The 71,427-nt window shown below is 45.9% G+C and overlaps 3 protein-coding genes across 12 annotated transcripts in view; all 3 read right to left on the bottom strand.

The window, feature by feature from the left end:
• Positions 1-18,866: 18,866 nt before the first annotated feature.
• Positions 18,867-27,266, bottom strand: tnfsf11 (TNF superfamily member 11). The gene is made up of 4 exons (XM_068572662.1): positions 26,935-27,266; positions 24,944-24,979; positions 21,694-21,817; positions 18,867-20,538 (listed from the first exon to the last, which is right to left on the bottom strand). Exons 1-4 carry the CDS (start codon positions 27,133-27,135, stop codon positions 20,105-20,107), a joined length of 795 nt encoding a protein of 264 aa, XP_068428763.1. The 5' UTR covers positions 27,136-27,266; the 3' UTR covers positions 18,867-20,104.
• A 15,777-nt stretch (positions 27,267-43,043) lies between these two features.
• Positions 43,044-63,111, bottom strand: akap11 (A kinase (PRKA) anchor protein 11). Of its 5 annotated transcripts, none has more exons than XM_068572143.1 (12): positions 63,061-63,111; positions 59,592-59,697; positions 58,620-58,730; positions 58,475-58,528; positions 58,175-58,306; positions 56,758-57,022; positions 51,678-56,139; positions 51,323-51,463; positions 49,153-49,239; positions 46,834-46,880; positions 46,009-46,226; positions 43,044-44,939 (listed from the first exon to the last, which is right to left on the bottom strand). In XM_068572143.1, exons 2-12 carry the CDS (start codon positions 59,652-59,654, stop codon positions 44,754-44,756), a joined length of 5,766 nt encoding a protein of 1,921 aa, XP_068428244.1. In that variant the 5' UTR covers positions 59,655-59,697; positions 63,061-63,111; the 3' UTR covers positions 43,044-44,753. The 5 variants fall into 5 exon arrangements, with proteins under 5 accessions (XP_068428244.1, XP_068428242.1, XP_068428245.1 ...); XM_068572141.1 differs by lacking the exon at positions 63,061-63,111 and adding an exon at positions 62,696-62,768; XM_068572144.1 differs by lacking the exon at positions 63,061-63,111 and adding an exon at positions 62,696-62,768 and having other exon boundaries at positions 49,153-49,236.
• Positions 63,112-66,236: 3,125 nt separating this feature from the next.
• Positions 66,237-71,427, bottom strand: part of dgkh (diacylglycerol kinase, eta) — a 37,616-nt gene continuing 32,425 nt past the window's right edge. For all 6 annotated transcript variants that reach the window (XM_068572656.1, XM_068572655.1, XM_068572653.1 and 3 more), the window contains one exon: positions 66,237-68,978. In XM_068572656.1, coding sequence (XP_068428757.1) covers positions 68,948-68,978 — 31 coding nt within the window. In that variant the 3' untranslated portion in view covers positions 66,237-68,947. The remainder of the gene's footprint in view (positions 68,979-71,427) is intronic.

Below are 71,427 nucleotides of genomic sequence, written 5' to 3'. Positions count from 1 at the left end.
ATGATGGGTCCCGTACCTTTCGGGCGCTGCAGCGCGTTATGTACACGAGCTGTCCACCCCCCCACTCTCTCTCTCTCCTCCCCCTCCTCTCCGAGTCTGGGAAAGAACGCCGGGAAAATCCCACGGGGCTGCGAATGTGCACATGAAGCACGCGGCGCTCTGACACATTGTACTTTTATTGAGATAACAGAAGTCGGAGAGTCCAAATTATGTCAATTAAGAAAAAACGATAAGCAGCTCCCGTGTCGTCGGTGGCCCCTTATCGGAAATTGAAATACTTTGCGGAGGGATTTCAGCGTATTGGTCATGTGTTACTGCGGCGTGGCGGAGCTGAAACGTTCCGTATCAAGTCGCACATCACGACGGATTAATGGGAATGCGGGAAAACAATTTGCCCAGTTCGTGTGGTCCAACAGGAATGAGTCAGAAAGGTTTAGCGCTCTCGTGCAGAAGCCCGATAACGTTTCCCCCCACACCCCCCCCAAAAAAACACCCAAATTGCTCAGGTTCGTACACGAGAAGGATTTTGCAGAGATCGCCAGGAGCGTCTCGATTCAGGAGCGACAGAACAGAACAACACAAACAACTTCTACAGTAAAGTGAACCCAGAAGAAAGAAGAGGAAAAAACACCCGGGTCAGCTCCTTTTTTTTTTTCTCTCTCTCGCTCAAAACATTCCCTGAAACAAACTCGGTGACTTAATTTAGCCGCTGCCTTCGGACCCGGCCCTGACCCGAGCTTGACCATGTCCTGACCAAACCTGCGGTCGCTCGCTGTCTCCCTCGAGATCCTCGCTGACGACTCTGAACTCTCTGCAACGCTTTGGCTCCGAGGGCCCCGCTTCATCAAGTCGAAGATGGAGGGGGGTGTTGCAGAATCAAACACGCACAGAAAACACCCCCAACGGGCGAGCGAGCGCACACACACACTCCCGCGCTCGAATGCTTTCTCAGCACGCCGTTAGCGGGCTGCGTTTGCGCAACGGCAATTGTGGTCGTCCTACCAAAACAGGTCTTCCAAAGAGTGGAGGGCTCCGCACACACAGAGCTTCATTTCACCGGGTCCACCTCGCGCTATAAATCACCGGCGCTACAGCGTAATTGTGATGTATGTTTTACCGCGGTCGCGTCTCGACCAGACGACATTGGATACATTATGCAAAATGCTGCTGCGTCCCTTTGGCGTGTTTACGACGGGGGACTGTTGTCCTTTCTCGTTGTGATCGTTGTGCGGCTGATGGTTTTTTTTGGTTTTCCAGAGTGTCGCCCCAACGATCCCAAAGGGTTACGAGAATGTTGTGACGGAGTTTGTGTGAGGAAGTATTTGAACGTTCCTTCTCCGGGTCGAGAAACCCATCATTGGTGAATATATCCAGAGGAAAAGGACGGATGAAGATTGGTTCCACGAGGCAGAGGGGGTCGGGAACCCAGAAGGCCGGTTGCGAGATCATCTCCGGGGAAGGTTTTGACATTACATCGCCTTCAAAAATACAGATTTTATTGAGTGTGCGATACGATGTGAGGAGCGTGACACATTTCAAGGGGTGAGAAAAAGTCAGGCATCAATAATCCGCCGCCTCGAGGTCACCGAACACCGAGCTGATTGTTCTGCGTGGGCGCGACTCCAAAGAGACGGAGAAGCGCTGCCGTGAGGAACAGGAAGTAACCACAAGCATGTGGTATCTATGACATCATAACAAGTTCAATATCGATGATGTTCACAATGGATACATTTGTTTTTAAGTTAGATACGTGCTCGATTTTGGAGAATATGATCCAATCAGAACAAATGTTGCGGTTTTAATTTCTCATCATACTATATAAAGTTGATTCTCTCTCTCTCTCTCTCTCTCTCAATATCCCGCTCTATCTTGTCCGTCGTGTGCGTGCGTGTGTGTGTGTGTGTGTGTGTGTGTGTGTGTGCACCCAAATATAATATACACCTGCAGCAGAAACACAGAAATACGTTACACCCTGAAAGGTGATTAATGCCGAGTGCTGTTCTCAGACGTGAGATTTGCACCGCAACCACGCTGCCAAACTCCTTTCACACACACACACACACACACACACACACGCAGACACGCACGTGCAGACACATGACGAGTGCATGAGCGAGTGTTTTCCTGGCTCTTCGGCTCTTCTGTGAAGGAGTCTTACCAGAAACGCGTCCGTCCGAGATCCACCAAATCCGTCTTGAGGTCGGAGACGTGACACCTCGCTCGTCATCGTCGGCGAAGGCCCTCGTTCCTCTCCCGACTCCGTCTGCAGCTCCACGGCCGCGGTGGGTGGACAGGCTAAAAACTGATGCTGTGTAATTGTTGCAATTATTGGGAAGACAAATCAAACGGCGAGGACTTGGCTCGTCTGGAGAAGAGGAAAAAAAGAAGAAGAAGAAGAAGAAAAAGAAGCCGGATATTTCGGGTACCAGTCTGCCGGCTGTTGACATGTCGAGATGTGACAACCACTTGCGCAACGCTCGTCAGGGCCTCGGTTGAGAAATAGGTTTTGACTCAGCGGGCTTTTGGGGTTTTTGGGTTCGTTATCCGGTTGCTTGTGTCGAGCAGGAGAAGTGAACTCGGACTAGTGATCAGTGGAAAGACAGATTTTGAAAACAAACTCATTTTTCTCCCACACTTCCTCTTGATTGTCACTTTTATCTTGATGGGGGAAAGCAACCCTTCAAATGCCCTTTAAATGCCCTTTAGATGCCCTTTAAATGCCCTTTAAGTGTGAGATACAATCAACCTCCGATGCTTCTGCGCTCCAGGAAAACATTAAGTTGTCAAGTCTCGTCCATTCTCTCTTTTAGGTGTGACCGTTTCTCAGCTCTCTAAGACTTCAGCTAATGATTTCCTCTGTTCCTGAGAGGGACTTTCAACGGGTTCGAGACAACAGATGGAAACTTGTAACGTGCAAAAAAAAAAAAAAAAGTGCAATAGCGCTGCTGGCAGCGCCGCGAGAGGGTCGGCCTCTTGATTTCAAATGTTTTGTGGTTGCGTTGCATTCTGGTCTGCTGAGGCAACTGTCAGTAAGAGATTAGCCTCTACGCCTATTTTAAAATCTATTGGTGGCAGCGGACAGCGAAGCACCACATCTAACAGCCATTTTGCTATTGTTTCCTGCTCGTTTTCTCCTTTTTTTCCCCCACAGAAGAACAAAAATGACATCACTGGTGGGTCTGTCGAGCCAAGTGTCTCACACACTGAGATGAAAAAGCCAGATTTGACTTCATTGCATGGAGCAAATGATGCTCGAGACCACGTTAAGTAGATGAGAGAAGATAAACAATCAGCATTCATTTTTTCAAATGTGGCCAGGGATGCTTATTGACACCTCTCGTCTCGACGCATGGTTTTTTTTCTTCTCACCGCGGCTGATTTCCGTGACATGTTTTAAGGTCACGCGAATTCACAGTAATTTCACGTTTCTTGAAAAGTCTCTGCAGCTCAGCGTGAAAGCCACATCTGACACAGGAAGCAGGAGAGGAAATGCAAGGACACTGCTCGGTTGCTTGTGGGCGGTTTCAGCTCCGTGACCTTTTTTCTAAAAAAGAATCTGCAGATGTGCCGTTTCACTTTCCAACAGCGGCGTTCGGTTATTTCTTCTAACAGATTTTTTTATCAGATTTTCACCCTGTGAGCTGCGAGATGCACACAAAAAAAAAGAAGAAAAAAAGAAACCTCGCAGCTCCGAGGAGCGCTTCATGTCGTGCTGAGCGGGTTGTAGGCCCGGCCCGGCTCTGCACCGACACGCTGCCTCCGCCGCAACGAGATCGAGGTCAATCGATCTGAAGAAAGCCGCGCAAAGCGTCGGCCCCGCACGCAACTCTTCTTGGTTCCCGAGAGAGAAGTGAAGTCACCTCGCGGCTGCACTCCAGCTCGAGTGGCCGATTCACGCCGTTTTGTTTTCGTTTGATTGAACGCAGCCTTTCGGACAATAAAAACTAATTCACCCGGCTCTGTGGGAAACGTCAAACCCGCAAACGATGATCGGTTAGCGTGCAGCGCCAATCTGGATCGCTGTCTGGCCAGCGTCAACGGGCCGAGACGAGGAAGGCTTAGCAACGGCAGCGACACGCAGCGTGGCCGGGGCATCTGAACTTTCCTCTACCCCCCTACGTCCTCCTCTTTTACTTTTAATCGGCACGTTGTTTAAACTAATTGCGATCGAGATAAATCTGTCGGTTCGCCTGCGTGCGGTCAGTGAAGCGAGGTGGGAGTGTTAATGTCGCTGTAAGGGGCCGCCCGAGGATTCCCTTAAATTCACAGTTAAGAGGAATAACAGTTGTGTGGCGTGAGGTTTGTGTGTGTGTGTGTGTGTGTGTGTGTGTGTGTGTGTGTGTGTGTGTGTGTGTGTGTTGGCTTAAGGGACTATACAGTGACTCTGAAACCAAAAAGAGCCCAGCCCACTCCCACAGTGGAAAGAATGATGTGTTATACTGTAAATGACACTATGGGCCAAAAAGATGCTTGAGGTGAGACACTGGGCATTGTGTGTGTGTGTGTGTGTGTGTGTGTGTGTGTGTGTGTGTGTGTGTGCGTGTGTGTGTGTGCTGTTAGGAGGGACGCAGCAATATAATGCATTTGTGAGTCACTTTGCGTGCAGCAGTTAGCTATCAAATGTGTGTGTTTATGAATTAATGCTCCAGCAGATAATTCTGGACACCATCAGAGCGGCCTTCAGTGGAGTGTTTGGTCTGTAAATCCATCGTCTGTTGTAGTTCCAGTGTGTGTGTGTGTGTGTGTGTGTGTGTGTGTGTGTGCAGCGAGGGGGGCCCACCTCCCCCTCCTTTTCTTGTTGTACTCTCTGTGTGTGATTTCTAATCACACCGGCCGCAGAGGAAGCTGTTTATGGTGTGTAGGTGTGCGTCCATGTGAGCCGGTGGGCCCACATCGTGAGACTGCAGGTGCGGATGCATGTTTTGGTTTATGAGTGTGTAAGTGAGTGAGTAAGTATAGTGTGCGAGAGTGCCCGAGCGAGTGTTTTGCGTGAGAGCCTATCTCCCTTCATGTGGTCTCTGGATCTTGCCACAGTTAGCATAATTGTGTTTACAGTAAAGCTACTGCCTACTTCTGACTGGCCGGGGAACAAACACTTACTGGATCAGAATCCAACCGGAGGCCAAGTCCTGGAGAGTGGGATTTAAACGCTGTTTGCTCTCGGCGAGCAAGAAAACACAAAAAGACCTTTTCTGTTGTCAAAATCAACCTTAAGCCTGACATAGGACAGGACAGGCCCACGCTAATGCAGCCATTTTGGCCCCCTGTCCACGCTAAAATACCACATGGATGTTTTAAATAAATACCTCCAAAAGATATATTTGAGCATTATTGATATGTGGACATATGCACTTTGGCAGCCAAGTGGTCACGGCACATTTAATAATACGTGTCAAGTGTCCTTAAACCTCAAGTTGCTCTTTACAGCAGCTCACTGCTCCTAAACGCTTCGGGTGGATTCAATCCAGAGGGTCAGATTTCGGGTTTGAACCTGCATATAAGTGACGATTGTCAGAGACCATGTCCTTCCACCCAAGCCTCGACCAAAGCCTCTCAGAAAACCTGCCGCTCTCTCCGTTTGTAACTGTCCAAAGTCCTACAACCATTTATTTAACGCAATCCAAGACGAGACAAGCTCCTTTCCAATGACCTAATTTCAGGCATACGGCATGAGAAAAAGGAGAGGAAAAGCGGCGTAGTTCGTAACACAACCCGTCAGGCGTGTGCCGGGCTGCCTCTCGAGGGTACAGAACTACAAAGGCCACGCGGTGAGGCGGTCGTGCGTTGATGGACAACAGGATGTTCACTCAGGAGACGACTGTTCGTTGTGTTGCATGAGGATACGTTGCTGAAATCAAAAGATCCCCACCAATGTTTGGAAGTCTCGACTTACATCTTGTATCCCAAACTCTTAAGTCAATACCCAACAGCGTTCAGGTCGAAGATCAACTCAGTTCGCGACAGTTTCGTTCCAAATCCATCTGTAGCATCTGTACGTTGTTCTGTTCGTGGTCCAGGTTCTTGATCAATACCCTCTCCGAACAATTCAAGCGTTGTAAATGCCTCTTGCGCTGTCGAGTCTTCTTAATGTTAATCCTCCTAATCTAAACACACCTCCCCTTCAGCCGCCTCGTGTTTCACTTGACCATAACTCACCGGCTCGGCTGCGGAGAGGACGGGGGGGTCGGTGTCGTCTCCGCTGCCAGAATGTGTCTTTCCGAAGTATCCCTAAAGTTGCTCCATCGACCGACCCCAAGAAATATGACGAATGGGTGTCAGTCCATCCAAAAACAAAGACGCTGAGACTCCCCCCTCCCCCCTCCTGTCAGATGCCCTGATTTTGTTGATTTCGCAATTTAAAGAACGCTCGTCTGGCAGATTTGTAGAAACAGATTCCTGTTTGTTAGATTATGGCCTTAAACACCCTGCATGCAGACATCAAAGAGACATTACAAGACACTCTATGAATATTGTGTGTTCTCCCACGTCCTCATCTGTCTTTGAATGTTGCATGAGTCGCAGTGCTGTCAGTGAGTTCATCACCCTGGCTGTGTAATTCCAAACAGCTGTTTGTGTGTATGTGTGCGCGCGCGTGTGTGTGCCCTCGTATGTAATCCTGTGTATATCAAAGTGTGTATGTGTGTGCGCGCGTGATCCTCTCGCAGACTGACGTTAACCCCAACACACCACACAGACAGACGGTTGTTGATTCCTGGATTCCTCTCTCTAATCTGCTGCCGCTGCTGTGGTTTACAGCAGACAATCTGACGATTCGCTGCAGGGAAATGGCTCTACATGACATGTTTGTTTCCAATCAGTGCAGGGATTAAGGGAGAATAAATAGGGTCTTCCATCTCAGGTAATACATCTCCAGCAACACACACACACACACCGACTCTGAAATGCGGTTTCGCTGCCGGTTAATCCAGCTATGACTACGGTATTTCAGTTTGATCCCATCCCAAGGTCGACTGGATTCTGGTAAAAGGATGTTTGGCAGAGCTTCACGAACCCATGTCAATAACCCTGTGGGTGGAAGTTCTTTTACTAGCTCTCTGCGTGTGTCCTCTTGTGTGTGTGTGCATGTGCTCGCGTTGCCCTTCTTTTGAACACCTCGCTCTTTTGAACAAAGACGCTCGGGCTCTTTTGTTTGTCCACAAGTTTTTTCCCAAAACACTTTTCAAGGCATGGTCGGAAAACAGCGTGGAAGAAACCGGTGATGAGATGCACTTTGTGGAGATAAACTCTGGGAGAGAACAAAAGCAAGACTTTAAGTGAGAAGAGAAACATAATCATAAGGGATTGCATAATAACTTAGAGGAAAATCATGCTGCTGTGACCAAAGCGACAAGCAACAAATGTCTACTTTAAGATTTTAGACTGCACCTACACCCAACTCGGGCAGCGGGGAGCTAGCAGCAGCGCTAGCTGGTTACAGCAGGGAGCTAGCAGAAGCACTAGCTGGTTACAGGGGAGCTAGCAGAAGCACTAGCTGGTTACAGAGGGGAGCTAGCAGCAGCACTAGCTGGTTACAGAGGGGAGCTAGCAGCAGCACTAGCTGGTTACAGAGGGGAGCTAGCAGCAGCGCTAGCTGGTTACAGAGGGGAGCTAGCAGCAGTGCTAGCTGGTTACAGAGGGGAGCTAGCAGCAGCACTAGCCTATTACAAAGGGGTGCTAGCAGCAGCACTAGCTGGTTACAGAGGGGTGCTAGCAGCAGTGCTAGCTGGTTACAGAGGGGTGCTAGCAGCAGTGCTAGCTGGTTACAGTTAGGTCAACTACCAAAGAATCACCTGCAATCAACTACAGACTTTCTTCTGACTGTTAAAGACATGTCATGTGTGGCAGCGAATGTAATCAGATAATTATGATTGAATGCAAAACATACCGTGATAAAAGTTACAGTCTCCATTTTGTCTTTGAAGACAACAGAACATAAAAGTTTTTTAATAGAGGAAAGAGCGGTTTATGTGCGGCCACTCTTCGTGACAGATTGGAATAATCTGCCGCTCATGAGCGAGTGTGTGTTGAAAAGTTGGCTCCCGCAACAGGAAGTTTCTCATGTCACAGGAAGTGAACACGGTCGTCTGAGCTAATGAGGTTTCCCCCAAAAAAGAAACATCTGCAGGACTTGGATGCTGTAGTTTTTGACAATTACTCAAATCATATAAACCCTATTTTAAACCCTATTTTGACAGCTTTTTCTTGCTCACTGATTCCTGTTTCCAAATAGCATGCAAGCTTGTCCTAAAAGCTAATAAGGTTGATGCTAACGCCAGCAGCTCGGTGATGCTCTATATTGGACTTAAATGTAGTTCACACTCCAGCAGTTTACTAAATGCATCTGAAGCCCTTTTTCTTTCCCTGTTTAAAGTGGAAGATCCTGTTGTGTTTGCCAAACAAAGGAATCTGTTCGAGGCTATCGTTAGCATGTATGGTGTACTAGCTTTCATACCCACAGCAGCTCGTCTGGCAGAGTTTTCCGTACAGGTTAGATTTTTTCCGTTTTTAGCAAACTCATCAAGTGTAAATGTGCCGCTGTTCAGGATCAATTGTACTGCGGTAGTTGGTGTTCTTCTTTTCTTCTCGTAGTGTTCTTGCACCAAATAGATTAATAAAATGCATCTGACTTAACGTGTTCAAGGAGACCGAGCGATTTTTATTAGATAAGAGATTAAAAAATGTGCATGCGTAAAATACAGACTTGGTGTGCAAAGGCCTTTACTTCTACTTACTATATAGTGAACATGTTTGTGTGAACCCTGCTTACTGCTCGTACGTTCACCATGCAGATTTTCCCAACTGTGTGGAGGATCCTGGGTCGACTTTGAAGGCTTAAAGTTAGCGTCTCTGTGCAGCTGTCTTTGGTTTGGGCACGTTCACACTTCAGAAACCCCAACTTCACCTGAGATCACGTTACATTTGGGAAACATATTGTTAAACGAGAAAAATATAATTTGTAAAATAAGCTAGACAAGTTAGAACGGAAATCAGATCCTCATCATATGATACACAGCATGTTTCCTGTCTTCTACATGGATCATGACCTGATGATGGAGACTTTGCAGCTTCAGCCTCATACTAGGCCCTTTTGGCCGCTGTTCAGCAGAAGATTTATAGTTTTAGTTTAAGTAAGTTAGTGTACTGGCAAGCCTTAAAAATTATAAAGCTGCAGCACATGTGAGTCAAAGAGTAAGTAAGATGTCCTTTACTCACTTGGCGTAGGGATGACAATAATCTAAAATCTATCGTTTACTATTTGATGTCAAAAACAAATCTGCATGTTGAAGGGTGTCCCCAGACCTCTAAGCATTTGTTTTAAACATTATTTTTATGACTTTTTAAAAAAAAAAAGAGACCACAAACCCACAATGTTTTATTAACAAGCTGCCCAGAAGTTGACCTTTTAGAGGATCTGTGCAGGAAACTAAGCATTGCATTGTTTTTCCACGTATCTGTGGAGACAAAAAAAAAAGCTGAGAAGCAACACACATGCGGCTGTGTGCCGATAAAGAGGCCGGATCTGAGATTTCCATTGTGATTTTACAGATTTATTGCGGACCAACAGTAACACATACTTAACTAATTATCAGTTTACACAGGAGTAGCTTGGTTCTCTGCCCGGATCTCTTCCGCTCGGTTCCTTCCTAATCTCTTGAAGGGTTTGAGCATGTTCATCAAAAGACACATCGGAGCAGACGGCGGTAAATAGGTCATCACAGATCATTTGCATAAGAAGAGATGACACCCAACTATGAAAGATCCAAGAATAAACACACAGAGGTTGTCTTAGCTAACCACAGGCCTAAATGGGTATCATCTGTATATAATAAAATGGTCTCAGTTTACAAAACGCCTGAGTGTTTTTCCAGGAACACGACCTTAAGTAACAACGCAGCGATGTGAACTTCCTGTCTCAGCTCCCTTTTAAATATAAGCTTCAAATTTATCTGAGGAGGAAAACTACCTCTGGATCTGTGGGAAATGGCCTTTTCTCTCCTTTTCTTTCCTACATTAGCAGGGCATGTTTTGCCTGCAGCAAGTCACACATGCCGTGCCCTCCTACGCTAAGTACATGATGATGTTTCTGTGTTAGCTTTTCGCTTCTTTATTGATTTAATCTTTCGTTGCTTTATTTCAGAGGCCGTCCCCAGGCTAATATGCCGTATTTAATCCCTTACGGTGTGCTTTTTTATTGCTCCTTGCTAACTTGTGCAAATGAATAAAGGTAGACAAATCAGATAAATAAAAGACTTCTCTTCACCAGGGCAAAAATGATCATTAAAGGGGAGTCGAACACGTGCTCGCGGTGCCAAAACAAGCACTGCGTTAGCGAACACGATGAACCTTGGCCTGCTCGGTTGGAATTTGTGTAACAACCCTTCAACCTCCCAAATGTTTCCTGATGGCTCATCGTTCCTGATCTGGTTCCAAGTCCACTTCCAACCGCGGCTTTCTCTTCATAAACCCGATTAACCTGTTCTGTCACCAGTCGCTCCCAAGAAACGCAAACTCCTTTGTGCCAAAGGTGGCATCTCGCCTCCAAGATTAAAGGGCCGGGCGTTTAATCATTTTTCTGATCACCAAGAGCAACATTTAGCGTGAATGTTCTGTCAAGCTGCTACCAATTCATTCCTCCAACAACACATCCGTGAGGAGACAGACAGACCGTTGGCCCACGGTCGCTTCTCCATATTATCCACAATGTAATGTGAGCGTTCATCTCCCGATGGGCTCGAGCAGCCGTCACTCTGAATAGCCGCTGACAGAGGGAGCGGGGGGGGATCACTTTCAATGAAAGGAGATTTTGGATTTATGAAGCCGTGTGGACCTGACGGGAGCTTCTCGGGTGGAGGAGCGTGCCGTGTGGTCGTATCGAACATGCTGCTCACATCCACTGAGATAAAGATGAAGATCGAATCGGATCGGAGTCTCAGAGATTGACAACCGCGATACTGATTTCCCATGCGAGCGAAAAAAGGGGGGGGAAGTTCCTTCGTTCGAGTTGCGGAAAGTAAAACATGGTCGGTGAGTTGCCTGTGGCCTGCGGTCGCAATTTAAAGCGCCGTCTTTCAACTGCAGCGACTTGTTTTGCTCCTGCGTATAGAGGACCGAGGCAGAAAGAAGATTCCCCCTCCTCTTCATCGTTTCGGCCCACATGCTCATTATTTTCAATACAATCCTTAAAAGGGAGCAACTACTGCAAACTATTATTCACTATGACCAACAATTTTGCATTGTCTCCATTATAATATTTAGAATCCACACAAACAGCCGGCCGGCCGTGACCGTTTCGCCACAACCCACCGAACAAATCAAACAATTAGCAGCGCAGCAACACAAACAACCCGGCAGGAGGGCCGGTCGGGGTCAGTCGGTGAGATAATCAGATGATTTGCAGTTTTCTGCTTCCCGTTTTATTTTGGAGTCTCGTGTCCTCTGCGTCTCTGCACTTCCTGTCGACCTGGTTCCTGATTGTGTTTCCCTCGCACCTGTGCTGCCCTCGTTGTGCCCACCTGTGTCTCGTTAAACCTCGTTTGTCTCCTCGTGGGTTCGTTCTGTGTGCTTGGAATCTGGTCTGTTTTTCAGGACCCTTTTCCCTTTTTTCGTTGGAATTAAATATTATTTAAACTGTTCTATGAACGGCATTTGAGTCCGTCTCCCTCCATCGCCTTGACACGTTTTCAAGACCCGATGACGAGCCGTCCAGTATAGAGTAGTTCTTTTAGTGGCAAATAACACAGACCTAATCTGGGTTTGGTTTGGAACAGTTACACACAAAACTGTAAACAATACTCAAAAGAGCATCTTCCCCTTTTCAAGATTTAGTCAATTGCACATCCATAATCAAGGCGGCATGAATAAATATGCATACATACATGTAACGAGTGATTGTGTTGTACCTGACGTTTCGTCTCCGCTCTGACTGGACTTCATATTTCAGTATTAACGGTCTCTTAGGCGTGAGCGATTGTGAATAAATAGCATGACAAAGAGAATGACATTGTGTTTTTGAAAGCAGGATATGACAGAGACATCACCATTACACGTAGGGTCAACCGACGTTGACCTCGTGGCGAGCGAACCTTCCCAAACCAGCAGCCGATGCGACTCCTGGACACGGGACGAGCGAAGGAACCAGAACAAAAAGCACTGGGAGCGAGGGATGACATCGGCACCATATGAATGACATTCCAGCTCGTCTCACTTCTGGGTGTGTAGCTTGTTGTTGCCGGCGGTTTGGGAAGTCTGGGAGCCTCTGCTGATTTAGGTCTCATATTTTGACGTTGCCCCGGCTCAACCCCGGCGTCTGAGTCATCCTGCTGCCGTCAGACGCTCAGAGGACAGAAGTGGAGCGCCGACGAGACGCTTAATCTGCGTCTCATCCGAATAGTCCGTCACCGCCGAGCGGGGGCTTTGGGCTCGATCGCATCGAGGGCCGCTCTGAGCCGCAGGTGTCCTCCAGAGGATTCATTGTGTTAGTTTTGTGTTATTGTGTTGCGCTCCGTGTGTCCTGGTGTCACCGCGTCTTAATGAAGACCTGATGCATCTGGGACAGTTTATCCAGGGATTACTCTGAGTTACTGCTGCTGCATCACGGCCGGGGATTCCCTCTGTGTGCGTGTGTGTGTGTGTGAGTGTGTGTGTATGTCTGTGTGAGTGTGTGTGTATATGTGTGTGTGCATGAGATATTGCGCACATACTGTGCGGTTGCGTGGATGCATGCATCTGTGTGTGTGTTTGTGTGTGTATGCCTGTGTGTGTGTGTAGGTGTGTGTGCGTGTGTGTGTATGTGTGCTTGTGTGTACGAGGTACTTGAGAGCGGTTGAATGGATGCATGCATCTGTTTGTGTGTGAGTGTGTGTGTGTGTGTGTGGTTGCATGAATGCATGCGTCTGTGTGTGTGTGTCTGTGTCTGTGTGTTTGTGTGTGTGTGCACAAGGTATTGCGCCCTAACTTGAATGCGGTTTCTTGGATGTATGCCTATGTGTGTGTGTGCATGTGTGAGTGTGTGTGTGTGTGTGTTGAAGGATATTATTCAAGGCAACAGGAATTTGTAGGAAAATATTGCATTTAATCAAACTGTAACGACCCACGTTGCAGCGTTTATTGTTGCTCTTTGTGTTCCTCATGTCACACGATGTACTTTGATGTGTGTTTTTCTGCATTATGACTCCAGCAGCCTCTGCTCTCTGTCTGTTCACGGTTCCCTTCACTGTTCAGAGTTAAGCTTCGATTGGGCAGAAATGTGGGGCAACATTTTTTCTTCCTGCCTGCAGATTATAGACTGTGTTTCAGTTATTTTCAGCAGACGGTCAGTTTTCTTTAGCCCATAATTGCACGCGGATATATTTCTGCAGTATTTATTTTTCACGAGCTACGGGCCTCATCATCGGACAGCTGACGACGGAGAGCGCGACGCTGGAGTTGGACGCGGCGGTCAGACCCTTCACATCCTGCAAGAAAAGACACATGAATAAATAATATGAATATATATCTGACCAGTATGTCCATCCATGACCCCATGCACACTTACAGAGTGTTAAAATACAACGCAGTGCACTTCATGGACAGAACAAGACTCCCACGTTGGTCTCGGGTGTTTTAACGAGCAGATTTTTAAACCTTCTCATGAGAATGTTTGAAGATCAGCAGGAAACTACATTGTTTTAGTTCATTAAGCTCCAGTAAGAGAAAAGAGAATCCAGTTTTAGTGAAGCGGATGTAGACGAACGAAAAAAACATTTTAATTACAAGTTTTTAATGTAAAAATATGTTCATTTAGTATGAGTCATCATATAAGTCATTAGATATGAGCTTGAATTGTCTGACCCTGGAATAAAGTCCTTTAGTTATTCAAATATTACCATTGGGGTTAGTTATTCTAGTGTGGAATTAGCTGATAAAACAAACATAAGACAGAAAAATCTAAATTATTTCAAAAATAAATAAAAAATCATTAGTAGTGTTGAGCTCACTGGACTTTTGAGGCAACTTCCAATCAAAATGGGATTATTTTCAAAGCGCTGTAGCTGAATTTAGCGACATCTTATCATCACGTTGGTGTGTTTTAGTTACAGTGTTGAAATCATCCGTAAGAATATTACTGTGAGCATTAATTTCCATTCAGATATTTTCCCGATCTGGATGAAATCAGAGCTCAGGTTTCTTCTGGTTTCACCCCCTGACGGCTTAAAGCTCGTGAGGCTCGGCTGGCTCCACGGCAGCAATGACTTCTGGGTATTTCTCAAGATGATGATGAATTTGTTTATGAAAAGCAACGAAATATAACCTTTTCTATACTTGATGAATATTAGCTGCAAATGGTGGTTTATATGAGGACACGCTCATATTTCAACTGACCACAGCCATAAACACACACACACACACACACACACACACACACACACATTCACACCTGGAAGCTGCCCAGTATGACCACAGGCTGATCTGTTGGATACTGGTTATTGTTGTCGAGGGTTGAAAAATAGCCTGTGCTTTGAATTGAAGGCAGAAAAATGTGACTTCCTCGAACTATTATTGGATGTATCTTTGCTTCTCAACGTTCAGGATTGCCGTACGACGTAAATAAGTAAAGGTTGTAATCACTTTTTTGTAAGGTTTTTGAGAACTTGCTCCGTTCGTGTCCGTCTTTCAGCTTTCATTTGAGCCCCTTCGCTAAGCCCCGCCCTCAGACACAGACCGGCCAATCGTACAGCGCGGTTACCGACGGTATACTGAATGTAAACACATGCCGCTTTGCCTTTTTTAACGATGGTAACAGTGAATAATACTTTATGGCTCTGTGCAGAAAACCCCATCAGCGCACGGACTCTTATTTTAAGCTTCCAAGCTTTAATGTTGACCATACCTCCATTAAAATGTTTTATTCCTGTTCGAACCGTTGAACCAGTCCCCACATTGTGCTGCGTCAGCTGGTACGGGTTACAACACCCTGGAGAACAGAAACAGACTGCGGAGGGGATTGTCGATGTGTGCGGCCAAATTGCAATAGCAATTACGACCTTGAACGACCTTCCGACGTCCGTGCAAGGTCAGGACTTTGAGGGATACCCGGTCGACCCGCGGCTGATTCTGTAGCCAGGTGATGTTGCTGCAGATGCAATCTTTTTTCTTTCTTTTTTTATACCTTTATTCAACCAGGTAAAACCAATTGAGAACCAATTCTCATCTGTTGCTTCGGTCCATCCGGGAGAGGGATCCTCCTCTGTTGCTCGCCCTCACGTTTCTTCCCCTTTGGCGTAAGAACTGATCCATCCTGGCTGCCGTTGGCCTTTTCAATAACTCAATGTTATCTTTATGAGGTATTTATTGTTTAGTGTATGTTTGACTGCAAAAGGTCCTTTAACCCGTTGAAAACTGTGGAACCAATTTTGTCTCCACACCTCCTTTTCCCTGTGTTTGAGTCGTCTTAGGAACCTCAGATTAATTCCAATATGTGTGTTTATTGTATGTGTTTGTTCAGCAAAGTCTTGGGAAAAAAATGTATATCTGCAAAAAAAATCACTTTTAAAAGATATTTTGATCGTAACTATGAACGTCCAGCATGATATGAGCCAGATTCCCCAGAAAATGCCTCCTGGAGCGTCAATAAGACACCTTTGAGGAAGTATTAGGACCTAAAGAATCAGATTCTGCAACAAAAATCACAATATAACAAAGTCATGGCCTGTTAGGAAGGAGTTTCAGTCAAAAAAAGGGTTGTTTGGTTCAAAAATGGAAAAATTATGCATTTTATGCTATAAGATTGTCTGAATGGGGCATGCTGGGACTTAAAATGGGAGCAGGAGGATTTTTGAGCACGGTTTCCAAAAGGTTAAGATACTCTTGATCAAAAAAAAAAAGTGTTCCTTCTTGTCTTCAGGTGGCATCTTGGATATATCCTTCAAATAGATACTGTAGACCCTTATGGGTCTGCGTCTGAATGATTTTTATCCCCCAAAATGTGTTTTATATGAATTCATGAGGTGCAGTTCGTGACAGTTTGTGCTCCTTGGCTACGTCGCTCTGACAGCATCCCACAACTTCTATTGTTCGGAGCCATTTAATGCATTAACGGTCAGACTTGCAGATGTGCTCTCCATGGTGCTGAAGCCAGGTCGAGTACAAGGTCACAGGGGTCACTGACATCAGAAGTGGGAATAACCTTATTAATAAGATTTGTAATGGATGGAGGGAAGATGTTAAATCACGGCAGGAGGAATTTGAGCCCGTTGGGGCGACATCGTGTGCTCCCGAACCAGCTGACCCTTTGCATTATGGTTACGCGACCTTTCGATTGAATAAACCTCGGCGTGGCTGACGAACCTCCACGTTTCCACACAGACGTAGACAGTCTGGCACGCAAGTCTTTTGCTGACAGCTCATGCGGGAGATGACAGGGCCCGGGGTTACGGTAATAACCCTCCCGCTATCTCACGCCCATGCGTCTGCAGCATAGCCTGTAAATCTCACTCTGTTATTGTTTTAATAACACTGATGTTAGCATTAGCCGAGTGGTGAAAAAAAAACAAAAAAAAACGTCAGACATCTGAAAAGCCAGAGACATCAGAGCTAAATCGGGGCGAAGACAAAAGGGGCGAGGGCCCAAGCTTGTGAAAATAGCCGGCCGTTGCTGACTCAGCAGCAGGGGAGTGTGTGAGTGTGAGTGTGTGTGTGTGCGGGGTTTGGTTGTACGTGTGATTTTTAGTGGGCACACATTTCGACGTGGATATTTAGACGTGCGTAAGCGTGCGAAACGCTAAGCAACCTGACTGCACATAACAAAGACCTCCAGCTGCTCGCTAAAACTGAGCTCCATTTCCTCCAAACCGCAAAAAAACTCGTAAAGCTAAGCACCCATAGTTAGCCCGACTTCTATATTGATGCCTGTGGTGCTGCTTATTTGGAGAGAAGGAGGGGGGGAACACCCTGATATATTTTCCCCCAAACACACACATGACTTTGTTTTTCTGAATCAACAGCTCCGCCTCGTTTAAAAAAAAAAACGTGGAATAATATCTGACGGAGATGACGCGGCATCACCAAACCATGGAGGAGCTCGTCATGGAACATGTGGAGAGCGGCGGGCAGGAAGCGAAAACACAAGTCGGCGATCCGTTTCATGCCCCGTGATGGTTCAAATCCATACGTGCTCTCACAGCGGAGCCTCGGCTATTTCACAGCGCCCTCTGTTTTCACACATGCGAGTCATAAAACAGGCCGGTGAGTTCTGCACTTGTGCCAAATGGGCTTATGTTATATGTACCACTGAGTGCAGCGTGCAAGTGAAGCTTCTCTGTGTATGCACACGTGTGTGTGGAAGTGAGAATATGTGTGTGTGTGTGTGTGTCTGGGTCCAGTGGACGCCAAGCTTTCCATAATGTTTACTGACACAACACATTTTAATGTTTTTTTTTGTTCCTTGCCAAAGAATTGAGAAATCAAGTCACTTCAAAAAAAAGAAAAAAGAAAAAGGGTGGCACACTACGCTCGTCTGTTTACCCGTCGAGCCCTTCAAGCTATTTAAATCTCGCCGGACGCCGCAGCTGGATTGTTTGTGTTGTTGCAAAACTGCAAGTGCGAGTATTGTTTGTTGTGCGCTCAAAAACAACAACATTCTTTCATGGCACATGTGAACCATTTTCCCTGACAAAAAAAAAAAAAAAAAAAAAAGACACGAAGCCCAGTAAAAAAAAAAAAAGTTTTTGCACTCAGCGAAAGAACATTTTGGCTCTGCAGATCACGTCAGAGAGCCATCAGCTCCTCCAGCGCCAAGTGCTTCTCCTGCGAGCCCCAGGTTGTGTTTCAGGCTCTCGGTTACATCCCAACAATGAGCCGAGAGCAGTGTGAGGTCTCTCGCTATCGACGTGTGAACCCCCGGCTGTCCTCCGGCCTTAACGCTGGAGGTGAACGCCCCCGAGTGCAGACAATAGAGCACATTGTTTGGCTTCGAGTCCTCGACTTTAACCTTTGTTGGAAACCGTGCGCGAAAATTGAAGCGAACGACACCATTTTTTGGACTGAAACTGCTTCCCAACAGGTGAAGGCGTTGTTTTATTGTGATGTATGTTGGAGATTTTGATTCTTTAGGTGATAATCTTTCCGAAAAATGTGTCTTATAAGCATGTGGGTTGTCTTCAAGGCCCTGAACCAGTTTGAACAAGTCGGGGCCGCTCCAGGAGGCATTTTCAGAGAAACTAGCTGGATGTTCATAGTTATGATCAAAATATCTTTTTTTTTGCAGACATACATTTTTTTTTACATACACAAGACTTTGCCGAACAAATACGCGCAATAAACACAAGTATTGGAGTTAATTTGAGGCCTCAAACGCAGGGAAAAGGAGATCTGGAGACCAATTGGTTCCAGTTTCCGACGGGTTAAACCAGTTCCTCGCGCCGCGGGGGGGGGGGGGGGGGGGCACAGCCATCGCCACGATGATCAGACCGGCTGACACGCTGCAGCGAGGCGCTCGTCATTACTCCCGTCCCGCGCAGTCTGTTTCTTGTTTACTCGGCAGGTCTGCTGCGAGTTAGCGGCCGCTCGCAGCGAGCAGTGGGCGGCTTTTCTATACAAGCTATCTGTGTAATGAGCTGGTGGGCCGAGCAGCGTGACTACGCTTCTTTTTTTTTCTTCTTTCTGGTGGTGTCGAAGTTTCCAAAGATTGCGGAGATTATCAAATTGCATATTGCAGTCAGGGTGGCCCCCTTTTCTTTTTTAAAAAAATCGGGTTTCAGCGCAAGGTGGCTGCCATCTGATCCTCCTCACCGCACAAACAATAGCACCGAGCCGGCGTCGGGTGACGCCAATACACACGAAACACTGTTAGAAAAGTAGGGTTTTTTATTATTAAAAACATACACAGACATAAATAAAAAAAAAACACTGAATGGAAAAAAAAGGAATCTATCAGATGGAGTCAGATGAAGGTCTTACAGGTACAATATATCCATATTGCTTTTGGCTAGGCAAGTGCACACAGAATTGTCAAAATCAAGATACATAAATATGGAATTTAAAACGAAGCCCCTGTGTTTTTATTACAAAAAAAGCGTGTCTACTATTTCCTCTAAGTGCTGCATAATGAATGTCACACAGACATCAAATATAAATGTTGTTTTTAACAGCCGGGGGGTCACTTTAACAATGACCCCGCCGCTGCACTTCTATAGCTAATAAATAAATATTTAGTGCATATTCCCATTTACCTCGCTGAAGAGCCAAATGAAAAACAAAATTTAAGTTAAAAAGACGAACCAAACTCAATTCGGTTCCTCTCGTTAAAAGACGACAAAGAGTCTCTCCGTGTGATTCGTGGTCAGACAGTCCAGCTATCTGCATCCTGTTGTCCATCGTCATAAACATAACAAAACGTGAAAACGACGACGTCGCGTAGTCGCCTTCGGTGACGCGGGCCGCTCTCAGGTTTTTCCCGGTGAGTTGGAGCACACACACACACACAGACACACACACACACACACACACACACACACACAGACACACACACACACAACCGTCTTCTGAAGCGGCTTTTCGTTGCTCGAAGAAACGTCGGATTCAAAAGTGAATCTATCGGAGATGTCGAGGGTGATATAACTCACCGTCTGACTGGAATTACGCCGTCGAGTTACTTCCTGCCTCCTTCACACCCACGAAAATCTGATTTTTAATCTGTGATAATCCGCTAAATCCCCCTCCCTCGCTGCACTTGTTGCCGACAAACTCACTTTTCCCAAGTTGCTCCCTTGTGATTTGTTCAATTGGTGCAACACACGTCTGTGTTGGAGTCTATATGTTGGAATATGAAGTGCAATGCGTCGACATTTCTCAACACCAGACACGATAACGGTGAAAAAAATAAAAAAAAGAGGAAAAAAGCAAGACAAGATGTTAAAAAAGCCGACGACCCCGTTATGTTTCTCATATTTCGCGGCAATTTGGTGAAGAAAAACACGTGAACAAGACCAGAACAAGACTTTTTTTTTTGGTGGCAAAGTCGCTAACAGTGGTTCTTTTTTTTGCATATCGAAATGTTCAGTAGCATGTCCGCTCGCCCCATCCTCTCCCTCATCCCCCCACACACACACACCCGCCTTTTCATTTCTCAGTTACCCAACTTTATGGCGCCAAAATACGTCCCCTCTCCCTCCGGGTCCAGCATCCACGCGTTGGACACGTTGACGTACAGGGCGTCGCCCTTGTCCAGCCGGACCCCTCGGCCCTGCTGGGCGCAGTACATGTTGTAGGTGGTGGCGTTCCAGCGCATGGTGCTGCCCGTCTTCATCAGCACCGCCGACTTGCTGTTCTGCTTGATGCTCTCGTGGTAGACGTACTGGATGAGCTGCGTGTTGCTCACGTCCACCGGGGGGAGTCCGGCCGAGCCGCTCTCCTCCGGCCTGTAGTAGCGGAAGCAGGTCTTGGCGTAGACGTAGTAGAAGCCCGACTCCATCACCAGCAGCTTGCCCTGCTGGTAGCTCATCTTGTTGCAGTACCCGTGCTCCTCGTCCCAGTCGATGGTGATGGCCTTCGTGAGGCCCTCTGCGGGGCAACAAGAGCAGCGGTTTAAAGAAAAACACCAGTTGCAGGTTGATCGGCTCATTATTTAGAAAAAAAAAACTCAACATTTGGAGCGCTGTCCAGTCAAGACGCAAACGGGAAGTAGCTGTAGCATCACACGCTGGTAAATAACTCCCATAAGTAGCAGCGAGAGGGGTCAAACGTTGCATTCAACTTTATAAATAGAAGCACTTTGTTTAGGAGTGAATTCATGGCGATATGTGTTATTTTAGAGTTAGTATTCATGCAGAATGTCACATTACGTGAAGCTAGCTTACAATAAAATGGTCATTTGTGTTAAACTTCGGCTAATGTTTTGCCGCTTAAAAGTATGTACTTGTTGTTGACATGATTAATAAACAGCTTTTAATCGTGTCCGGTCACAAATGTTGATTGTCGTCCACAATAATAATGAATTTTAATTAATGAATGCATAATTTAATTAATTCATCACCTCAAGCAATACCTAATACAAAAAAAGGTTTTTGTATTCCATCTGTATATTTAGTTTAATTTAGTTTTATAACTGTTCTACTGTTTAGTTACTTATATTACTTGATTTGTATCTTTATTTACTTGTCAGCAATGCTGATGTAATCCTGTAATTTCCCCACTGAGGGACTAATAGAGGATTATCTTATCTTATCTCTCATACTTTTACTCTTGATGGCTCATATGTTGGCTAGGGGTGCGAGAAAAAAAAAAAATCGATACACCACAGTATCGCGATATTTTGCGTGGCGATATCGTATCGATACACAGAAGCCGAGTATCGATCTTTATTTAATCAATTCTAAACGTTTTGGTCCTAGAATAAAATAATTAATGTATTTTTTGTTGACGTTTTCCTTTAGGGACAATTTGGGGTTAAAAAAAAAATGTAATAAATCGCATTACATCGCGATACTCAATGTATCGCGATAATATCGCATCGAGACTTAAGTATCGGGACGATACTGCATCATGGCGAGGTAACGATAGTTCAGTTCGACGCAGCTCACTGCTTATAAATGTTTCGGAAGTCATTTAGTGAATCTCCAACCAAGTTCACCCCGAACGTATCGTTCAGAAAGTGCCATGCGGCGGTGACTCTTCCCGGTGCAACAACGCGTGGATGCCTCGTCCCACTGGACTCACTCTTTGAGTACTCCTTGGTCTCTCCGATGGGTAGATGCGCAGACGGCAGGCTCTCTCTGGAGGTTTTGCACCGTCTCTTTTTCGGGTCTCTCAGCGCGTTCAGCACCGGCTCCGTCTGCACTTCCTGAAGAGGGGAAGAAAACAGTTGAACAAACACAAAAAAACACAAGAAAAAACACATCACTTTCTTTGTGTGTGTGTGTGTGTGTGTGTGGTATCCTTCCTTGAGAAGTCGCCCAAACTGAAAACTTACACCCGCAATTAAAAATTAACCTGGCCGGTACCCACAAACAACTTTTCCTCGGAGCAACAATACGCTCTTGACGTGTTTTACCACAGCTTTTTTTTTTTTTTTGTTTCCCAGCTGTCTCTTTGAATATCCGTGGGTTCGTGTGGGGATCGTGTGAACGCAGTGGCGGGACGATCATATACGCCGTCTGTGTGTATTACGCGTCCCGCTAACTTCTCATTACGCTCGCGGTCGTACTCGAGAGGGGGGGGGGGGGGGAGGAGGGGGAAGGCAGGAGGCCTCCTGGTGAGTGTAACCTTTCAGATAAATTGCGCTCCTCGCGGATTTGGCACAGATAGTATCTGGACCGCGTTCAGCTGATTCTATTCAAGGCCGCCGACGACCGCCACACACACCCTGAGCTGAGCTGTCCTCCTCGGGGCAAGACGGAGCGTATACACACACACACACACACACACACACACACACACTCAAGGAAAAACATGGTTTCCAAGCAAGTAAACAGTTTCTGCAGCCGGAGCTGCCAAGTCTCTTACACATCTGGCATGAGATTAAAATATCAGGTCGTTTTGTTTTCTGCCTCTACCTATAATCTTTCACTCACGTAAGTGACATGATCTCTTTAAAGTTGTACAGCTTTGTTAGTTACTTGGGAGGGAAAAAAAAGGGCTCGCAATGTTTCAAGCGAGACACAATTTTGGATGCAACAAGTACGGTCTTTAATTTAAGTGTGCGTGCGTACAGCAGAGGTGAATATATATGTTTTGTATATGTCTTTTATGGTTTCATAAATTTCCTCCCGTGCAATAATCTCAGGCATCCCGGCAATAGCGTCTCACCCTAAACTCTGAGGTGAGGGATGAAAAAAGAAAAGAACGAGACAGGAGAAATGGAAAGTGTTGTTCAAAACACTTTTTAAAAAAAAAGAAAAAGAACCCACACACACACAGACACACACACACACACACAGACACACAGACACACACACACAGTGCCCTTGAGCTACAACAAACTCCCCTGCAGGGCCGGTCCCACTAAAAAGCATCAACAGGGTTTTGTGACGCTGCACCTGCGCTGTGCTCACAACATCCCTGAGAAGTGTGAAGCGTGTATTCCCAAGCCAAATCCAGACTAATCTACACGCCTCTCAGACTAAGATTAGCACCGTCGATCCTCCAAAAGCAACTCGCCGCACAAACACGCCTACGGCGCCGCGTCCTGCAACGAGCCGAGGGTGAACGTCGCCCTACCAAGGGCCGCAAAGTCGTCGTGAACGCGCGCTCCATTGGGCCCCTCCATCGTGGAGGATCCATCTAGATTCGTGGCGAGAGATTACGTCAGACCTCCTCGGGCCCGGAGAGACGAGATTATTTAGACGAAGTCGCTGCAGGTCGGCAGCTTCCTGGTCCGCAGGGTGATCTAGAGTTAAATTGCGACAACCGCTGCTGCGTGAAGGGCGACATCTCCGCGGACGCCGCGGCGCTCGCGGGCCTCGACGCTCGCGGGCCTCGGCGCAGCCCTTTAACTGGCGTACGCGCCGCACGCGTCCTTCAACATCTCCATTATGTCGATGAGTGGGAGTCTTCTGAGGCGAGAACACCCGCTCGAGGGCTCGGCCACCAGAGCGGACCGTCCCCCCCCCCCCCCCCGCCCCTCCCTTTTTGTGCTTTTTGGCGACCACATCAGTCAGACCGCCGACACCCGGATCTGATGTCTGTCCGATGTCTGTGATTCGTGGCGTTCTCGTATCGGCCCCTTCTATCTCACTTCAAAGCCGGACTTGAGGGCTTGACAGCTGACCACTGAGGCCCCCTGACCCCCCCCTCACTATCTAGCAAAACCCCCTGAACCGACGGCGGAGGAGGGCCGGCGGTCTGACCCTAACACAGCACGAGCGGTGGGCCTGTCGCCCCGACACCTCGTAAAAGATCCCAGCACGCCTCCCTCTGCGCTCCATGGGAAACAGCCGGAGCGTGGGAGGGGCTAACGACACACAATGAGCTCCTCTCAGCGCAGGACCCGGCTGGGTGGTTTTGTGGAAGCGCTCCGCCAGGGATACCCGGAGCAAAACACAAATACGAGAAGAAAATTAAAGCATTATGGGAAACCAAACACCAGCGGAGCACAGCAGTCCCTTTATTCTGCGTTGTTTCACTTCCTGGTTCTACGGTTGTTGTTGTTGTCGGTTGTTTTTTTTTGCACTAGCTTGGCAAAAAACCCGTGCCAAAAAATGGGCGGCGACTTCCAAAAAAAAGGGATTAAAAAAACAAGACATACGACTCCCAACGATGAAGCATTCCTGTTTTATAACTCCCCTCGTGCCACCGCCGATCATGGAAGGAAACCGCTGTCGCCAACGTGACTCACCGATAGCGGATGCAGTAAACGACTCTCTGTGCGCGGTGTCAGGAAGCGATGAGGCTCGTTTTGGGGAAAGGAGCTAATTGGCCCCATAACAACAAAAAAAAAGAAGGCAGAAAGGTGTTTTTCCTGCTGTGGTCAGGCCTCTTTCCCAGCCTGCTAACCACCACCTGGGGGTTTGGTGCTGTGCAGAAGCTGCGGTGTGCGCTGCAAATCAAGGCTTCTGTCGGATGATTATCTTGTTTATTTTACGACGTTTCGACGCTTCTTGTTCCAAAGAAACAAAAGCAGAGTTGTTGCGCGACCGGTACTTTCCCTCCCTTTGCCAGCAGAAATACCTGTATGTTAAAAAACAGCCTGCTCTTGGCCTCCGAGATGTTTTGCTTGGCTCTGCAACTTTGTTTAGTTTCAGCGACGCGTCAACGACTCCATCAATCAAAAGTCTGTTCACAGTTAAATAATGGCTATTTCAAGATGATTTAGACAGTTACAGTGTGTGTGTGTGTGTGTGTGTGTGTGTGTGTGTGTGTGTCATAGCAGGAAGAATAGACTTTTAAAATGCAATCTGAGTGGACTGTGCTCCGGGTCAGAGGGCGTGTCGTGTTGTGTTGCCTGGGGTCAACCAGAGGTCACACTCACCTCTATTGGCCGATGTGGGGCTGAGGACAAATCTACCTGGAGACAGAAACACACACACACACACACACACACACACACACACAGGAGCAGAGGTTAGAGAGGTCCACGTGGAGAACAACACCACTAAGCCGTCCTAAAAACCAGCAATTTCCCCTCCTGACAGGCGTGTGTGTGTGTGTGTGTGGGGGGGGGAATATTTGACAACACTTAGAGGAAGGCATTTCAGTGTTTGCGTGTGTGTGTGTGGGAGGGAGGTTTAGTTATTTTCCACATGCATTCCATCGCAGCGGAAGCAGAACTGGTTCTCATTTGGCTGTTGACGCTGAATAATTTAACAGCTGATGAATTTGAGAAAGATTTTTTTTAAATGGCCGCGGTGGCTTTTTTGAGGGCCTGATGCACGAATCAGAGCAGCGTTTGTTGTTGACGAGGCGATGTGTACATCCTCGGCTCTCTCCTCCACACCATCTCCAGGAAGTTGTACAGGTGGTGAAGGAGGGGCAGATGAGCGTCCACACACACACACACTCGCACACACACACAACCACTGACTCACGCTGAATGTGCTGCCACATGCAGCTGACATTTAAAAAAAAAAAATGGCTGCCATCTCCTGCTAACCTGAAGGCATCTGGTGGCGCCGGGTATTCGAGGAACACTTTGAACGCATTCCCTCTCATCACTCCATCAGATAAAACCCCACATGTGATTACACAAACACAAATAGAGCCGTGACATGTCTCTCTTCACAGGGTTTTACTCCCCATCCCCCTCCTCTTTTTGTTTTACTTTGTTTCCCTTCTTCTGGCTCACATCCAGAACATAACTCGCCACTACCGCCACACTGCAGCAGCGTGTTTATGCCAAAGACAAGCCAAAGAAATGCAACACACAAACACTGGGGGAGAGAGAGAGAGAGAGAAAGAGAGAGAGAGAGAGAGAGAGAGAGAGAGAGAGAGAGAGAGAGAGAGAGAGAGAGAGAGATGCTCCCCAGGTGAACTTGCAGCATCCGGGGATGCGGTCGGCTCTCTTTGGCTTCTCTTGGCTTGTTGAAACACGACTATCATTCAACTCCATAAGAGTAACACAAACATTTATGGCAGAGCATACGTTTGTTTTTTTTTGCAAGATCAGAGCCATTGATGAGCTGGAAGGGAAGGCATTTGCGCCCCCCCCCCCCCCCCCCCCTCCCCTAAAAAAAAGGAGGATCGTTGAGCTTTGCCAGACAGCCTTTGCCTCCAAAAAGTCCTTGAAAACAGCTCTGCTTACGCTCGAAAGTTTACAACTTATGACACGGATAAATTACAAATACACGCCCCCGACGGCATGTAAACATGCGGGAGGAACAGCGCGGCCCGGCAGGCTCAAGTGAAAACATCTGCATGGTTTTTTTTGTTTTTTTTGTGCAAACATGACATCTCGCAAAAGGAGATGTTATCGATGCGTTTGACTCCTGCGAGCTGCCTGCAGAAGAAGAGAAATATCTTCCTGAAATGACTAATCTTTGGAAAATGTCACGCGGGCTTTTTTTTTTTTTTTAAGAGATGTTATCTCGAGGTGTTTGCACAGCGAGGAGAAGAAGTGAGCTCTAACTGCCTCGCGTCTTCAAAGACACGCCAAACGAGTGCGCGGAATCTTGGCGCACAAAAAGTGCAAAAGTGGCTCGATGGCTTCTTTTTTTTTTTTTACGCTTTTCTTTTCTTCTATTTCACTTTGTGCAGATTACACCTTCTTTCCTTCTGAAGGGCGCACGCCGCCGACTTCACACGGATAGGAAGCTCACTTATCTGTCACTTTATGGCGTTATATAAAAAGCAAACAGAAATTGCGCAAATGCCGCAGCACTATCTCAACTCTTCTGCACCGCCAGCAGAGAACTACTCACTTGCTTTTGCGGATCAATATTTACACGCGGAACCCACAAAAAGCTTGAATGACTTCGCCCTGAGTGTCTCATGGCGCAAACACCCCGGGCCGCACATGGAGCCTACCTCTTGCAGGTAACCCGTCAGGTGCAATAAGATCGCCACGCTGGAAGCCACCTGAAGCAATCCCATAACGGCGAGGGTCCCGAAGAGCAGCGGCCGGTGCGTGTGCTCCGAGCTCTGCCCCGCGTGGAAGCGGTGCTGCCCCGCCTCGATGTCCACGGTGTTCCGCAGGTAGCCTCTGTACTCGCTGTGGGTAGCTGCCATGGTGTGTGTGCGTGCGTGTGCGCACGCGCGCTCTCCTTTGCGTGTGCGTGCGCGTATGCGTGTGTGTGTGTGTGTGTGTGTGTGTGTGTATGTGTGTGTGAGAGAGAGACGATCAGCCCCGGGGCCAGGTCCCAGACTCAATGCAAGGCAGGAAAGAGAGAAGTCTGCAAGAGTCTCTATAATCGGCCGGTGGGTGGGCTGGAGAGAGCGAGTGCTCTGCGCGCAGCCAATCAGAGGGCTCCGAGAGAGAGAGAGAGAGAGTGTGTGTGTGTGTGTGAGAGAGAGAGAGCGAGAGAGAGCGAGTGTGTGTGTGTGTGAGAGAGAGGGAGAGGAGACGAGACGAGACTGGCAACCGGGCCGACCTGAGCGCACGACAGGTACAGCGGGCCCTTTATGGCTCCACGAGGCCCCGAGAGGAGCGCACTGTCACGTGATCCATCCCCCCGCCCCCCCCTTAGTGACACGCTCCCTGGAGTTAAGCAACAGAACTGGGATGCATTGTCAGTGTAATACCTGTTATTGGTGTTTAAGTTACAGCGAGGTCACACTTATTGACAAACAAAAGAAACATGCTGCAATTATTTTTATAAATGTCATTAGCAAGATATTAGGAAATAAGCTTTTCATCGTATGTAATAACTGGTATCTGTGCATATGTCAGTAAAAATGTCTTGAATGTTGAATATTACTTTCAGAAATAACAATAATAATCTTTTTATTGCTCCCCACCACAAAATAAAAAGCCAATGAACTTCAAATTCTTCAAAATCAACCAAGAATGTGTGACGATGCAAATGTAAAACTCTCAACCGTCCGAGTGAAGTGACACTAAACAAAACACGTGTTAATGCAGAGGGAGACTTAAACAATAAGTGAAACACAGACAGTTGTGTGGAACTTATTAGTTATTAGACGCACCTCTTCAAACTCGCCTCTGCACTCGCATCTTCCACTATGACTCACTCCACGGCTGTCGTTCTGTTACCAGAAATGTTCTGTTTCTTTGTTTTGTCTTTGCATTTTCTGTTCTGTTTGTCTCTGTCTCTTGTAGCATCTTTGAGTACCTATAAAAGTTTGATTTATTATATTATTATGTCCATGCATGCATCTCAATAATACTAAATATGGATTTTGTCACACTGGCAGTTGCTCATATAATTATCATTGTTCGCTCCTTCTTGCTTTCATTGTTTTCGGGTCACTAACTGCTGGTGTGCAGCAATGTGCTGTTGTCTCATGTGACGCTGTGAGTCAGACAAAACCGTAATTCTGAGAAATAAAAGTGCAATTTCCCTAATTATATGCGTATTCGTCCCATTAGCCTCTTTTGGCTGTCATGTCATTCTAGGAAGCACGTTGTGTTTTTAATGGCTGCCTCGGTCCAGAACAGCATGACTATCAAACCCCTCCTATCTGCTAATAGCTGATAAAAGAGGTAATCGTGCACTTTTCACATCGTAATGTTCTCTAAACTGGACTTGGCAAAAAAAAATAAAAGTCCCTGGCAGCCGTCCAGTGGAGCTGCAGACACGGAAGCTTATCATTCCACTCCCCACACCTCCTCCCATCCCTTCTTGTAAAAGTGGGGATGGGCTACATTTTTTGGATTACATCTTTGCTAGTCAGGGATTATTTTTTTTGACAGGCATGGAAAATAATTTCCATATAGCTATGTTTTCATTCGTGCGTAATCACCTGAGACTAAGAATATCTGTGCTTTCATCATAGCGGCGGTTTATTTCTTCGGGAGCGGGTCTTCTTCGCAAAACTCTGCCATGTTGCACCACCGCGTTCCTCTACTGTAGCCCAGAACGGACAAAATAAAACACCGGCTCCAGGAGAGACTTTGAGCTTTGACGTTACCTGAAGGCCGCTGCAGTTCTCCAACACGCCTGTGAAGGGCGGGAGACGAGCTGAGCCGCGTCCAGCTGGTTTGAAGCTGTAACCTCACCACGAGATGCCACTAAATATTACACACCGTCCCTTTAAGACTCACCTGGGTCTCGGTCCTGCACATAAAAAGACGCTGTCGCTATGCTATGCTAAGCTAACCAGGTGTCGTACTAACATAATCTGTGTGATATCAATCTTCTTATCTAACTCTCAGCAAAAATTCCTTTAATATTTCCTTTATTCTTTAAATAATAACCATCTATTATGTTAATTTACCCCTTTAGCTCTTTACCTTCTACTTAAAATATACGATATATTCAGTTTTTTTCCTCATCCTAACATGAAGCTTCAGTCATCTCAATTAGTCAAATTCATTAACACAAAGAGATAATTTCAAGCTTAAAAGTATGTAAAAACTAAGATATCCCCTTTATTTGATTTCCATTTGGGCAACTTTGTGTATCAGTTAACCTAATAAATGTAATTACAAATGCAACTCTTTTTTTTCTTCACACAGTCACCATAACAGGGCCAATCTTATAAGTATGTCTCTTTGCGTCAGTGATGCTCTAAAGTGGGAACCATCTTCCTCAGTGGCTGAAGTGGTTGAAGGCTTTCAACTTTTACGTAAAGTTCATGCTTCACTCTACTGATTTGTTGTTGTTTAAGTTATTAGAAAAAAAGTCTACCATTACGAAAAGTGAAGAAACTTCTACAGACCCTGAGAACACAAAACATCTTGCTGAGTCATTATTGTGTGTGTGTGTGTGTGTCTGTCTGACCACAAATTTCCCTAGAACGTCAGACTACAGGAACACATGTTATTTCCTCTCACCTTCAGTTATTCATTCATTCATGAGCTGAAGCTGCTTCTTCCCAACAGCTTTCTGCATACATATAAGCCCATTTTTAGCAATGTGACACCTTTTAGTTGCGTCATACAGTATCGACCTAGATTACCTAAAGTGTTGCACAATAAGAAAAACTTTCCTCCATTATGTTGACGAGTGTCTGTGTTGTAAGAAAAACCTCAATGTATGACTGCTGCTCGTTTGCTGACGTAAATTAATTTGTGTTCCTTGTTCATTGTTCAGTGCATTTACAGAATTCTGAAAATGTTACCTATCTACCATTTCTCCTGTTTGTAATTGCAGTTTTTTTCTCCTTTAATATGATTACAATCTTACTTTTCTGCACATTGACATTGTTGGGCCGGGAAAAGGACGAGAAGATTGTTACCACTCGCACATCGAATGGCCACCGCATGGTCCGGCTCGACTCCACTCACTTTTGGTACAAGTCAGAAGAAATGTTTAGCGGAACAACGGAACGGAACAACAGAACGAAACAATGTAGCGGAACAACGGAAAGGAACAACGGAACGGAACATCAAAACGGAACATTGAAACGGAACAACGGAACGAAACAATGTAGCGGAACAACGGAACGGAACAACGGAGCGGAACAACGGAGCGGAACAACGTAGACGAACAACGTAGACGAACAACGCAGCGGAACGACATAGATGAACAACGTAGACAAACAACGTAGACGAACAACGTAGACGAACAACGCAGCGGAACGACATAGATGAACAACGTAGACGAACAACGTAGTGGGACAGCGTAGCGGGACAACGACGTATATTTTAACAAACTGTGCATGAAATCCTGTGTGCTCGTAAAGCAAAACAAAGTCACATAAACTTGAGCTCTGTGTCACAGCTTCGGCCACGTCCCTAAAAATAGTAAAGACAACAACAACATGATGCTATTAATTCCTTCACATCTCCTATTATAATTCGCTTACACTTGTGTTTTCCCAAAAAGAAACGCGCACAATAAGGTAATGTCGCATGCAGTGTCCACAGACGGTCCAGCGGTCGCGCATCGCGGCTGTTGCAGCATCTAAACATGGCAGTGGCTCCTGTTAGCCCAGAGAGTGACCTCGCTAACCCTCTGCCTTTTCTCCCACTGCCAGCAGAACAACAGTGTAGTATTTTGAAAACTCCAGCAGAAAAGCAGCCTCTTTTAGGAACGGAGGAGTTATTTTAGGCAGAAGCCGTGACAATGGAAAGGAGGGGTGGCTGTAGTAGGCTAAGTGAGTTTGCGAAATCCAATCGAAATTTCTGGGTGCCAGAGGAGTTCATGGGAGAAAGCTGGCCCTCTTATATACGCCCCTCCCCCTCCTTAAAACCATCAAACCTCATGGCGCTACAACCATTTAATACTCCGTCATTATGGGCATTCTAACTTCATAAAAACCACACATATGATTTTGGTTACGTTGTACAACCACATTCCCCTCACCCCCTAACCTTCTTACTATTACTCGTGTTTTTACCACGCTCGTTTCGAGCAGCCTCTGTTGATGTTCTGCTTCTGAGACGTAGCATGAGGACCGGAGTCTGCGCTCGGCCAGACGTTTTTTCCTCATGTTTCGGAGCAAATCTCCACCCCCCCCCCCCCCCCGGGAGACTCCAGCGACCTCCTGCCCTTGGCTGAGCGCGGCCCTGGCACTGGCTCTGGATGTGGGTGCTAAGAAGTGCTCTACTTCTCGGTCAGAGGTCGTCAGCACACCAGGAGAAACTGTGTTTTCGGCTGTGGGTTTCCTGTGCCCTCAGCAGTTTCCTCGAGGAGTCAGGAGCGCGGCGGCAGGGAAGAAGAGCGCGGAGCGAAAGGCCTGGTTCGGGCTGATATTCAGGTTAACGCTTGTTTGTTTGGGTTGTATCGCACACGCTCACAAGTGCGCATGTGCGTGCATGCGTGGGGTATGAAGGTGTGTGTGAGAGAGAGAGAGGGTGTTTTTTTGGACGGTCTCCATGCCCCTTTTTTGTTTTGCTTTGTTCAACCTGCCAGGGAGTCGAACCCGATGCTCCCTCGGATGATGACAGCTAGCCAAAAGCCCTGTAGCTGTCGGGAGATGAAGAAGAGGAAAGAAATGGAGATGAAGCATGAATGAGAGAGAAAAGGTGAAGAGAGGTAAAGTGAGAGGGGGGAAAGAAAGATAAAAGTGCCCGTATGGCGGCACGCATGAGATAACACTTGAAACTGGTCAATTCCTGCATCGCTATGAGCACGATCGCTGGGTTTGAAAAGCATTCCTAGCTAACCACGTCCTCGCGCTCACCCCGTCGCTAAACTCTGCAGCCTCGCGCTCATCCGGGTGGACCCTGACATCGGCAGTTTGCGCCGTCTGAGGTATCGGGGGGTCAGCGGGTGAAGGTTCAGGGTTCACCGACAGACTGTGGAGTCGCGGTGAACAACCGGATCCGGTCAGCCTGGCTCTGCCCAGTGGCTATTTTCAGGTCTTCAAAGCAAAACCAGCATGATTCCACTGGATTCTGCCTGTTTTGGAAAAACCAGAAAAGGGGTCGAGATGCATGAATTGGAGAAGCCAAATATGAGGAAATGGTCGAGCTGCCTGCCTGGCATGAGTGTACGCGATGGCACGGATCCTGAGCACAGATGTCGTATTCGCAATTTGATTAATTGAGCGCTTTGATACCGATAGCTTCTCAAGATCTCCCACCCCCCCCTGCGCGTGAGAAGGACATCGTACACCAAAGGTATAACAAGCCCGGATCTTTTCACTGTTTATTATTGCTCTCTTTTATCTGATTGAAAGGCTGCTTTTAAGACTGGCGGCGTGAGGAGCAGAGGATTGTCTCTCCCTCTGCTCACTCCCACATCCTCTGCGGTTAGAAGGTCACTCAAAGTCTGCAAAACACAGAGACGCACACACACGCACAGACGCACACACGTTAGCCGCCTTTTCTTGCCCCTCGATCGAAACTTCTTTCACTGCCGCCTCCATAGCAACTCCAATGTTTACGCCCCAACTCCCCTCCTCTTCTTCTTCTCGCGTCACATCACACCGGCACTGTGGTTTTATCGAGACTACACATTTGAGAAGAAAATTGGGGTGACGATCGGCCCAAAACGGGGATATTCCAGACCATTAGGCAGATCTCATTTCAGTTGATGTGTGTGTGTGTGTGTGTGTGTGTGTGTGTGTGTGTGTGTGTGTGTGTGTGTGTGTGTGTGTTGGTGGAGTGTGGGAGAGTCAGGGTGAACGCTGAGCAGACTGTGTGGAGACGACAAGTGGCAGCGCTCTTGTCACTTTATCTTCGAGTCATTAGCCGGCTGTTGCCGCGCCTCGGATTTCCTCTGGAGCGGCGGCACGTGGGAACGGGGGTCACGTGACCGCGCCCGAGCGGAGAGAGGAAGAGGATGCACGCGGAGCGGCAGAAAGCGGAGATGCAGTCAGGACCACTGAGCCGGAGCGCAGCGAGACCGAGACTTTTGAGGGGGTTGAGACGGAGTCGAGGCCGGAGCAGGGCGAGTCCCACGCTGCGCGATACACTGATGAAATGTGGAACATGCAAACTATGGCCACTCCTCCAACTGATCTGAGAGATCCTCATCCACACAAAACAAACCACCCACAGGGTGAAGGAAAGAATTCTTCGTCTCTTTTTATTTTGCTTTTTTTATACTGTGTGTGTGTAAGTGTACGAAGAGGAAAAGACATTGCAAAGGTTCCTTTGCTTGAGGAATCAAGGTAATGATGTCAACGAATACATGGGGCAATGCACAGTTTCATAATATCCTCGCTTCAATTGTGGTCTTGAGATAAAATCCATGATTCGTGGCCCTTCAGAAAGTGCTTTTTACTGCGACAACACTGGTAGAAAGTGATTCATGTAAAAGGAGAAATATAAAGAGACAGTTTCAAGGAAATAATGTGAAGAAATCTAAAACAAATACAAATAGATTTGAACTCTGAAAGCTGTAAAATCGGTTTACGCAGGCAAAAAAACTGTTTTTATTCACGTACAATACATTTAGAACAATAATAAAAGCCTCATGAAGATAAACATGCTGGTGGCTCTGTGAGGCTTTACTTGGGTGGTGCTTTGAGATAAACGCTAACATCGGCATGTATCATGTTCGTCTTAGTTTACGTCCTGGACCGATTCCATTCTTCAGATGAGGCTCAAAGTGGAAAGTTTACAAAAGCTATTACAATAAGAACTGCTGTCGAGGAATTTCGCACAAAACCTCGTGGCGGTGCCGGCGGGTGTAAAGTCAAAGGGCAACACCGACGTCATGGGGCTAGGGAACCACGATTCCCCAAATTTTGGACGTCAATCCGCTCCGACCGTTGTTGAGCTGTCTCGGTCTGGACCAAAGTGATCGCCACGATGGCTAAAGACATGCTGCAAAAGACTCAAAAGAATGATGGTCTTTTGCCAGTTTTTAAAGCGCTCCAACACTCGGAGCCCCAAACACTCGGTCTGTCAGCACTGCCCCTGTGCTCCGACATCCCCTCGCCCTCGGCTCCTTCCTCTTCGCTCCCTCGTTTCCCTTCCTTTCCTCCTCTCGCCTCTCCATCTTACATCACATTGCAGACCGTGTTTTCTGACCAAACAAGCGGCCCCTGAACATTTCACCCGGAGAGAGGAAAGAGTGACACAGCAAAGTCGCTGGAAGAATCCCACGCTTTCATTTTTTTAATTTTTTTTTAGAAACGGTATCCTGGAATTAGGGTCTCACAGACTCTTTAAAGTTTAAACTAAAGCACACAGAGACATAAACGTTGAAGCATCTTTAGCTCCTGCACTGTGATGTATTTCACAGTTAGCTAAATATATTAGAGTTTGATACACCGTAAAAGTCGGGTTACAAGCCGCTCCGACCTTCGGTGGGTGTCCCCGCTGTAACAAGCTAGCGCTGCTGCTAGTTCCCTGCTGCTGCTGCTGCTAGTACTGCCCGCGTCGGGCGTTGAGTCGGGTCTGGTCCCGCTACCTTTGGTGGTTGTTGAGGAGCTAGCAGGGAGCTAGTGAGGTGAGCTGTTGGAGAGCTAGTGGTGAGCTAGCAGCAGTGCTAGCTGGCTATACTGGGGAGCTAGTGAAGAGCTAGCAGCAGCACTAGCTGGCTACAGCGGGGAGCTAGCAGCAGCGGTAGCTGACTACAGCGGGGAGCTAGCAGCAGCACTAGCTAGCTACAGCTGGGAGCTAGCAGCAGCGGTAGCTGGCTACAGTGGGGAGTTAGCGGAGAGCTAGCAGCAGCACTAGCTAGCTAGCTGGGACACCTACCAAATGTAGCAGTGGCTTGTAACCCGACTTTTACGATATTAGAAAATATTAGAATTTGATTATGGCACAAAAAAATTGGATGGATATCACGATATTATTGGTAAAAAAAATGCTTAGGATAGTTTATGGAAGGCCACTTTTTAGAAACAGATGATTGGCTTTGGACATTGGAAGACAATGACAATTTGGACATTGGAAGAAGACAATTTTTTTATATATTGTTAAATTGGCGAAAAAAATGACTGGGGATGTGCTCTAAAAAGGTTAAAACGTCATTTTTTCCCTTTCTTCTCGACTATAATATTGAAGCCTTAAAGAGCCGGGTGTGGTTTTGGCCAGCCGAATGCACGTGAGCAGATCAGTGAAGCATGCTGTGTAAATTCGACGGCTTGGACGACCTCTCGCTCTTAGTTCGTCTCTGAAACCGCATCTCTCTTTTGTGAAGCATTCATTCCTCCAACAGGGAATCCATTGCCAGGTTGACTGCCATCGAACCGGTGTGGGAAGACAAGGTGGGGGGAGGTGGATGAGGATGATGGAGGAGGAGGAGAAGGAAAAGGAAAAACCCCAGGGCAGGACCGAGCATGACATCAGCAGATATCTCTTATTCAGTTAGCCCTGTCAGGATCCTCCTTGACCCTCTGCTTCCTCCTCTGCGGTCGCATCAAAGCCCCCGGGCGCCCCCGAAGACACAGGCCGGCGCTGTCAATTGTCCAAAGGTGGGCGTGAGCGTGGAGGAAGCGCCCCTGAGGTCACCGAGAAACATGATTTGTCAAGATGTTTCCTCATCCGCGCTCAACCCAAAACTTACGCACGCACCTGAGTCAATACAGCCGTGGGTGGAAGCCGACCGGCGGCGAGCCGGAGACACAACAGTGGATGGAGCGAAAGCAGTGGAAGCGCGGCCTCCGCTGTTGTCTCGGCCCCTCCGGGGGTGGGAGCGGCGGAGGCGCGAGGTGTGCGCCGGTTGTTTTTGTGAGTCAGACGAGCTCAACGACTCATTTTCACAGATAACACCTCATCGTATTTACCGCGTTACGGAGCTCCATCTGTTGCTTGAGAGTCAAAACAGAGCCGTCGCCAGCGGGCCTCTCTTGACCGGGATGTTTCCCCTCCGCCCACGGCCCTCTTTCTCTCTCGCTCTTTCTTTCTGCTCCATCCCCCCCTACTCCCTCTATCCCCCCTCCTCCCATGACATAAGCTCTTATCTCCATCTATTCTCCCTCGCTCTTTCACCGGCGTCTCCCACGCCGATAGCTTTTCATTGAGGTCCGAGTTGCCCTGGGAGGTTAAACGTCTGAGTTATTGCCCACGCCTGTTGGCTGGCTTTCACACACACACACACACACACACACACACACACACACACACACGTTTACAGCATCATGATGTGGTCACTCCTGGAAACGAGCACACAATAGCAGGGAAATGTCACGGGTCCCCTCACGTTTTGAGAGTGTTTCCAGCTTCCCACCCGGTGACTCTGAGGGATCTTTCATTAGTCGTGTCCTCACTCGTAAATAAACAGGATTAAGGAAGTCTGTCGCGATTACTGGTTGGCATGACATCAGCTGAAGCATCACAGCAGGATATGTTTGCTTTGCATCGGGTTCTCCCTCGTCATTTGCCAACGACTTTGTCATTTCAAATGATGATTGTACAAATGTATTTATGAATACACTGATCTGCTCCAGGATCTAAAATCTCATCAACATTTATCAGCCTGAAAACTTAACATGTCATAGACGAGGACGACGGCTCCAGGCAACACAAAATATTATTTATTTTTAAAGCGGACCCCATGGTTTTTTTTATTTTAATATAGGCCTCTGCCAAACAACTAAGATGCTTCATGTTAAAAGTAAAATACAAACTACTAGGACAAGTATTTATTTAGAATATATTGTGTTTATTGTAGATATTTATATATTTACATGGATTTGAAAACATCTCTTACTGATTTATTCATCAAATGGGACAATCATAACTGCATGAGCCTATTAATAACAGTAAATGTGTAATTTAAATTATATACATATAACTTTATATACTATAGATATCTCTTTAAGTTAAGCTCATCTTCATATATATATATATATATATATATATATATATATATATATATGAGCTAAGAAAACAGGTTGAAAGCTTCGTTCTCGACACAAGAAGCTCATTAAAGAAGTTTAGAATAAACAAAGTCACAAAACATTTGAAATCCCTTTCAAGATAATGTGCAATGACTTAAACACTCCCTTCTTCCATTAATCCAGTGGGTTAAAAAAAACATTTAAACTGACTCCATAAACCTTTTTCACAATTACAGTTGGACCTGGAGGGTTTTTGGACTGCAACCTCCGCCTAAAAAACAATTTATTACCACAAGTTCCAGGAGAAACTTAATTTCCGAATGAGCTTTTATGTCCAAACCCTCCGGAGGTGCCTTGTTGCTCTGCACGCTGCAGTACAGGAGGTCACGCACAGTGACCTCAGACCCACCTCCTCCGTGAGTCAGTCCCTGGGCCCGTTAACCGCTCACACCTTTAACTTCACGGTGATGAAACAAAGAGCCACGAAGAGAAGAACCAAAAACAGAGAAAGAAAAAAACAAAGGATATGTTCTCCAGGCCGGAGTAAACAAAAGCCTGAGCAGAGATGATGTCGCTGGTTTTCCCCTTCCCAACACAAAGCCCAGTACAGTATATCATGGATTCCATGGGCTTGACTCAATCCCCCCCTCCCCCCCCCTCTCATCCAGTGGACTCTCCCAACAACCCGACCGTTTGTTGCTGTTGGGAGGGAAGTGATGTCAGTGACTCACACATCGACACAACGGGGGGATGCACCAACAGAGCCGGGACCCAGCCTTCCTGATGTCAGAGAGAGTGTGTGTGTGTACGTGTGTGTGTGTGTGTGTATGTGGGAAACAGACTGATGGCATGCTATTGGCCTCCTATCTCTCCATATCGCTGACTGATCATTTCCCCCCGCACAATAGCAGCCATACATCGCTTTCTGTACCGACTGTGCGTCCTTTGGTAATCTTGCAGATTACCAAAGTGCATCCGATGCCCCTGCTGCTGCTGCTGCTGCTGCTGCTGCTGCTGCTGCTGCTGCTGCTGCACTTCTGTGAAGCTGTTGCGATCGTGCATTCGAGGTTTCTGCCGTCGTGTTCCAGCCTCATCTTTGCTCCTCACGTCGCACCGGTTAACATTCTTACACCGCTAACGCTGCCAAGAAGAGGAAAAAAGGGGTAAACATCTCATCATCATCATCATCATCATCATCATCATCATCATAATCATCATAAATGAGTGAGCCGATTGGAAACCGGTGTTCACAGGAGAGGCCTTTATAAGTTTCATAATGGAGTTAAAGTCCATTTTTTTATCATTACTATATCATTGATTTGTTGAATTAATGATATCTCCAGCTCAGATGTTATGTTTGAGTGCACCAGTGTGTGACCAGTGATTAGAAAGTCACTGGTGAGACTCAACATGTATTATCAGACTTGACCTGATTAGTCAAAAATACTCCCACGGTCAAGTATGAAAACTTTTAAGTGGATGAAACCCTAATTGCATGTGAACAAATCCGTCTCTGTGAAAACTGGGCAAACTCGAGGGCTTCATGAAGACAGCCAGAAGAAGGAAAGTGAGTAAGTGGACTTTGAGTTCCTCTCCACGGCTTCTCAAACCTCTATATCTTAAATATGACTTCTGTAAAGCGGCCTTATTAGACTCCCACTTTGTAGCCATATATCAACGAGGAAAAACAAATCACAGCCATGTAATTGTTTAATCTAATTTAATCCTAATGTTTATTTTGTTCAATAAACTGGGAAATAGAACACGCTGGGATGTTGGTTTTTGGGTCTGGACCCACGTCGGTCACCGACGGGACTTTCCCCAATTTATTTTTCTTTTTTCTTTTTCTATGCTGGATTTAAAACAGCCATTAAAATGATGCTGGATGGGCGTTGTAAACAATATGCACAAATAATGAAATATCATGAACTCATCGCACTATACCGATGTGTTTTATTTAATATTACCATCATACGTTCCTTATGTCTTCCTGACCTCTTCTGGCTGTTTGATTAGAACATTACGGCGACCTCTGAGGCTTTGACCTTTGACCTTTGACAGAGGAACGAACATCGAAAATCTCGGAATAACCATTTTGACATGTCACCCAGGAAAAAGGAGCAGGAAATGCTCTCCGATCTTGTCTTATGTCTTTCTGGCTTCTTCTGGCTGTGTGATGAAAACTTCGCGGCGGCCTCGGAGGCTTTGAACCTTGACCTTTGATCTTTGCCACAGGAACAAACATCGAAAATCTCGGAACAACGATTTTGACTCGTCGCCCAGGAAGAGGAGCAGGAAATGCACTCCGGTCTCGTCTCATGTCTTCTTATGTCTTTCTGGCTTCTTCTGGCTGTGTGATTAGAAAGTCCCGGCAGCCTCGGGGGCTTTGACCTTTGACCTTTGCCACAGGAACAAATATGAAAAACCTCGGAATAACGATTTTGACACGTCGCCCGGGAAGAGAAACAGGAAATGCTCTCCGATCTCGTCCGTTTTCTCCGTCGCTTTTTTCCCTCAACCGGCACCAAGAGGGGACAGCAACTTTGCAGCGATTCACATCTCCGCCCCCGCCCTAATTTGAGGCCCGCTGTCGATGACTTCACTCAGCCGGGTCGCCCCCACACACCGTATCCTTGTACGGCCTCTTGATTCCCGCCGCTCAAAAGATCAGAGGTGTGCTCGTCACGACACATTCCTCGCCTCCCGTATCACTGCACACAGCCTGCAATTAGGTACTCCCACCTTCCCTCCTTTTCTCCCTCCTTTCTCCCTTTCTTCTCCGCCGTCAGACAGACACCCCCATTCATCCCTCTGCACGACGGGAGGCCGTCACAGACAGGTACTGTCCATTGTATCCAGCGTCGGCTAATTATACACGTCGTGCGTGTGTGGCTCGGTCTAATCACAGAGCAACAATGGCTGGTGTTGTGCAGCTGTATCCAGGCGAGGCCGAGAACTGCAGCGCTGTTATTGAGAGCCGCACCGACAGACACACACACACACACACACATCCCTCCTGTTTCTCTTGGCACCTGCAGCAGGAGCTAACCGTAAGGGGGCGGCGCAGGCCGGGCGCGTAAATGGGACAGCCGGGTAATAAATATAGGTGTGTGTGTGTGTGTGTGTGTGTGTGTGTGTGGTTATCACTGAGACACGCCGCCAGGAATAAGTGTCCTTCATGATCGAGGGTTCACGAGCAGACGAGAGGCTGAGCTGTCGGCTAAAGGGTCGAAGCCGCTTCACAGACAGAAATAAATACTTTGTTGCTGATGCGGCGCATCACTGCTGCACAGTGACTCATGTCTGAGCCAACTGGAGCATTTCTTTTTGGATTTTATGTGTATTAACGTTTTTTAAAGTGTGAGGATGCCAGTGGGGGAAGAAGTGCTTTGATCCTTCACGTACTACTAGAAGTTGCAAATACACAGCGCAGAAATACTCAGTCCCACGTTGAAAGTTTTACTCATTGATTTGATGAGTATTATTGATGCGTTGCTGCAGCATTTTGAAGTTGCAGTGGGTCGAGGGAGAAGTATCTGAATAGATCAATATCATAAATGAGATTCTGGTAAATCTTTAACCTGGTGAACGTAGCAGAGAACAAGTATCTTATTGTGTATTATACGAGTATATTCCCTTTTGACATGCTGTGGAGTTGAAGTAGAGATTTACATGATTTATTAGTTGATTTCTGATTAATTTTCTGTTAAACTAATCTATTTCCCCTTTAACTAATTATTGCATTTACTTTAATTGAGCAAAATAATTGTAATAAGTCAATTTAAAGTAAAGTTTATATTTGTTTTATTGCTTAGCTTTTAGGATATTTTAACTGGTATATAAAGTGACTTTGAGTACCAAGAAAAGCACTATATGAATGAAATGCATGATTATTATTATTAATAATAAATGTTTCAGTGTTTGGAACATGACAGACTTCATCCGTCACTTTGTAAACAACAATATCACAACGACACAAAGACAATAATTATGAGCACATGAAAAAAAAAGCTTTATTGTCACACCAAGCTTCAAACAAACAAATTTAGAGTTTTTGACTTCAAGCTCAGCGTGTAAACTATTCATCATTGCCACGAGGGAGAACAAGTAGTGAACTCACTGATAGATAACTTACATAATTTATTAAATATCTTCATTTGGCAGGGTTTTACAAGGAAGCAGGACAAATACAGAGGTGCGCTGGAGGTGAGGTACATCGCTCTTTTTAATGTTTTCATTTTCCTGCCGGCGGTCAGAAAGTAACACTGGGAAGGAAACGTCACGTCAGGAGCGAAACAGATTCTACGGCATCCGCTTCTAGAAAAGGAGTCTTTTTTTTTTTTTTTAATGCAAATACACATTCAGCGTTCACAAACACAACAATATAGAGCTACGGGGGCATGTGGGATGCACAGGAATGTAAAGTAGATCAAAGAAAGCGACACAATAGAGGGCTGAAGAGACCCAAAACAAGAGAAAACACCTGGGGAAGTCTTACTTCAACGACTACACATTCACACTGGGAGAGTATTTGTACACTGCGATGCGCTCTGAGTGTGAGGCGATGACTTAATACATTCCTTTAATGTAAACCAAGATATAGAAGCACTCTGGCTTCTCAGGTTAATACTTGACTTCTTTTTCCACTATTATCATGAATAGCAGGTATCACTTTGGGTTTGACTCTTTTTTTTTTAAAAATAGTGGATTTTGTGACGTGGAATAATATCTTGCATGTAAACAAATCATACAGGACGGACACCTTTAAAGATTATACGACCATTTGGCAGCCTGCAGATCAAGCAGTAACAAGGAGGGTGGAGGGGGTGGGGCGTCTGCAGAGGGCCCGAAGCGGGACGCGAAGGCAGTGTGGACACTAGTCAGTAATCACTGCAGCTCCATTAGTGCGAGCCGAGGCATAAAGAACCACTCGGCTGGAAAAAAAAGGCCAAAAAAGACTCAGCCATGCGGGTCGAGCACCACCAACAACACTTAGAGTTAATAATAATGAAGAGGTGGGAGGCTGTGGGATTATATATATATATATATATATATATATATATATATATATATATATATATATATATATATATATATATATATATATATATATATATATATATATATATATATATATATATATATATATATATATATATATATAGTGTGTTTCAGTGTTTCAAACTCAAGAGGGACAGTCTAGATACCGCGTCGCATCATCCTCGTGTCCTTAATAAATGGCAACCACGAAGACGCATTTCCCCAACAATGTCTCCTCGAGGAGAACCGACCGTCCACGCTGGGAGCGAGGAGGGCGGGGTGAGGGGGCAGGAGAGGTCTGAGGGTGGGGTGAGGAGGCAGGAGAGGTCTGAGGGCGGGGTGAGGGGGCAGGAGAGGTCTGAGGGCAAGTTGAGAGGGCAGGAGAGGTCTGAGGGCGGGGTGAGGGGGCAGGAGAGGTCTGAGGGCGGGGTGAGGGGACAGGAGAGGTCTGAGGGCGGGGTGAGGGGACAGGAGAGGTCTGAGGGCAAGTTGAGGGGGCAGGAGAGGTCTGAGGGCCGAGTGAGGGGGCAGGAGAGGTCTGAGGGCGAGGTGAGGAGGCAGGAGAGGTCTGAGGGCGGGGTGAGGGGGCAGGAGAGGTCTGAGGGCGAAGTGAGGGGGCAGGAGAGGTCTGAGGGCGGCGTGAGGGGGCAGGAGAGGTCTGAGGGCGGCGTGAGGGGGCAGGAGAGGTCGTAGGGCGAGGTGAGGGGGCAGGAGAGGTCTGAGGGCGAGATGAGGGGGCAGGAGAGGTCTGAGGGCAAGGTGAGGAGGCAGGAGAGGTCTGAGGGCAAGGTGAGGGGGCAGGAGAGGTCTGAGGGCAAGGTGAGGGGGCAGGAGAGGTCTGAGGGCGTGGCAGGAAATGTCCAGTGTCTCCTCGGACAAATCCGGAAAAAAAAAGAAACAAAAAGTGCATCTCAGATAGTAGTGCTGTGCGTGTAGACGCACACGGATGGGGGAGGCTGGTGAGTAACAAGGGTGTGTGTGTGTGTGTGTGTCGGTGTGTCGGTGTGGAAGTTTTGGTACCCGAGTTCCTCATTCCTAACTCGAGTTACGCACACGCTGTTAGTTTGTGGTTTCGGAGGTGCAGACCACAGGAGTGTCTTTAATTACTAAAGCGCGTCATCTGCGTCACTGGATCTTCCCTGGAATCGGACCACAGATGACCAGGAGGAGGTGAAGGGAAGGGGGGTCACCTACCGACCGGAGGGGAGTCTTCTCCTAAGCTACGTTTGGCGACGTTAAGCTCAAATATCATGGCTTTTTTTTTCTCATTTTCTTCTCTCTTCATAGCTTTGAGCAGCATTTCATGTTTACACTCTTACTTTCAAAAAAATACATCCTTTTTGATTCCAACCGTCACAGTAAACATCGTCCATTTTTTTCCTTCTTCTTCTTTTTTTTTTTTTTTTACTAAGTTTGACAACCAAGGAGATTGAGGCTCGGCAAGCAGCGGTACAGTCATTAAGATACAGCAGGAACACCGATAATGGCGAGAGGCAACTTCATCGAGAGCCGAGCGTCCGGCCCTTTTGATCATCAACGCGTAATGACAGAGGACTACAACGGACTACAGATGTGGGTTTTTTACAAATGTCAACAATGTCTTGTACATGTGTACGTGCGGCAGCGCTGTCTGTCAAATGTGACGAGTCCTTTTTGCGAAATATAATAATTCAGCCGGAACATCGAAAAAAAGAAAAAAAAAACGTCACGAAAGCCGACTGAATCAATACCACAATGGAATACTACCGAGGGACAAATGTGTTGTTTTATCAGAGGCAACCCGAGATACACCAAGGGTGTGGTGTGTGTGTGTGTGTGTGTGTGTGTGGGTGTGGGTGAGCGCACAGTTGGTCTCTAACATGTGGAAACACCACAGAGGTGAGCTGTGGCTGTGATGACATCATCCGACCAGCAGCTATGGGGATTCCCTAACACAAAAAACAAAACGTTCTCTTTCTCTCAACTCACTGCACTTCTCTGCCTGGAACAGATGGGATGTGAGCACAACGGCAGCGAGGTGTGAGGGCTTCAATTCAGACGTGGAGGTGGGCGGGAGAGACGGCTCAGCAAATCAACACGAAACCCGATGAATAATAACAACAAAAACAGAGGGCGGAAAGGAAAATAAAACACGACAAGGGCTCGGTCACTGCATGCAGATGCAAAAAACAACGCACGCCGCCCACATTCATCGGTGTAAGATAGACTAGTTGATTCTGTATGGCGCCCTCTAGGGGACGTGGAGTTTGCAAAGCCCTGTTTGGAAACCGAGGAGAGGAGATAGGAGAGAGGGAAGAGAGAGGAGAGAGAGGGGAGAGTGGATAAGAGAGAGGAGAGGGGAGAAGAGAAAGATGAGAGAGGGGAGAAGAGAGAGTGGAGAAGAGAAAGGAGAGAGGGGAGAGGAGAGAAGGTAAAGGAGAGAGGAAAGAAGAGAGAGGGAAGAGGAGAGAGGGTAAAGAGGAGAAGATAGAAGATAAGAGGGTAGAGGAGAGGAGGACCTAGGTGTGCTCCAGGAGCCACTGGAATAGGGGGATGCGGTGCGGCTCCCTTCCCGCCTGCAGGGCCTCGTCCCTGGCCGTCGGCGGGCCGTGCGTCTGGCCCTCCTCGCAGTAGCGCAGCAGCGTGTGCAGCAGCTCTCCCGCCCTCCACTTCTTCTCCCGAAGCCTTTGGACCACCGCCGGGAGCTGAAAGGGCACACGGTCATCGGTCACTCCGGTAATCAAAAGAGAGACGCCGCGTCGGGCTTATCAATCCGAGCAATTTAGGATTATGAGTGCACGCCGCCAAGGGAAGGAGATCTGGATATTGAGTCACGTCTCATAAAGCAGAGACGTGAAAGAGCAGTGGAGCCGCCAGGTCTGGTTGCCAGAGAGAGACGCTAATGATCTTTAAAGTCGGGACAGAGCACACAATCAGCCTTTGTGGAGAGAGGTTTCGGCTATATGTTCTCTATCTACTATCAATATGGTCAAACTCAGACGTCTAAAGGTTCATAAAGGGACGATGGATGGAGCTTTGGATTAAGCCAAAGCTCAGAAACAACACATGCATGTTCAATGTAGAGGGCAGAGGTCACAGAGGAACTGGCAGCTTGGTATAGCGGAGATATAAAAGGTATTTCTGGGGAGCAGCTTTTATGTTTGTTTTTCTTTTTTTTAATCTCTGTGTTGTTAAAGATTAATTTGATCGTGTGATCGTTTCCCGGATCAAATGGACTGAAGTTGTGACATAAAAGCAGCCTGAAGGTTACATGTTGAGTCGGCCTGAAGATGTTTGACACTATGACCCATATTGAAACATTTCTGTCTCGGAAATAAAAATGTTATGACACTGTACATCATTATTTGAAGAATAAAACTGGATTATGATGCATTATATAGTCTATAAAGATACAATGAGCAATAAAATATCATGTTTTTGTGCAATACTGTATTTTCTGTCTTATTTTTTATTTATTTTTTACCTTAAGTTTATTGTAATTCTGTGTTCGGAGGACCGAGCAAAATAATCTTTTAATTGCATAGAATAATCTGTTATTCGTGCATATGACAGTAAAACATCTTGAATCTTATATTATATAATAGTTTTACTTAATCAAAGCTTGCCGAAGAGGAAACCAGGACACACCCCCTATGCAACATTGCTAACCTTTACAACCCAACATCAACAATCACAGAACGAGTCTTTCATGGGAGGAAAAGTGCCGATGTTTGATACCAAACACTGCGGTGACGGTTCGTAATGAGCGATCACCTGCTGCAGCTCTCTCTCGGGACACAGCTGGATGTGGGGGCTGTCGGCCATGGAGGCCGCCACCCACTGCAGCATGCTCCTCAGCTGGGGGTCGAGGGTCACGTGTTGGGGGCCGCCGCCGCCACCGCCGCGCCCGAACTCCCTGACGTCGGAGTTCACGACGACCAGTGCGGCGGCCCTGGGAGCCTGGACCTGAGTCCTGTCCACGCAGAGAGTCCCTGCAGCGCAGACAAAAAGGAGGGGGGAGGGGTCAATTCAAGACGACTCAGCGTTGCATTTTTTAAGAGACTGGCTCACTGAAGCACATTAGTCTACTGCACGTGTGTGTTCTGCTCTTTTTCAGGACACCTCAAAGACAGACGGATACACTGAGTCGTGTATGCAGCGTCCCTTTGCTCTCTCGGCCCCCTCTCTGGAGGCTTCTCTGGTTTCTCACACACACACACACACACACACACACACACGCAGACACACACAGACATAACGTAGATCGTCTGACTGACTGGAGGGAGAGGAGTGGCTGTATGAGCATTAGTGTGTCTGAATACGGGGGTGGTGAAATCCCCGGCTACAACACACTCAGACAGGCATCCAGACGCACGCAGCCGGTCGGAATCAACGCCGACTGTTTCGAATCTCAAGAGAGTGGAAAGAGCGACACCTCAAATTAGGGAAAGGGGTGTGTGTGTGTGTGTGTGTGCCTTTTCCCTATATATCTGTCTGCTCTTCAAAAAGCTACGTCAAAAAACAATTTGATCTGCAGTTGTTGAATTAGAAAAAGGCAGCGTTTAACGCTGAGGTTGTAGCAGCGAAAAACATCCTTACCGCTGGATTCCTCTTTGACCTCCGTCTCCTTGTCCTCTGTATGGTCACTGTAGGATGGGAAATGTCACACGGGTTAGTGAGCAGGAAGGAGAGCCGGGGTCGTGAGGGGCTGCATGCAAGGAGGCACAAATGACATGTCTTTGATGCGAGCGCAGCAGGGTGTCACGGCGAGCGCTGCAGGCAAAGCATCTCCGATCAAGTGACGCATTTTTTCCGTCAATGTTTTTTTTTTTTCCTTCGGCATTCCAGTAAATTTACTCTTCTTCTGAAATGTATTTTTCCAGTTAGGACACAGTGACTAAGAGCATTTGATCAGCGTGAAAGTCGACTTTTTTTTCTTTCTCGCAATATCCATCTGTGACTTGAGCAAATGTTTGCTTTGGTCACGTCCAAAGCAAAGCAGTCATTTCTCTACTTTTATAAGATGGCTAATCGCGGCTACAGACACGCTAAACTCCATTTTTTTTTCCAGGAGGAAGACTCCTACGGAGGCTTTTCTCTGTGTTTATTAATTGGATCATAAAGGGAGGGGAACTGAAACCTAAGAGAGACATGGCAGCCACTACAAAGTCATGCAATAAAAGGACACTAACAGAGTCGTATATATTATTTATGGCTATTTGTGGCAGAGCCTGCAGAGTACGAACCAACCGGTGTATTTGCTGCAACTGGAAACTAACAGCAAATGTGTTGTTATAATCGAAGTTCAATAAAACCAGCTCACGGTGACATATCACAGCCTTAACTAGCACAACCCCTTTCATACAGAACAATATTTTGTCTCGTTCAATATATGTTTCTTGATGTTTTTTAATAGTAATAAATACTGTGAAAACCTGCCCCCTAATGGCAGGCTCTGACCTGACCAAGTGTTTGTGATCCGACATGACGTTCTCCTGTGACGGAGGCGGGCGGTACAGTGCTGCATGTATTTAATCCTCTGTTACGAGACTGTATTCTGTGAGAAATGATCATGCGGTTGGAAGGCACTGATTGCCTCGTCGGTGTGTTCAGGTGTCAGCGGGAAGAGCAGACACCCAAGAGCTGAATTAACTCTTTACAACAAAATTATAATAAGTTGCGTAATGACGTGTAATGCCACGCCAACCGCTCCAAAAAAGGACCAGGGGGCAGCGCTGCACCTCTACAACTGGGCACTAACAATCTAAATTTACAGTCCCCAGCCTTTAAAAAAGGACTATAGTGTTATGTGTTATTTAGTTGTGACTATTTGCATGTCCTGGCTCCTCGATGGTGGAATGAGCTCCTCACCAGGACAGTAGAAACTCTCTACAGCTTTTGCTGCAAACTAAAAACACATCTTTTTTGACTACACCTTGAATAAAGAAAGTAGCACTTTAGTAGCACCTTAGTAGCACTTAAATGCCTCTTAGTGATAGCACTTTGTAGTTTAACTTCATTGAAGAAATTGTACTTTCTTGATTCTTGTAGTTCTGAGTTTGAACTCGCGTTTAAATGCACTTATTGGAAGTCGCTTTGGATGAAAAGCGTCAGCTGAATGAGATGTTATTTTCAAGATCTTCCACATTGCACCTTTAACAAAGCTAACGTTACCGTGGAAGCGTTTTGCATTGAAAAGACTGCCGTTCAGCGGCGTCCTCTCAAACTCAAATGAAACTGAGGTTTCATGCAGACGCACGCTGATGAGCACGCTGATTGAAAGTACCGCGCTGCCATGAGCCGAAACAAGCGGCTGCACGGATGGAAGCTAAAAAAAACACGACGACAGGCCTGAGAAAACAATGGGGTTTGTGTAAATGTGGAAATGGCTGGCAGTGCGGATTCCCGTGTCAATGCTGCAGCAGCTCTCCAAGTAGGTTTCATTATAATTAAATTGAAACCCATTAGTGGGTTTGGACAGTTGACTCGCATTAATGTGAAAGAGGGCACGGACCCCGAAGTAAAGAAAAAGCACTACAAATTATTCTATTAAGCGACAACAATGACAAGAAAAGCAAAAGCAGAACCGGCAACACAATGCATTCGGACATTACCGTCAACAAGCGTATGCCGTGTCAAGCTTATTTATGTTCACAGCTTTGTGTGGTTGGTTGTTCCTAGAATGAGACAAAGTATGAATCACAATGCCGTCGCTCAATCTTCTCAACCATGATGAAGCAATTCCCCGGTTCCAATTCTGTTTCCCACTCATGATGATGATGATGATGGATTAAGTTAAGTTTGGCTTCACAGTAAATGCGATGACTCTGCAATTTCTTTGTCTCATTCTAGGTGAACGCTCGGGTCTTTTTTATTTTTTATTACTCTTTTTTTTTTTTATAAAAGTTGCTGACCAACCTGTCAGAGGGAGAGAAGCACATGCGCTCCTCCCCCGCCTCCCCCTCCAGGCCCAGACTGCTCCAGCTACTGCTGTTCCCATTGCTGCTGGAGAGAGAAGGAAGGTAACGCACCGCTGTAACACTGACGGGAGAGCAATGGCTCATGGGAGCTACAGAAATGGAACAAATATCACGACTAGGGTTGTCACGCTACCAAAATTATGACTTCGATACGATACCTGCAATAAATATCACGATACTTATAATACCACAAACACGATAGGATACTGGTATATTTAAATAATAATTTTTACCAGCTTGTTCCTGCCCAGCTTTTTAAACACTTAAATGGCATTAATAATTAAATGAATGCCATCATAGCATTGATTACACACGGCTATGCGGACGTTAGACATTGCAGCAGTTTTTCCATCTATCACTGAGCTTCCACAAAACAGTGCTCAGGTTGACGACATTCGTTTAATCCTTTTCAAATGACAGGTGAGGTTTAAACAAAAACAATAAAGAAAACAGCAGAGGAGGCTTCTCGTAATGGTGCAGATTTCCAAACATTCCTTGTCCTCGCGTATTACGGTTAATCCCGCGGGTTCAGCCGGGACAACCAGCTGGCAACAGAGGCACAACAACATACACACCATCTGTAATTAGTCAATGATTAGCCTGCTGGCTGAGACCTGCACACTGTGACGGGAGGAACATCTCTGACACCTAAAAATACCTTCTGCTAATCTGCATTACCTCAGCGGCAGCTTTCTCTCTCTGAGGTTTGAGTGAATGACACGCGGTGAGAGGTTTCATTTAGTCAATCATCGCGCTCGGTGTCTTGATAAGACCGTCTTGGTGGTATTTTTTTCTCCCCGTTATTTCATCTGCTGAGCGGCGATGGTTGAAGTGGGCCTTTTGAAGAGAGTCTAATAAATTGTTCCTGTAGAGAAACACTGCCTGAAGTGATGAGCGCACTCAAAAGACACACCTTGAGAAAACATTATGATGTATTCACTTGGCCCCGGTGGCAAAAATAACCAGACGCTCGCACATTGTGTTCTTGAGAAGAGAATCTCGAATGTTGTTTGCTTCCATAGAGATATCAAACCTTTCCCAGAAATGTGGCTGCAGACCAGCGTGATATCATGTCCCCTCACTCTGACCCGCTCGCATCCACACAATTAGTGACAACGTCCATAAAGAGCACAAGGCCCGTTCTGTCACAACTACTCCTTGGTGCTGATTGCTGCGGTGTATTTCACAAACATTCTGAGGACAACTTGGCGGCAGAGACCGCCGCACTAAATCTTCGACAACATATCCGCTAGAGCTCGCATAAAATGCAACAATTGCACAAAATTAGAGAGAATTGCGTCTTGGCAGCGCAGTCTAAATGAGGTTCGCTAACAATACACTGCGCCCCGTGCTGACCTTGGCAAGCCTCCCATGGAGACGCAACCACAGGAGACTCCTGCTGGCCAACACCAGCAAGAATAGAGTGTTTCTGTAAAGAGATAACCTTTTCCTAAAATAATTCAACTTCATCATAACCACAGCTTGTGACCAAAGTCTTCAAATTCAAAATGGTATATTTACCATATAGCCTATGTTATCCTAAACCCCACGATTTAAATAAAGAACAAAATGAAGAAGAAATAGTGGAAAAAGGGAGCCTATCGCCCCTGGGAGACAACAGGAAGACAAAACTGCACCCAATCCACAGAAGGAAGGGCTTCAAATAACTCCTACTTTGCTCATTTATCAGTATTCTCGTGTCACATCACATTGTGGATGGCTTATTGTCACCAATAAAAGTGCAAGAGGGAAGGACTGCAAGAGCTAAAATGAATCAAGAAGAGTATGTTAAACTAATAAAGTCAGCACACATGCCATTACTAGTCAATAGCTATTTCATAAATAAAAAATGACATGCATTTAACGTTATGGTATGCATTAAATAAGTTACTGCAAACCAGAAATGTAATAAAAGACGTATTGCAGCATTTGCTCGGCCCACATCCACACACATTTTAATCAGATACATGGTTCTATGTCTGGTAATCTGCAAAATGTATTCATTATCTATTACTACAGTGGAATATTGACAGAAGATAACAGCAGCGCGCTCTACAGATAACCGGATATTGGGTACGCTATGTATGAGAAGGCCAGCGCTCGTATACCTGTCACTGAGGTGGAGGAAGCTGCTGTTGTCGTCTGGGTGCTCGTCCTCAAAGCTCAGGTTGGACCAGCTGCCCAGACTGTCGTCTCCTACGCTCAGCTGCTGGGACACAGAGGACTCTGTGGCTTCCCTCCCTGGGAAGCTAAATGCACGGACAGATGAGGAGACACAAAGCAGAGGGCGTCAAAAAAATGGATAATGTACTCTCAGTGTATTGAAATGACAAGTCAGAAGCAAATCTGAAGCTTTAAAGTACCATCCAAAGGCGTTTAAACCAAGTTGCATGAATGCTACAATAAGTGTGCATGGAATATGACTCCTACTACTACTACTAATGTGAATCTTTATGTGGTTACCTGATGTTGCCGGTCTGGCAGACGTTGGACAGGGCCGACGTCATGATTTCAGCTGTCAGGCTATCGGCGTAGCTGGTTCCGTCATGGCCGATGCCGCTGTCGGCGTTAAGGCTGGTGTTGCTCAGCTCGCGTTTAGCCGTGTCCATGGCTATAGACACCATCTCCTGTGCGAACACTGCCCTGTGGTCCAGGTCGATGTGGATCTTGGGAATCTCCAGGCTCGAGAGACGCTCGGCCCTCGCCTGACCTTCTGGGCCCCGTTTGCCCCTCTGTAACACGGGCTGGTGTTGGTGCCTGCTGTGTTTGGTGCAGTACGGGCACTCCTGGACCTGACAATAACGGCACGTCCTCTCCGCCATTGCTTGGCCAAGCGTCGGACCCTGAGACAACCTCTGGTTGTGAGGGTGTCGGTCCTGGCCTTGGGCCCTCTGGTGCTCCCGGGATGAATGGCCGACTGAAGCGAGGCTCATCTTCAGAGTGTCATCAACTATTTTCCTGGCGTAATGCTCGATGACCTGCATGACCCGACTCCGGTAGCCTCCGTCACACAGGCTTCCTGTACTGTGGTAATAATGCCTGCTCTTACCCTCCTTGGACAACAGGGGGCAAGAGAAGGAGTTCCTGATGAGATTCTCTGCCATGTCTTCCAGTTTGGATTTCTTGTACAGACAGGAGTCAGTGAGAGACTTGGGCAGTCGTGCAGAGGACAGATGCAGCTTGCGCGTCACGTCACAGGTGATGTTGTAGGCTAAAGACTCTGCAAAGTTTACCAGATCCAAGTACTCCCTCTGACTCTGCTCTTCAGAGTCCCTGCAACTGCACTGAGCGTCCTTGCCCGAGGGACACGCCGCCGACTCCGCCCTGTCCTTGGGCAAGGACGCTTCACAGCCGGAGGCTTTCCATTCGTCTGGCAGCGACTTGGACGAGTGGAGGCGGATGCTGGAGGATCTCTGCTTGATCTTGCGACTAGCGTGAGCCAAGCCCAGTTTTATGGAGCGGTAGGCCAAACGGCTCGCGTACTGGTCCAGGACCAACTCCCTGCTGCCGCCCTCCTTTTTCAGCACCTTGATGAGGTAGCCAGCGTACTCGTCTGTCACACTCTCGCAGCTGGGATACTCAGAGGACATGCCGGAGCTGGAGCTGGAGATGGTGCTTGAGGTGCAGGTGGGAGACCGAAACACGGAGGCCATAAGGTCATTAGACCATTGCTCAGCTGACCTCCCTACCCTCCAGTCTCTGCTCTGGTCCGTACTGGATTGAGACTGGTGTTGGTGATGGTGGTGGTGGTGGTGATGCGAACATTCAGAACTGGATCTGTCAAAGCTTCTTCTTCTCAGATCTCTGTGATGCGGACACTGCTGTGCAGAGCTCACCATCCGCTTCACATCGTCGATGACCTCGCCCGCCACCTCCCCGGCATAGACCCACAAGGTGTTCAGGGTCTGCTCCGAGAACTGAGCCACGCTGTCTCTCCTGCTCCCGCCGCCGCCGCCGCCCTTGCTCAACTCGCCCTCTTCCTCCTCCTCCTCCTCCGCAACTCCCAGTGTGTCCATCTCCGTTGCCATGGAGACAATGTGGCAAGCCAACCGCTCGGCATAGTGGAGCGCTTCCTTGTTGGATATTCTGCGGGCGGACATCTGGTTCAGTTCGTGCCGGCCACCCGCCGACTCTAAACATCTTTTATTGCCGCCAACTCTCTGGCCCTCTTCTGCCAACTCTTCCTCCTCTTCCTCCTCATTGCCATCTGCCTCCTCAGAGAGAGACCTCATCAGTTTCAGCATAAACTCAGCCTTGTCTGCCTCGGGGGTTACGTCTTTTGGGCCTGGGCCAGGCTCAGGCTGATAGTGAGGAGTGGGTGGAGGGGTGGCGGGGGAAAACTCCTTCGCCAGCTTGCTTTTCAGCTTCTTGGAGAACCGTTTGATCTGCTTCTCCTTGGACACCTCACTGGGCTGCTGAGGCGTAGAAGGGGGAGTGCCAGGAGTCCCCCCGGACTTTTGCCCGGAGCTTGGAGCCGAGTCATCCCCGGGAACAGATGCCCTCCTTTGGCCACCCGTCTCGGCGCCCGGCACATCAAGAGTATCCATCGTCACAGGATGCATTTCAGCCAAACCTCTGGTCCTGGGGTCTACCTCACAGCTGGGTCTCCCCTGGCTTTGAGAGCCTGCTTGAAAAGAGATGTGAGGAATGCTATGCTCCGTTGCTGCGTCAACAGGTCCGCCCATCCTGACAAAGCCAGAATCCCTGCAGTCGTATCTGAAGCCAGCTGCCTGCTTTGAAGGGGAATCTGGAGCCTCATAAATACCCGTCTCTTGCTGAGAAGAAGAGTCCCTTCTGCTTCGGATCGTCTTCGTAAAGAAATCTGCACAGTCGCCGAAACTCTTCTTCATCTTAGATGCAGTCATTAGCTCGCAGGCCTCAGTTACGATCATGTCCACCATGTTGCCAGAGAAGTTTTGAAATGGCGACTTTCCTTGGGTCGGGTCATCTCCAACGGAGGGGGTCTGCGTTCCATGACTGTCAAGGTAAGTTTGGGTAGACGTGGTGGTGTCGGAGGAAGATACAGGTACTTTTTTGGGGCTGGCCTGTGGGATATCTGACAAGATCGACACAGACGGACTGGTCTCCTCAGAATCCTGGAGGTGGGAGAGGGCTTGGCCTGCCTGGGGCACAGGAATACAGCTGGCCATGCCTGATACTGTAAACAGAGCTTTCTTCACCGTGCAGGTAGCGTCCTCTCCTGAAGGCCCAGGAACCGCTGCAGCCGAGCTGGCACTTAAAACCTGCTGGTTAGCGAAGGTACTGCAGGTCTGAGCGCTACTGTTCTCTGCACTGACATAACAGATGTTGTCCAGGGATACACTAATAGCCGCTTGGCTCGTGAAGGAAACATCAGCCTGAGACAGCTCTATGAAGGCCTCTTGTATAACAGACTCAGACAGGTCTGAAGCATAGGAGGAAACCACCTCCTCCTCTTCCTCCTCTTCCTCCTCCTCCTCTTGCCTGTGGCCAAAGGACCAATCACTCGGGGTGAGAGGGGTCGAGGGGTGGGAGAACTGACACACTTCCATAATGCCTTCAAACACGAGCTCTTCAGCCAGATCAGCAGCAAAGCCTGTCACGGTGTTGTGGAAAATCTGCTTTTTCACTGTCAGGAACTCCTTCAGCGCCCCAGACACGGCCTCTCCGACCAGGAAGCCAGCCAATCCATTGATTGCTCGTTCTTTTAACACGATGGCGTGGCGCATGCCAATCTCGTGGAAGGCCATCTGAAACACGGAGGAGGTGAGCCTGGCAGCGAGGTGACACAAGGTGGTGGTACAGGTGGATACACCTTTTTGGAGGTCTCGCAAGGCGCTGCCCAAGCTCATCTCCACCAGGTCGGTGGCAAACCTCTGAATGCCATCCTTCAGAGACTGGGACTTCTTCTGCAGCGTGGCCACTGTTACGGTCTCTTGTATTTCCGAGAGCTTCATCAGGTAGCCCGATGGGTTCTGAAACTCCTTGTGGCAGACGCAGCTGAGATTCTTGTTGTCGCTGATGTCAACAGCGGACTGGTAGCCGCACACAGATCCCAGAATTTCTTTGGAGAGACTGCTCGCAAAGTCTGAGTAGGTCTTGTACAAAGAGCAGAGATCCTGGGGTTTACGTAGCTCCGAGCTATCCTGTCCATCCTCATCTGCCTTCCAGAAGTATTCCAGCGTCCCACTCGAGTCCACCAGGGGGCTGAAGGCCGAGGAGCTGACGGGACTAAAGAGTGGGCCGCCGTTCTCCTCGGAGGGGGTCTGCACTGGTCGAGGGGAGTCGGGCCCCTCAGAGTGAAGTGGGTAGGGAGAGCCTGGCTTCAGAGGTGTGGGTTTTTTCACATTGGCGGGGAGAGTGGGATGGTCAAAGCGGTGAGGATTCATTCCCTTGGTTGAGCATCCCCGAGAAACATATTTGGACGCTGACCAACCGGCCTGCTTCTGCGTGTTTGGGGCAGTGATGGCGTCCAGAGGCAGCGCCAGAGTGCAGTTGTCTGAGCTCAGCTCCTCCAGGTCATCAAACTGGTCGAAGCTGTCAAAGAATTCACTGACTTCGGAGTCAGAGTCTTCCACTCGCTCTCTGGGCCCCCCAGGAACCTGGGGGATGTCCAGCTTGGCTAGCAGGCTCTTCTGGTAGCCCACCTCATCCAGGAAAATGATCGGGCTGGGGCTGGAGCCGTCCGACTCTTCCGATTCACTGACATTATTCAAAGGCGATGGGACACGAGCTCCGGGACTGCAGTAAGTCCACTGAGATTCGATCCCCGACGACTTCTGCACTGTGACAGACACATCCGGACCGGACCCGGGTTTGACTAAATTCTTCTTTGAAGATGAGCTTATGATAATGCGGGCGCCCGCCAAATCCTTTTTTCTCTTGTGGGCTGGGACGGTCTGTGAAGCCACATCACGCTTCTTAAAATGGCCATAGGAAACTGCAGCTGCGGAGTATATAAATAAATAAATAAAAAAAGTTAACCACAAAAGAAAGCTGACTGAAAACATGCTCATCCATTGGGACCAGGTCCCTGAAAGCTGGGGTCTGCTGAGACCCTCAGCTCCTTTAAATCCAGATTGAAGACGTTTCTGTTTGCTGTTGCCTTTAATTGAACCAGATTCAATGATATTAATCAATTTATGTATCTCACTACTGCATTTTTAACGGCAATGCAACTTATTTTGCTTTTTGACTGTTTTTTAATTGTTTTTAAATCTTGTTTTATTCTGCATTATGTTTAGATGAATTTAAAGGTTTGTAGTTAAAATGTGCTTGTCAAATAAACTTGCCTGGCCTTGTCTTTATATATTATATAAAAAGGTATGAAGTGCATCCCAAGTAGAAGGAAAACTAGCACTGAACTGACACAATTTATATTCTTGCCACTTTTAAAACAGTATCATGCATGGATTATGGTGGTATAAAAACCAGCAGATTTAAAATGTACATCTCCATTTTGGATTCTGCCGAAGTATCCACATTCAGTTGATGGCTGACAAGATATACTCCAAAGGAGACTTGAGGGTACTAAATGACACCATGCATTAGATGTTTAACCTACAGGGATGGTCTCCCGTGTCATCCTCCTCCAGATGCTCGAGGGCTGTGACAAAGTCATCCTCGATTGATGAGACCGACTGGTTGGTGTCGTCTTCCTCCGGCTGACTGGGCTCAGCTGTGCCCCTCTGCAGAGCCTGGAGCTCCAAAGCGTAGCGAACGCCTGCCATGTAACACCCGAGCAAGCCCACCAGGGACGCTACACTGGCTTGGGGGTAGACACTTGTGCTGGGGTTATGCCTCAGCACACATACGGCCTTTAACCAACACTAGAGGAGGAGGAAAACAGCACAGAAAGAGATAGAGGAAAAGAGAAAAGAAAGGAGGACAACGGGGAGAGAAATACAGAAAGTTAAGCCTGGAGATTTAAATCAAATGAACTTTTATTGTCACACATGTACACAGCACGACACACACAGGGACATCCAGCCTCTGCATGTACCCCACGCTAGTATGAGCAACAGTGGGCAGCTTAGTGCCTTGCTCTAGGGCACATCAGCAGTGCCCATGAGGCAAAATGACACCTTATATCTGCTGATTCAGAGAAAAATAATAGCATATGTAACCAAGAGGTAGACAAGTCTATAAACAGTCCAAGCGGTCATGTCCTGCAATCGGCGGCAGCAGCTGATGATGTGAAAGATCTTGGGCCGATTAAGCTGAATTCACATGGGGCCGGTGGTGTATTGTTATGTCTGTGCTCTGATTGCGAGTTGATCTGTTGCACGTGCAGAATGAGTTAGTGCACTCTTCACTGCAGATAGGTGGGAGGTCTCACGGTCTCAAACGGACAACGACTATACCACAGAGTGAGCTGCAGGGCTCGTCTGTACCCAAACACTGCACACAGGGCCATGAGACACTCGGCTGCAATCTTGGGCTGGAAAAAAACAACATCTTTGTCCGTTCATCCCACCTGCACTCCTTCTAAAGCTTGAGAACAACTCAGTGTGTCCGTTTACATGAAACGACAGACAAGGCCATAAATATGGGGAAACCATTTCGCCCACAAATGCAATAATATTAGGAAGATACAACAAAAATACCACAACTAAAAAAGTGATTCAGTTTTACCGATGAACCGTTAAAAATATAACATCTGCCAAGATATCTGTTAGATATCTGTTGTTTATTTACTCAAATGTGCATGTTTTTAGTGTAAATAAACATTTTATTTAAGTTATCTAGCTTGAGGGTAAGGCTAATTTTAAGATGAATTATTAAAACAGGACCCACATTCTAGTATTCTTTCACAAAGCCAGAGCTGCTTTAAAAATACAAATGACTTGTTGTTGTTGTTGTTAGGACAGATGAGTAGAGTAGCTCATTCTTACTTCCTCTTCGTCTCTCCTCTCACTTCCCATTTACTCAACATGCTGACTGGGCACATTCCTCCCAGACACGAAGGATCTGTCACCTACCTGCGGCCCGGCGTCCCTGTGCTCTGCCAGCCTGCGGGAGTCTTTGAGCAACAGCACCTCGTCATTTTTTAAGCTGTGAACGTGGAGGGACCTCAGAAGCTCACACAGCCCCGGTGGCATGGAAAACAGTGCCTGGGAAGAAGAAGAAGAAGAAGAAGAAGAAGAAGAAGAAGACACAAAATGTCCACTGGCCGTCACTACAGTATCACATAAGAATTGTATTTCACAAGTGAATGTCTCTCAGCAGGACGTTCCTTCAGTGTTTTCTCATGAGTCGTGATTCATTCTAAAAAAACGTACCTGTTGGGTGACATCGTCCCCTTCACATTGGCCAGGCAGACACACAAAATGAATCTGAAAGAGCACAGTTGATAGTGTTACTGCGCCTCGTGGTTGACTTTGGCTGTGCTTTGCATACGTCTTCGTGCTGTTTGTTGCAACAAACCTCCGTTAGCCTCGTGACGTCTCTGGATGGCAGCTCGAGGCCAACGCTGCACAGCTCCTTCTTGTTCCTAAAGAGGCTCTTCATACACTGCGGCCCACCGTCACGCACAGTCTGCAAACACATGCAGCGTTAATAAGATAGCGTATAAGGTAGAGGTGGGAATCACCAGAGGTCCCACGATACAATATCGTCACAATACTTAAGTCTCGATACGATATTATCGCGATACATTGAGTATTGCGACATAATGCAATTGATTACATTTTTTTCCAACCAGAAATTGTCCCTAAAGGAAAGCTTTGTCAACAAAAAAATACATTGATTTCATTATTCTAGGACCAAAACGTTTAGAATTGATTAAATAATGGATCTATACTTGGCTTCTGTGTATCGATACAATATCGCCGGACAAAATATTGCAATACTGTGCTGTAATGATTTTTTCCCCCACCCCTAGTATAAGGTGACCCAACAGAAACAATGAAAAAAAAAAAACAATGAGTAATGTGTCCATCACAGTAGGATGAACAAAGGAGGACAGTATGTTGTGCATCTTTGTGTTTTTACACGACATCCAGATAAGATCCTGGCTAATCAGATTATATTCGAATTGGCATTCAAATAACTTTAATATCCTGTTGGCCTCATCATTTACAAACACATCTCACAACTACAGATCACAAGCAAACAAAGAAAGGATTGTACCGTGTTATCACATTTAAATCAAATTGGACAAACCACTACGACAAGATCTTTTGCGTTTTAACATAACATCGACATAACAAGTGGGAGTCGAGTGCAGCAGTCGGTCAGTGTGTTTGTCCTTCTTAATATTGGATGCAAATAAATAAAAAGCCTACGTCAGATGTCATGGCGGCCATGAAGAGCGGGGCTTGAGATCCCCCCCCATTCAACTCATACAGTGCACACCAGAGAGTTTCAGAATGAAATGCAGTGTCCCTGCAGACCGACCTCTTTCCGGACTGAGGCCCTGGACCTGATGGGGACTCCTCTAATACGTGCACAGGCATCCATGGCAACAGAGAGCTGCACCTGTCTGGCTGGACTGGCCGCTCACCTGTAAGGAGAAAGCCACCAGGGGAGAAGGGGAAATAGAATCAGCAAAATCGTCAGCAAGCAAAAGAAAACATGAATGTTGAACGTGAGATCTCGATCGCCGTTGCACCCTCGACCCCAAACAAAATCACACGACACAGCAATGAAAAGTTCCGGACTTTGGAGTGGACAAAGAGACGTCGCACTGTGTCTCTCCGTCTACTGTTGCACACCCACGTGTCAAAACAGGACGCATGGTGCAAAAAAAGCCCCTGGTTTACATGCAACACAGCTACGTCATCTATGCCAGTCACTAATTCACTGAACCAACAGGAATGGGATCAAGCCTGTGAGAGGGATTACCAAAAAATTTCACCACAGAAGGAAATACAGTTAACCTCGCGGTTTGTCTTTGAATTTTTTGGGGGAGATTACACAACCAACCGTGTAGACCGCATTGTCTTCAAACCTGTGTGAAAATAACCTGAATAAATCTCTCCAGAGAAGGTCTCGACTTGTTCTGCTGGTGAGGATAAGCTGTAGTAGGCCTCGCTTCTTTGATATTATTTAAAACCAGTCGGGCCTGCGTCAAAGATCAAACGGCACGGCAAGAGAACAGGGGTGTGTGCTCCGACCGAGCAGGGGGAAACACACTCGGTAAGCAGCATGAGAGAGCGGGTAAAGGAGGCAAAATATTTACAGTGTACAAGAAGCAAAAGTTTCCCAAGAAAATCCAAGCCTCTCCTTTGAGGTACGGTCCAAAGCAGCCAGAGGAGTCTAGACACAAGCAGGCGGTCCCATTGATCAGCCCATCCTGTATCCTGAGAACCAGAGGGGTAGAACACATGCCACTGGCTTCCTCTAGTGATCCAGGACCTCCTAGCTTCTCATGGGTGCTTTGGTGGGCTGTACAAAAACAACACAACCAGCTGCTGCTGCCTAACCTCAACTATGCAGTGCATCCCGATTCGCTCACAAGGCAAGCAGCAGGCACAATGGAGTCGATTATGGCTGTGGCTCTCTGGAAAAGAGACGAACAACATAAAGTAGTTTATTTTTGTCCAGGATGTTTTATGTTTTTTAGTATTTAATGGTACGCTATTTGAGAATGAATGCAGTTGGCCTCCATTGCCACCGTGTGCGACTGAAGTGGTCACATAATGCCACATGTATTCGGTATTAGTCACATCAAGGAAAAACTGCAATCAAGTGTAACTAAGTTCGGGTTTAAACTAATCCTCAAAGGACTGATTCATCAAACTAATTATGATTGATTGCACAAAAGATGTAATGAAACTGAGGAGAACGGGTGTTTGTGATCATCTTAGAAGGGCGACGGCAAAACAACCTGTCAAGGCCAGAAACTGTGTAGTCTAAAACCTTGTTTGGTTTTCGGAGCTGATGTGGGCCAACTTTTGAGTGTGGGTGGCCGGAAGGATAGATAAACAGAAACTGAGAGAGAAAAGCGCAGCCTGGAGGACATGAGAAAGACTCACTCTGAACCCTAACTTATTTTTCCGATACGCAAACTAGTCCTTTGTTTGGTTGGTTGACAAAAGATACAGAAATGTTGCGCTGGTTGCGTTGAGACAAATATTGGTGCTGGAGATGCTCCAGGAATAGAGTTGCAACTATTGAGTGATGAATCATTGCAATCCTTAAAAGAAAATGCAAGATACAAGACTATATACAGAGAGAGACATCTTCTGCAACACTGCACGTAGTTGTGTATATATATATGTAGTTGTTATTTTAATGCTCTGCATGGTAAAAACAGCAAAAATGCAACACATTCCCTTGTTCCAGTTTCTAATTAGTCTGTCTAATTACATTAATTGCATTCCAGCTGGTCATGTCTTGGCTTGTCATTGGAGCAACAGCACAGCAGGTGTTACTAATAACATTAACGCTGGCTCTGTTCATTCAGTTGTCCCGTGAGCCACCAGGACCCTGACACCGAGGCAGCGAAATGGATTCAACCATTCTTTTTTTTTGTTATTTACACCACTGCTTTTTCTACACGCCATGTCAGATGCATTATATAAACATATAATTATTTACACCAGTGCTTTTCATGTACTTTTCTTTGTCTTATATGATAGGGCTTCACTCGCATTAGGCTTTGGGCTGTCTTGTGTCATGTGTTGTAGTTTGCATTACTTCTCCATAAAGACTACAAGAAGAAATGCTAAAACCCACATTTGAACAGCACAATGCTAATTCTACTTCCGGGTGGTGTTCCCCTTTAAGTGTCACCTCTGCTGCAAACTGGTTTCCTTCCCTTTAAAAAAAAGAAAAAAAGAGGGCTGGATAACACCATCCATTTAAAAATGCAAAGACATCCCCCCTGAACTGAACATTGCGTGCAAATTAAACTATTCTGAGATCGGGAACTTCCTCGCCGTCGTAACGTGGGAGTAACACAATGCGACTTGTTGACGTCGACGACATTGCTGCAATTCGGCACCTCTAACGTAAAGCGTGAACACGCCCGTTTACGTCACCGAACCCTTTAATACAGAGTAAAAATAAGGCATCTTAAACCAGGGTCGCGGGGCTGGTTATCCTCCTCCTCCTCCTCCGCAGCAGCGGGCCACAAATGAGCCCGCACACCGTGGTGGATGCTGATGTTGACACACGACCACCCGGGCTCTGCACTACCACAACACACACAATGAACTCGCCGTAACAGCCATACGTGCAAATATGTCACATATACATTTGAAAAAAAAAAATAAAATCGGCCAACCGCCGTCAAATCACCCAGCTTGCCCAGTTGACAGGCTGTCAATCATCCGGTTCGAGCAGCAGCGGAACCAGGCCGCGCGGTCGGCTCGCGCTGTGACGTCACCCTATTTCTTTTTTTTTTTTGGTAGCTAGCTAACACCCTCGCCGCCCGACGATAACGTTAAAGTAGATTCAAATACCTAACCAGCTGACAAATCTGTGCTCTCTTTTTGTTTGTTCTGTATGTTCCAAAAACATGGCTGTGTGCCGTTATGAAGTCATGTTCGCCTCACCGCTCAGTGTCGGGCTCCGGCGGCGGTGACGGTAGCCGCTGTGTCTTGATGCGCTATGGGCGGACGATTCGTCCGTTTTGAACTCTTCGCCCACATTGGTTCTCCCAACTGATTTTACCACTTTGGTTATTCCGGTTTTAACAATACACGATGATGGATCCATGGTTGTTAGAAATAATTAATGCTATATCAATCGAACTGACCAAAAAAATGTCTTCACGCATATGCCTCTGCAACTGAAAACTGGACACCAAGAATACCTATTTTCAGTGTTTGGCCGGGTAAAATAACCATTTAAATCATTCACAAGTGCTAAACCTACCCTTGCATGTTGGATGTGTTCCAGAAAGATAGACAGACTTTACCTTGTTGCGGTTCAATTTCACCGGTTCTCAGAAAATGTTCGGATTCCCCATAACACCACTCTTCCCATGAAAACAAGAGTGACGAGGCATCATCAATCGATTACCGAGAACACGATGCGTGTCGCACTCTGTCATTGTCGAGCACAAAAAAATCAAACTGCAGGGTGTTTTGTATGGCTTTTATGTTTACGTTTATGTTTTTAATGAATATCATTGTATATGAAGACACAAACTGCTGCAGCAGTGAAGCACACACACACACACACACGCATATATATATATATATATATATATATATATATATATATATATATATATATATATATATATATATATATATATATCATTTAATTTTTCCAAATCTTGCATTTGTTATGTTAATGCCACACCTGATGCATTCACAGTATAGTGTACATATAGTTTTATTACTTCCATAGCACCCTTTATGGAGCTATTTGAAACTATTCCACACTACACGCCACAGACACAAATTGCTGATTTGAATTTGTGCATTTACAGAGCTGTATCACTTAAAATGCTGACACTATGCTCTTGTGACATTTATTAGTGATTAGTTATTTGCATTCTTTCCTTGTACTGTCCTGTGAATCAGTTGCGTTGTTTGTTGTTCAGTCCTTAATAGAACATAGTTTTTGAAATTGACAACAAAAACAATCAACTTGTATCTAAAATGTGTACAAGGAGATTAAAGTTCTTCGGTTGTGGTGACTGGAAAGGAAACAATGCTAAAATGCTCATTTTAAAGAAAAGGGAAGTTTCCAACAATATTGCCAAGCATTATTTTACCGTTTACTGGGTTATTCCACCATTTGATTAATCACATTTTTAGATCTTGTATGAAACTTCAGATGTAAAAATTAAACCTTCTCGGGTACAGTTACCAGGAAGTTATTGATATCTCGACCCTTTGGTAAAGGATGAAAACAGTGTGGGCAGATAAAAAGAGAAATTGTTTTGTTGTCGTTGTTGGCTCCAGGAAACGTCACTTACGCCTGATGTTTGACCTTTAAAAGGGTTGCCATATGCTTTCATTTCCTTACCATCACAGATGTTTTCAGTTCTTTGATTGTTATTGTCTTAATGCATGTCAAAAAAATGAACAAAAAATGCTGGAAACTTTGGATTACTGTGGGCACATCAACAGTCACAACATATGGAAATAAGAGTGGAGGGGTTTTTTTGCTTCAAGGTGGAAACATTTTGAGGTTTTGACAATTTGTGAAACAGCGGCGAAATAGTGAAAATAAGAAAATGTTGCCAGAGATGAAGCGAGATGACAAGAGAAGAAAACAACATTGACTCGAAGAAAAATGAGCAACTGAAAACATTACGAGACTGTGAGAGAAGAATAAAAGCAGAGAAGAGGATGTGGAGAGAAATGCTCGAGGATGTGGGTGATCCAAAAGAAATTCAAATGTCACAGATGGCCCACAGTTAAGTCACAATGAAGCTATTCAACACTTGGTATGGAAACGTTGGAACGCCACATGCAATCTGTTTGCAGAACTGATTTATCTCATGACAAACTTTCTTTTCTTTCATTGGAGGGGGGGGGCTATTAAATATCCATGTATAACGGTCAACTGGAGCCCATGTTATCCCCGAAGATGCTCCACATTTTGTAGCTTGTCCTTTTAGTGGAAGGGGAATCGAAACAGAAGGAGGCGGAGACACCACTGCATATGTATTTGGTTTTATTGAAGAAGAGAGATATGAATAGGTAGCCTGGTTTAAGGCACCTACAAAATGTACAACAAAAGCGGAACCATTTATTTATTCAGAATACAAAAATACACATCTCAGTGACTCCAAATCGTAATAAATAGTTAACCATGCATTCTAACCATAAAAAGGCACAGAAAACAGTCACTTAGTAGTCATAAAAATGATCAACTACTGTTACCAAAATCATCCAGATAGTAATACAGGTGACAACTGTAACATTATATTCCAAATGTGAAAACACAACACACACACACATCATGTCATTTAACCTTAGGCAATAAATATGCAAATATTGTTTATACCTACATATATATTCTTAAAAATGAAAACTGTGCCATTGTAAACATAATGTAAACGAATGAAACTCACTTTTCTCCCATCACTTTGGGAACCACGTCAGAGGCGATCATGTCGTCCCATCTTTTAGGGAGCATGGGGTTTCCTTGTTTTTTTGGGGGGGAGGAGGGACCAGGCAGTGTGCAGCATTATTTACAGACCACTGGGAAACACAGCGAGGGAGAAAGGTGGCTACTTCCACTTTGTGTGGGGAGAGGTCAAGCTCAAGGTCAAGCATCCTCTCGCCTGGAGGCCCGAACGCTTGAGAACGAGAGACACTAACGGAAACACGGACAGACGGCTCAGAAAACTGCATCAGCCGGGTGACTGTCAACGATGGAGATTAAATTAAAAAACACGGTGACCAAGGCAGCGTGCAGCAGTTGTCGTAAACCGCCGCATTTAAAGCACATACTAACAGAAAGGCTTCAACTCGGACTAAACCTGAACCTAAACCAGAGATTACGGCTGTCAGAAGGCCGACGAGCGTCAAAACAGAGAAGAATGAATCTGATCGAATCAATGAAACAAAAGGCAGGGCCACAGTCAATAATAACCATCATTAATAAATACACTGAATTATCTAATAATGACTTTACTATTAACCAGCAATGAAATTGTCATTTATAATGTTTACTAATTATTCATAAAAACAGTTTATTGTATATATATATATATATATATATATATATATATATATATATATATATATATATATATATATATATATATATATTTATGAACACCCTTTTACATTATTTTGACGACTGTCGATTAAAATACTTTAAGTATCTATACAAAGTAATTAGACAGATACTTTGTCAATGTTTATTAATGACCTTCTAGTCCATCTATGGCCGGTTTATAGATATTTTACTAATAATTTGGTAATCATTAACAAATACATAATACATTTTTATTATTAAATAATATATATAATATAATTTGACAACGCGTACAACAGTAAACTGTTCATAGTGTAATCAGAAAGTAATTGTTATAAGCTGTGATGCAAAACATGCGTAGCATAACTAATAATTAATCAACATCAATAATGCATTATTTCATTGTTTGATTAACTACAGCTCATTAACTACAGACTGACCCTTTATTTTAATGGTTATTATAAAGTATTAGCAACAAAAAAACCTATCCTGTGTCTTGAATTTGATTGATCGGCTTATTGATTTCTTCGAGCCCTGCAGCAAGGCAGCACACTGAGCACAGGAGCCTGAACGCAACTGATTGTCGGCCTGAGCAAGCAGCTCACGTGACTTATTAATATGTTATATTACTTATTCATAGGTTTTCTTAAGGACAGAGCTGCTCCACAGCGCGAGGCAGGGCAGGAGAGAGGTCGCCCCCTGGTGGCGCAGTCCAGACAACACGCGCTCCGGCCCCGGACGCACTCACATTCGATTAGTGTTTAGGATGCGTTGATGGATGATGACAGATGGGAAAAAAACGCGTGCTCGTGCTAAAACGCAGCGCTCGATATTCAGTAAATAGAATAATTTAAAAAAAAAAACACAACTAACTTCGACTTATTCCTCTTAAAAAGGTGAAAAAAGGCAGAATTAAAAACCGACACACAAAGCAACAGATTATTCTCCAAAAAGTGGGGGAAGTTCTTGAAAACGACGTGATAAGATTAGTCGGCAATCGAAAGTACACGATTGCTGATAAAAAGGTACAATATGCCACGGTTGTAGAGGAAGCCACAACGCGCGCGCGCGCACACACACACACACACACACACACACATTGCGATACGTATTAGGTGTAAACACAACAGTCGCGTCTGCCCATTCTACTCATTCGCTTACACCGTCCTACTTTAGTGTCATCTTGGAAGCACAGAGGAGCAAAACTACAAACTAGTCCATAAGAAGAAGAAGAAGAAGAAGAAGAAAAAGCACTCAGATTACGGGGCTTAACTGTTAAAATCTAATCCCCCTAATCTCAGGGGGAAGAGTACATGTACAAAAAAACCCTCTTTCAACGCATTTCTTTTGTTTTTGTGATAAACATCATGTCAGAAAGCTGCAGAGACAGTATCAAAACAAGAGATAAAATATTGCACCATCATTAGAAGACAACAGCATCATCATGTACAAGAGATTAGAACAAAAAAAATACACAATTGTTATGGTGTAATATACACAATCAAATAGTGTACGCTGTTGACAATGCATGCCATGTCAGCAATCTACAAATGCATTAGACTACAACACTTACAAACATGGTTTGCATACACCGGTCTATATATATATACAGTGCATATATGTATATACAAACTTAGCATCACATATAGAAATATACCCTGTAATGCCACCAGTCTTAAAAGAAACTAACAAGGTAAAAGTAGTGTTCTAGCAACGTCTCACTTGTCATTTTTGAAGAAAAAAAAAGAAGAATAAAGCTGCACTCGCAGGCTGCAGATCAACTGCTTCTATTATAATCTAAAACTCATATCTAACTTATTCTCATTAGCGTTAAATACTGTGTTAAACTGCCCGAAAGTTCAAAAGTTGAGGTGAATCGTTACTTCTATGTAATGATATGAGTATTTGCACTTGCATGAAGCAAGGAGTAGAAAGTGCCTTTTAAGTGTTCCTTAAAAAAAATGAAAAGCTCACCACCTTGCAGGTGATGCGGTAATCTTAAATGGATTTAAGAACTAAGACCTGCTGGCCGGTTTAATTTAAGACCTGAACAAAGTCATCCATGTTTCCTTTAGACATTCACTTTGGTACTGATTTCACATCCACAGAGAACGTGTCATTACAAATATTAAATTCCAAATACTCATACCTCATCAAGAGCTTTAAAAGAAGAAGAAGAAGAAAAATAGATATAAACTTCTTATGACTTCTACCAATAGAGCACGTTTCACGCTAAAATGACTGCAAATATGGCACTTTGACACAAACCTTTGACACGCCATCATCATGCAAACCAAAATAAATAAAAACTCGCGAAAATAAAGACAAAAAAAGAAGAGAAGAAGTTGGATTTCAAAACCAAAACGGATGCTTTCAGTAGTAACAAATGGCATCGTAATACTTAAGTCATGTCAAACTTGTTCAAGTGTTATTTTGCACACGAAAGAAAGAAAGAAAAAGAAAGAATCAAGACACTCATCATGCAGTTAAACGTATCTAAAGACGAGCGAGAGGGACGGTATCCCCGCTGCTTATCGGGCGAAAGCCGCACCTCTCCAGGTGACCGGCTACGCTGTGATGTCACGCCCTCGTCTTCATCTTCATCTCCAAGCGGCGGCTTGGATGCATCTGCAGCCTCTGGGACGTCCAGCGGTTGCCTGAAGCTCATGGAAGTCCTGTTTTTTTTTTTGTTGTTGCTACTATTGTTATCCCGTTTGCATACCTGATTGTGCGCTATGAATGGTTATTAACTTAGAAATGGCTCTTTTTTTTTCTTCTCTTTTCTTTGTGTGTGAAGATCCATGAAGTCCTCTCGCGTTGCAAACCGCTTTCCCTCGACTGTCATTTTGGCACCGACGCACAAACGAACACACCGACGTCACCTCGTTAACAACATCACAAAGGCTTTCTCAGCAGAGGGATACAACAAAAAAAAAGAAGAAGAAGAAGAAGAAGAAGAAAATCCAGCTCTCCTCGAATACCTCTCGTCGCCTTCGCTGCCCTGCGGTGCTGCCAAAAACTCCTCCGCCGCTGCGAGGGGAACGTCCGCTTCCCCCTCCTCTCCGGTTGCGTCTGCTTCCCGGGTTAAAGGTCAACCATGGAGGCCTTGGCCAGGTCTTTAGTTCCCTGGAGAATTCTCTTCATATGACCCACTTTCGATATCCCCAGATCCTGTCGGGTGGAGGGAGGAAGAAGAAGAAGCCCAGCACATTAAAAAACGCACTCACGCATTCATGGTGTTACGCTACAACCAAACATCGGCCTTTTAGGGCCACCACACTTTGGTTTAGGCGGAATTAATTGAACAACAGATGGATGGCAAAGTCCTTTTGTGTAGCCGTCCATGACGCACAGAGGACCGCACTCCTTGTCCTCTTCGGTTATGAGTGAAATGTCTGTGGGATGAACCTCCAGGACGTCCAGATGAACTGGAATAACTCCGGTAATCACGTCACTTTTTAAATATATTTTAGGCTGAAGATTCAAATTCCGTCCTCTTTTAGACTCACATGTCTGAATGCTGCTAAAATACAGACTCGTAGTCTTTCATAGTTTCCTCATTTTTTTATATGCTTATATGTTGTTCTCTTTTTTCTTCTTTTTCTCAATTATTTTTACTTTTAAACTGTTTTGCACTTTATTATTACTCACTTTGGACAGAAGAGAAACACACTTTCAATCTACTGTATGTTTGCACATATGAAAAGTTGACAATAAAACTGACTTTTTACTTCTTTTTTTTTAAATAATTACTTTATTGCAGCGTTTTGGTTTGTGACTCAATATTTTTTCTGTGGCTTTTCACAGGTGTAAATGATAAAATGACAGATTTGGACTTTTTTGTCACTTGAGCAGAATAAGCGTGATCAGTCGACGTGGCGTCCTCTGAGCGAGCTGCTGCTGTCATGAGTCGCTGTGGGAGTCCACACACACACACACACACACACACACACACACACACACACATGTTCAGCCTCGGCGGCGCTCTCGCAAAACAGAATGACCATGTAGATTTTTTTCTCTGTGGTGGTAAGCTGTGAAACAAACACATTCAAAGCATAGAAAACATGATTTTCTTCTTATTTTTTTAAAGGTTGATGTGGTACCAGAGTCTGGATTACCAACCACTCGCTCTGGTCTCCTGGTGACCTCAGCAGTCATGTGCTGAATCAAAGAATACATCATTTATATATTCCTTTCGGTAGAGATCAGTTACAACTTTGTTCAGTCGTTTACCCAGAGCTGTGTGAAGGTTATTCTCATTATTCCTTCCATTCTTTTATTGATTAATCAATCAATCATTTGGTCTAAACATCATTAAACTATATATATATATATATATATATATATATATATATATATATATATATATATATATATATATGTATAGAATGAAACAGAACTAGTGAACGTTTGCCTAAAAATGAAAAATAATGCTTGATGAAATGTGAACACATGTCGGCTTTTGAGTTGATGGACTAATGGATGAATCGTTTCCGTCGAACTCAAATGTGTTACAACAAAACGGGAAAGCGACACAGCAAACTGGACAAATGTATGGAAGCCTATTTCCGCCACAAAAATTTAAAATTACGATCCAAAAATAAAAAATACAACAAAAAAAAAAAAAAAAAAATTTTTGTTGTTGTCTTTTTTGCTTGTTTTCGTTGACTTGAAAAAAGGCAAAAAAAAAAAAAAAAGAAGTTTTTTTTGGTCATAATTTTTAAAAATTTATTTTTGTCCTAATTGTTTTTTAATCATTTTTTTTGGTCATAATTTCTTTTCTTTTTTTCATCCTAATTTTCTTTTTTTGGTCATAATTTTTTTAATTTTTTTTTCTCTTAATTTTTTTGTGTGTGTGTGTACGGAAATAGGCTTCCATACGAATGAGACAACTGACGGTGGAATGAGCGTGCGTGCGGGTGTCACCACGCTGACGTCCTGTGGCCGGGGCGCGGCTTTAGAAATCGCGCCCCAACTGATCTCGTCCCATCCCGGGTTCACCGATGTCGGCACTTGCGTCGGCCGATTAGCGACAAGAAATCCCGAGGAAATCCTCGTGTGGGTTCATTTACACGCAGTACCTCCGTTTGACCACCAGAGAGCAGCGACGAGTTCAACTGCATAAAAGGCCAAGTTAAAAATGTCCTACCTCACACTTTGTGATCCTTACGAGGCGATTTCACTCTGGCAAAGTAACCGTGGATGCATTTACTCACAGACGAAAGAAGGAGCAGCTTGTTTCTTTCACTTCTGCTCTTCAGCAGAGGAAGTTCTATCTTTTCTCCTCAATTCAACAAACTCAAGTGGACGCGGTGGGAATTTGTGATCTGTGCATGTTAGCATGATCGTGTAAAAACAAATGACCCAAATGTCTAATTTCATTCTCCTCTCTTTTCTTTTTTTCTTGAAGATTCGTCCCTAGCATATCGCCTGACTTTGCACTTTTGGCTCCTCGACAACCAGCCCAGTTTTGATCCATTCCCTCCCCATCCTTACCCATCCCATCCCAGCTTTCCCCCTCTTCAGGACACACACACACACACAGACACACACAGAGTTAGTGGGTCACAGCGAAGAGTCTTTCACAAAGCAACGACCAGACGGTAAAGAAGCCAAG

The sequence above is a fragment of the Clinocottus analis genome, unplaced genomic scaffold (genome assembly GCF_023055335.1).
Source record: "Clinocottus analis isolate CAN_PGR_092001 unplaced genomic scaffold, fCliAna1.0.p SCAF_12, whole genome shotgun sequence".
In the NCBI taxonomy this organism is placed as follows: domain Eukaryota; kingdom Metazoa; phylum Chordata; class Actinopteri; order Perciformes; family Cottidae; genus Clinocottus; species Clinocottus analis.
This window is presented reverse-complemented; position numbering and strand designations above follow the sequence as displayed.

What these genes read in the sequence shown, in the direction of transcription:
- tnfsf11 (XM_068572662.1), bottom strand. Translation starts at nt 27,135, where the DNA reads ATGGCAGCTACCCACAGCGAGTACAGAGGCTACCTGCGGAACACCGTG. An exon ending in CCCCACATCGGCCAATAGAG is followed by an intron (nt 21,818 to 24,943) that starts GTGAGTGTGACC and finishes TCCCCTCTTCAG; the next exon opens with GAAGTGCAGACGGAGCCGGT. An exon ending in GACCAAGGAGTACTCAAAGA is followed by an intron (nt 20,539 to 21,693) that starts GTGAGTCCAGTG and finishes GTTGCCCCGCAG; the next exon opens with AGGGCCTCACGAAGGCCATC.
- akap11 (XM_068572143.1), bottom strand. Translation starts at nt 59,654, where the DNA reads ATGGATGCCTGTGCACGTATTAGAGGAGTCCCCATCAGGTCCAGGGCC. An exon ending in ACGTCACGAGGCTAACGGAG is followed by an intron (nt 58,529 to 58,619) that starts GTTTGTTGCAAC and finishes GTGCTCTTTCAG; the next exon opens with ATTCATTTTGTGTGTCTGCC. An exon ending in TGACACGGGAGACCATCCCT is followed by an intron (nt 56,140 to 56,757) that starts GTAGGTTAAACA and finishes TATACTCCGCAG; the next exon opens with CTGCAGTTTCCTATGGCCAT.